General features: G+C 42.0%; 4 protein-coding genes, 2 long non-coding RNA genes, 1 other non-coding gene and 1 pseudogene across 18 annotated transcripts; 4 read left to right on the forward strand and 4 right to left on the reverse strand.

The window, feature by feature from the left end:
- The first annotated feature begins 6,484 nt into the window (after nt 1–6,484).
- Nucleotides 6,485–8,856, forward strand: LOC107304621. The gene is made up of 2 exons (XR_001550696.1): nt 6,485–6,654; nt 8,489–8,856. It is a non-coding gene; the product is annotated as an uncharacterized LOC107304621 (long non-coding RNA).
- Nucleotides 8,857–10,439: 1,583 nt separating this feature from the next.
- Nucleotides 10,440–12,820, reverse strand: LOC102712459 (cytochrome P450 709B1-like). The gene is made up of 3 exons (XM_006657566.3): nt 12,452–12,820; nt 11,585–12,056; nt 10,440–11,499 (listed from the first exon to the last, which is right to left on the reverse strand). Exons 1-3 carry the CDS (start codon nt 12,738–12,740, stop codon nt 10,695–10,697), a joined length of 1,566 nt encoding a protein of 521 aa, XP_006657629.1. The 5' UTR covers nt 12,741–12,820; the 3' UTR covers nt 10,440–10,694.
- Nucleotides 12,821–17,443: 4,623 nt separating this feature from the next.
- LOC102718009 lies at nt 17,444–18,110 on the reverse strand (annotated as a pseudogene).
- Nucleotides 18,111–25,147: 7,037 nt separating this feature from the next.
- On the reverse strand, nt 25,148–25,229 carry TRNAS-GCU. The gene has a single exon. It is a non-coding gene; the product is annotated as a tRNA-Ser (tRNA).
- Nucleotides 25,230–25,716: 487 nt separating this feature from the next.
- LOC102712739 (ATG8-interacting protein 1) lies at nt 25,717–28,550 on the reverse strand. Its single transcript, XM_006657567.3, has 3 exons — nt 28,355–28,550; nt 26,937–27,552; nt 25,717–26,092 (listed from the first exon to the last, which is right to left on the reverse strand). Exons 2-3 carry the CDS (start codon nt 27,540–27,542, stop codon nt 25,976–25,978), a joined length of 723 nt encoding a protein of 240 aa, XP_006657630.1. The 5' UTR covers nt 27,543–27,552; nt 28,355–28,550; the 3' UTR covers nt 25,717–25,975.
- A 5,833-nt stretch (nt 28,551–34,383) lies between these two features.
- Nucleotides 34,384–38,948, forward strand: LOC102713007. Of its 4 annotated transcripts, none has more exons than XR_005812172.1 (9): nt 34,384–34,636; nt 34,739–34,819; nt 35,740–35,829; nt 35,973–36,139; nt 36,750–36,819; nt 37,095–37,174; nt 37,250–37,312; nt 37,678–38,006; nt 38,095–38,534. XR_005812172.1 is itself a non-coding variant. In XM_006657568.3 (9 exons), the coding sequence occupies exons 1-9, from the start codon at nt 34,556–34,558 to the stop codon at nt 38,810–38,812; spliced, it is 810 nt and encodes a 269-aa protein (XP_006657631.1). In that variant the 5' UTR covers nt 34,401–34,555; the 3' UTR covers nt 38,813–38,948. The 4 variants fall into 4 exon arrangements, 2 of the variants coding, with proteins under 2 accessions (XP_040381797.1, XP_006657631.1); XR_005812171.1 differs by having other exon boundaries at nt 38,099–38,534; XM_006657568.3 differs by lacking the exons at nt 37,678–38,006; nt 38,095–38,534 and adding exons at nt 38,541–38,617; nt 38,712–38,948 and having other exon boundaries at nt 34,401–34,636.
- A 3,138-nt stretch (nt 38,949–42,086) lies between these two features.
- On the forward strand, nt 42,087–45,814 carry LOC102713286. Of its 9 annotated transcripts, none has more exons than XR_005812176.1 (8): nt 42,087–42,193; nt 42,314–42,346; nt 42,513–42,603; nt 42,938–43,198; nt 44,102–44,439; nt 44,623–44,754; nt 45,366–45,420; nt 45,656–45,814. It is a non-coding gene; the product is annotated as an uncharacterized LOC102713286 (long non-coding RNA). The 9 variants fall into 9 exon arrangements; XR_005812177.1 differs by having other exon boundaries at nt 44,623–44,741; XR_005812179.1 differs by having other exon boundaries at nt 44,623–44,741; nt 45,659–45,814.
- Nucleotides 45,815–51,361: 5,547 nt separating this feature from the next.
- On the forward strand, nt 51,362–53,969 carry LOC121054908 (thaumatin-like protein 1). Its single transcript, XM_040525862.1, has 2 exons — nt 51,362–51,706; nt 53,061–53,969. Exons 1-2 carry the CDS (start codon nt 51,547–51,549, stop codon nt 53,765–53,767), a joined length of 867 nt encoding a protein of 288 aa, XP_040381796.1. The 5' UTR covers nt 51,362–51,546; the 3' UTR covers nt 53,768–53,969.
- Nucleotides 53,970–71,485: the final 17,516 nt, after the last annotated feature.

The following is a 71,485-nucleotide window of genomic DNA, read 5'->3' on the forward strand; positions in this document are numbered from 1 at the left end:
CCCCTTCGCACGCTCGAGCCGTGTTACGTCAAAAATATGATCTGACGTGTCACACACGAAGGCCTGGGAGTCAATCTTAGACAGCTCCAGTGCAGGACATAAATTCTTAGATGGTGCGTGGGCTTGCCAGTCAGTTTGATCCTGCAACTAACAAGATGAACCGTAAAGCAAGTCAATCGGCTATCAAGCCGATAGGTGACTAAATATCCAACCGATCGGATACTGATGCAGCATCGTTTAGCCGATAGAATGAACGATCGGCTGTAAAAGCTTGGATCGGCTCGAAATCCACTAGAAATAGACTTAAAGTAAATATTATACCAATGCGATCCGCCAAGTTACCAATTAATCTTAGTCGATCGGACGAGCCCCTATAACCAGATCGAACTAGGCATACAGAGATTGAACTTAACCTAAACAGTATGCAGTCGAGCACGATATGACTATAGGAAACATGAAGATCGATAAAGCTAATAAATAAACAGACGAATTACTTGGAATAAGCAATGAATCATGTGTTACAATCGGCTAAACCCAACTCCCATGTAATTCACATAAGCCGATGCAACATAAATGACTTCTGATCTAACTAAATCAAGCCGATTGGTATAGAAATAATGCAGTAAGGCGATCGGCTACTCTATTGATGTAAATATGATAAGCATGTAGATCAGCAAATATCATCGGCTATAGATGGTGGACAAACAACCCAGATCTATAAAATACCTAACCCAGATTGCTAACAATAATCATAGAAGATCGAACCCAATCGAGACAGTTCCAGATTAAACCTAGCAATGTCAGGATAGATATTTAAATAGATCTAGATTCCTATCAAGCCAATGAGCCGATGACTGATAACTTATCGGCTGGTACTTCAATAAAACAACGAGTAAAATACATCAATCTGATATAAACCATCTGACAAACGCAATCTACTAGATCGGACCTAACCGAGACAGTACTAGATTGAATATAACAAATAGCGAATATCAAACCAACATAGATCGCCCAAAGTGGCTGACCAGATCAACTCAAAACACGAAAGTGATCTAAGTTGAAATTGATACGATAACTAGCAATCGTGCAACTAGATTAGAAGACCGAACTGAACGAGACAGTTCTAATCTAATCGAACTATTACCGTGGCCCGGCGGAACATAGGACTTACCCCTCCGTTGGAGATCGAGACGATGTAGCCCTATGTCAGGTGCCAAGTTCTGCTGAAGTTAAAACCTCGGTTAGGAGGGTGGCGATGCACCGAAAAAAGTTGATCTAATTGATTGGTAGATGATTACAATGACCCTGGGCATACATATTTATACTCTCGGGTGAATGCTAATCTGTGTCGGATACGACTCCTAATAGATAAAAAAATAACAAACTCTATCTCTAACACGACACGATTTCTAATAGATAAAAGAAAACAAACAAGTCCCGATCGGACTCTAATCTCCTAGAGATAAAATCTTAACTAACTCTAACTACTAGATAAAATTATGCCGCCAAGCCTTGGTCTTCATCATTTCAAAATGAATTCGAACTCTTCCGGATAAAATATCTATCGGTAATTGCACCTTTCCTTATCCAAACCAATAAGGAAATTTACAAAATTTTGGTGTTAACAAGCCGTCGCCGCCCTTCACCTCTCCCTCGTGCTCACCTCTCACCACCAACGCCGTCATCTGCCGCGAGGGTTCGCCACCGGACACCGATCCCGCCAGGCGTCGCACTCCATCGCTCCCCCTCGTCCCCGTCCTCCACCTCCGGTGAGCTCCTCTCCCCTTCCTCCTCCCTATCTTCCACGGCGATCGCTGTCGCGCCGCGCGCCCGCCGTCACGTCGTCGTGCCACCGACGCCACCGCTCCTTCCCGCTCCACCGTCACCGCATCGGGCCTCCTTGGTCGTTGCCGCCGCCCAGCGCTCCCGTGCGTCACCGCCACGTGGGCCGGTGCCACATCATCGCGCCACACCCGCCATCGCTGCCGCTTGCCATGTCGCTGTCCCGTTCGGCCGGTGCCTCGGTCTCCCTTCCCTTCCTCTCCTAGCCGCGATGCCGCGTCGCTGCCGCTTGGTCGTCGCCCCTCCTTGTGTCCCGCTGGTGTGTCGCCGCTCCCCTTCCTTCTCTCCCATAGCACGCGCCGCCACCGATGAGCCCCGCTGCCTCTCTCTTCCCCGCCTCCTCGCTCTGCTCGGTTTGCCGCCGCCACCACTTGTTAGCGTCGCCCACTGCTGTTCACTAGTCGTTGCCGGCCGTATGTTGTGAGGGCTCAATCTTGGACCGAATCCAGGCATCCCACATTTCACGTAACCGCCCAGGAAGTTCAGTTACACGTAGAATGATACAGAAACAGTATTTCGATTAATTATACAAACCGACGAGGTTTTAGTACAACTCCAGGCTAAACTAAGACACACGCAACGAGCCTACAGCCTTACACTCTACAAGCAAAAGACACAACTCTGCACCACAGGAACAGCCCGAGCATAGAGTCGACCTAAAAGTCAAAGCCTTCATCTTCGTCCCACTCCTGTGGATTCTCAAGCTCTTCGGCTTCACCTGCAACGTCACCCTGACCAACTGGAGCCAAAAGAATGCAAGACTAAATACACAAGTACTCTACAAGCCAAGCAGGGAAAGTAGTAAAATAGTAACGCATAGTCAACAAAGGAAGGAAACTGGTTCAACTCTCTAACCTTAGCAGTAGTTTAAAAATAAACCCAATCAATAACCCAGTATAACAATCAAGTATAACCATCATTTTATGTCATTCACCTTACCATATTAAACAATAACTCCAAATCTACCATTTTGCCAACACACTGGATTCACCCATAGCCATATCTCCATTAACTAGGAGCACGGCGTATTCGAATACCAAACGACTCTGCAGCGTCTACCCAGCTTTACCCACACGATACCCACAGCTAGCCAGGTTATGAATAACATAACATGATACTGCCTCAAGTTCATCTAAGATCCACCTAGCGGGTTATAGAATTTTGTGGCTATTGGCCCCGTCCCGAACGCAGAGGGGGTGTGTTCCAACCCCGCCACAACTTTCACCCACTATTGAGCGTCTCAGAGGCACACCAGCTCCTCCTGACCTCTTATGGGTACACGCAGTACCCTTACTCAAACAATCACAACACTCACAACACTCAATGGCCAGTACACACCTAAGGCCGATATTGCCATATACACAGATAGGCTGCAGATCATCAACTCACTGGAGCAGCATATGTTATGGCCGAGTATCTCTATCGTGTGGATGGGTGCAAACTATGTCACATATACTGGCATAAGGTGGTGAAGTCCTTATATCTTTTCAAATAATCCGTAACTTCCATAATTTCACATAAAATAATGATAGCCATATATAATCATCTATTCTAAACTAGGGTTATGAAGGCATAACAGGCACAATATCAAGGCATGACAATATGTAAAGCAAAATAATAAATGGGTAACTTCTATTCAAGGTGATAATTTAAGTAATTAACACATGCACACTATATATGTACTTTAAGGTAAGTACGACTACCCAAAATATGACCTAGCTCTAGATTAGATTCAATTATGATCAAAGGATGCTTGACTTGCCTTCAGGGTCAACGTACTCGTCCCAGGCTTCACTCCCTACAACTGCGGTGTCGTAGCTGTCGGTGACGAACTCCGATCTTGCTCCTTCTATATCAGCGGCGATGCAGTCTATCGATACACAAATGAAATAAAACCGATAAGCGATTAACACCAAATAAACACCAAAACTTAGAAATGGCAGAAAAAGGTGGAATGAATGCTAGGAATGATTTTTGGGATTTTCGGGGTTTTTATCGGTCGCACACCCTTAAAGTCAAAAATAGGGTCGCGCCAACAGATGCTCAGATGGCGATGAAAGTGGTTTCATTTGACTAGGAATAATTCAAGAAGTCTAGAATAGGTCTCGGATTTGAAATCGGCGGTCAAATGGATAGGTAAATAGGTTTAAAGTGAAAAAGGGAATTTTTGGAATTATTTTCGAATAAGAAAAACTCTATTCTCTCTCTCCTCCCTTTCTTCTTCCTTTCTTTCCCGTATCTCTCTCTCTCTCGTTCTTTCACAGGGAGGTGGCCATGGAGGGGCGCCGGATATAGGACGCCGGCTCCGGCTGGGGAGAGGCGGCTACGGCAGCGGGAGGCCGAGGGGGTCTCGCTCCCCTCGGTGGCAGCGACCGGGAGGCGGTCTGACGGGCTGGCGGCGGCGGCCTGGATCAGGCGATGGGGGCAGCCGCGGCGGCGGCGCTCCGGCGAACTCCGACGAGGGCGCGGCGGCCTGGGAGGTTAAGGGGAGGTCGACGGCGTTATAGGATCCGTCGGCCGAGCACGGGAAGGCACAGACCGGCACGGCGCCGTGCGGCCCGACGGCAGCCAACAGGGGAGCGCCGGCGGTAGCTCCGGCGATGGTGTTGGCATGATTCCGGCGACGATTTCGCCGGAGAAAAAGAGGGGAAAGGTGGGATAGAAGGTCTAGGTTCCATTTTTACCACTAATTTTAAAGATAGAGCAATGAGAGCGACGGATTTCGCAGTTGGACGCCGGCGACCAAAACTCGAATTCCGGCGAAGTTTGAACAGGCTGTGACGACTCCGATAGTGGGAGGCGGCGCGGGTTCACGGGAATGAAGAAGGAGATCGCTGTAGCCTTCTTCTCTGAGCGTGGCAGCAGCAGGAGAGGGGAGACAGAGAGGGAGTTTGGAGGAAGCAGCAGCAGCGATGCAATTAAGAAAATGATGATCTTATATACTCGGCTTGAGTCGGTTCAAGTACGTCGGTTGCGATGTGGATGGGTTGTGATCAAGCAAGTACGTGGCAAGATGAAGATGACGACAGCATCGTCGGTTGTAGCTTCTAGCGACGCCGGTGGTAGAGATGAAGACAACCCTGGGTATGTGGGTTCGTTGGAGGCTGTGGGCGTTGGACTGGATTGGACTGGAAGGAAAAAGAGATATATCAGTCTTAGCACATCCGAAGCAAACGGGCTGGTAACGAGGGGAAGAAATATAGCGGAACCGAAACTCGGCGACAGGACCGATCATCGGTTAACGGAAGAATTTAAGGAGGAACTTTGCACTTTCAAAAGAAAACAAAACGACGAAAGAAAGACTATCAAGAAAACAGACTTTTTCAAAATCAAAAGAAACGACATGCGAAATTTTAAAATTCACAAGAAAAGAAAACGGTTTTAAAACTTAGTCAATTTTAGGGGTGTTACATACATCGCCGCCGATCATCACCCCACCGCTCGCCGCCGCCCGCTACCGCCTCCCGTCCGCCACCGCTCGGCCGAGCTCTCCCCTCCCCCTCTCTGTTTTCTCTCCCTGGGCAGCGGGCCCAGCCCGTCAGCCGCTCCCTTTCTCTGACAGGTGGAGCCCACCCATCATCCCCCTCTCTCACCCGGCCATGGGCCCCCTTCGTCGGTCTCTTTCCCTAGCCTGTGTCACAGTTTCCTTTTCATGGTATCGTGGTGATACACCGGCGCACGTTCAAGTGTAGTGGAGCTATGTCTTATGGGTAAAGTTATACACCTCTGCGGAGTAAAACTATTCGAATAGTCGTGCCCGCGGTTATGGGGCAAACTTACAGATTCGCTGTGATTAGTTGAACCTTTAATAACTTGATGAACTTGGAACTGGTTTGACCCTGTCAATGTGGTCTAACGTTGGCAGTCGTTTGGTTCTATTGCAACGTGGTGTAATGTTGGGCAGAGGGTTGACCCTGTCGCTACGTGGTGTAACGTTTGACAGTGGTGTGGGCTTGTTGCAACGTGGTGTAACGTTGGACAGTGGTCTGGGCCTGTTGCAACGTGGTGTAACGTTGGACAGTGGATGATAATTTTAACTCTTTAGTTTACTTTTAATTAGTCTATTTTATCTACTGCTTTGCTTATAAATGCTGCTTTGTCCAATTTAACCGTAGTCTATCCTTGATACCCTATTGCATTCATTATTCTTTCTACCTTGGGTGTTACTTGCTGAGTACGGTGATTTGTACTCAGCCTTGCTTAATTTTTTCCCCACCAGAGCAAGAGCCAGAGCCTTTGTCAGAAGGACGTAGTTCCGAAGGTTGAAGTGAGGTTCAGTCCGCCGTCAAGAATGCCTATGGTGTGAAGCCGTCATCGCCAAGCTGAAGATTAGATGATTTTAGTCTTGTTCTCCTTTTTTGCTGCATTTCGATAGATAATTGTTTTTATTTGTTTTTAAGTCGTGGAACTGTGTATTAATTTGTCGTAGTGTGTACTCGGGCTGATTTCTGGACCGAGATTAATGCATGCTATTGTTCAGAAATTGCTATAAATTTCTATGCGTGACAGGGCCCCACTCGTCAGGCCGTCCCTCCCCACGTCTGGCTCAGACACCGTCGTCCACCGCTAATTGCGCCACAGATTTCTAATTTTGCTCCACCTTCCATCCCTCCCTCTCCTTTCCATGTCGGCCACCCTTCCTCCTTCTTTAAAACCCTCGCCTTCCCACGACGATGCCATTCCTTTCCACGCCTGACCGCCGTCGCTGAATGCCACCGCCGAGTCCTCCCCTCGCCGTCCGATGCCGTGGCGGAGCCACGTTAATGCCTCCGCCTCGCCCAGGACGTTGTCACCGCCGCCTCCTCGTCGCCGGTGAGCGCCTCCACTCTCCTCCCCTCTCTCTTTTACTCCTCGGCCAATCGTTGCTGAGCCGTGCGCCGTCGCCGGTCGTGTGCATCGCTCACCATCGCAGCTGTTCACCGCCATCACCATCGTCGTCGCCTTCGCGACGCTGTCCCCAAGCCACAGACGGCCACACCTGCGCTTGCCTGCCGCCCTCGCCACTGTGCCACCCAGACGCCTCTCCCTCCCCTCTCCGCCGCGGCCTTGCGCCGCCGTCTCCCGCGTCATCACCGATGTAGTCGTCGTCGCCGCCGCGCATGTGCACCGTGTCGCCGCCGACCGAGTGCCACCGGCCACCTCCTCTCTCGTCCCCTGTTCTCTCCGACTGGCCAGCGAGACCCACCCGCTAGCCAGCCTCCCCATCCCTCCTATTAGCCGGGCCCACTGGCCAACCACCCCGTCGCCTCCCCCTCTCTCTCCTCCCTAGCCCCACGGACCAGCCTCTTGGCTACCCTCCCCTCTCACCGACAGGTGGGGTCCACCTGTCAGCGCCACCGCTCTCCCCTCGGGTTGACGTCAGCAAGACCTCATTATTGCGAAATAAATCAATTTAGGATTTTTCCTATTTAGTTTAAAAACCCAGAAAACTTCTAAAATTCATAACTAATTCATCTAATCTCCGTTTTAGTCCATTCAAATTTCATTAAATCCAGAAAAATGTCAAGAATCCATTAAAAATAGTTTCTTTTTCTCTTTTGATATAGTTTGTTCCTGTTTATTTATTTTTATGCTATGTCGCTTAAATTCGGACCCTGCCAAAGCACTGCTTTACTTCGAGATCATCCCCGAGATCCTCCTGAGGCTAAGCAAGGCAAGTGGCACTCCTTTTGACCATATTGATCCTATTTATTGTAAAATTTTCCTGCTTTATTCCTTCAAACATGCATTATTTACTTAAAGTATTTACCGTACTTTACTTTATGTTATTTTTCGGGTTTGACCTATTGTGATTATGCTATTGTCTACCCATTCTTTGTCCTTGTTATACCCGGGGTAATTGAAATAGAATTAGGTCTAGGCCATGCTTAGTGCTGCTTAGAACAATTAGCACATCGGAATCTGTAATCACTGCTTGACTGATTTTAGCTGTTAATGATTCATTACCCGGTCAGTGTTAAATTCAACTAAAATACTGATAATGGTGGGCCATGTGTGCACGGTTTTGAAAGTTGCACCCATGATAATTAAGGACCAGTTCATGGGAAACCCTGGAAGTAATTTAGTGCTAACCACAAGCCGAGTAAGGGCAAGGTGGGATTTGAAGCGTAGCTTCGAACTATTTGATGTACCAAGGTAAAGGTGGGCGTGATGGAGAATGGATGGGAGTCAGGGTGGTGTAGTGATGGCCTATGTTGCTTCCAGATTCACCAAGGCACTAGAGAGGACTGCCCGACTTGCTGTAAAGGAGGGGGTGAAATCTGAAGTGTGGTATGATTAAATAGGGAGGGTTATGTGACGGGTCCTATCACGGGCTCATTTCCGGTGTGTCATGGTGACACGTCGGCGCATGTTTAAGTGCAGTGCAGTCGTGTCTGGTGGGTATAGTAGTACACCTCTGATCAGAGTGAGCCATGCCCACGGTCACGAGCGGACTCCCAGATTGAACCTTTAATAACCTAAGTAAACTGACTTTCACTTGGGACTACTACAACGTGGTGTAACATTGAGTAGTGGTTGGGCCTGTTGCAACCTGGTGTACCATTGAACAGCGTGGAGATGTTTTATTTAAATTGTTTTACTTATTTATTTAAATCATGTTATTCTATTTAAATCTTTGTTTTACCTAATTGTTGCTTTTGTGCAGCTAACCCTAGCCTCTCCTTGAGTTTACCTGCATTCATTTATTACTCCCTTTCCGTGCTGCTTGTCGAGTACGTGGTTGTACTCAGTCTTGCGTAATTTTCCCCTTCAGTGGTAGATTACTATTGAGATGGAGGTGACCCAGAGGTTTGATGCTTGTCCAATGTCAAGATGTTGTTTGTGTATTGGAGCCAAGCTGCGTTGGAGCCCGACGTCTTTTACTTTGTTTTCCGCTGCATGTCGTTAGACTTTAATTGTCATTTATTATTGTTTCTAAGAACATTGGTGATGTAATCGACTTTGTCTATTGGTGTACCCTGGCTAGTCCTGGACGGGGATTTAATACATAACAAAGTTCGGAAATTCGTGTAAGGAGTTTCTGGACGTGACAAGTACAAATCACATCACTCAACAGATAGCACCCAAGAGAGGAAAAGAAATGAATGCAATAGATAACAAGGAGAGGCTGGTGTTAGTTTGCATAAGGCAGCAGTATTTAGCAAAACTGTAAATAAAATAGACTGAATAAAATATAAATTAAATACTTGAAATAATCATCCAATAATATCTAACGTTACACCACGTTGCAATAGGTCCAAACCACTATTCAACGTTACATAACATTGCGACAAACCCAAACCACTACCCAACGTTACACCACGTTACAACAGGGTCAAAATAGTTCCAAATTGATCAAGTTATTAGAGTTGAGATTAATCCCAGCGAGTTTGGCAGTTCGCCCCATAACCGCAGCCACGACTATTCAAATAGTTTACTATGATCAGGAGTACAACTTTACCCACAAATTTTCCTCTTAGCTAGCTTATTTATATTATATAGGAAACTAGTTTAACGTCAAGAAGTTTACCAAAGCTAGATAAGAAGCTCACTCGAGCTCTAACTGAGGAAGCTCATCACAATGCGAGGAGAGGAGACCTAGGATGATATCAAAGGGGAGAAAGCAGAGAGGTCATCTTGGGATCTTGTATCGTATGCTACTACAAGAGATCTTTTTACTGACGACTAAAGCACATTTTTGCTAGCTGGCCAGACACCCTGCTAGTAATTAAATGTCAATGCAAATCATCGATCTTCACTGGTGGCAATTGACTGATAGCAAAGATCAATTTTTGCTGCCAGGCAACATAACGCAGCCACTAGCGAAAATCAATTAATGTTCACATTTTGATCTTGTGTACAAAGTAGAATCAAAAACACATTTTTGACATTTTAGTAAACATCTATAACACAATGTGCATCCTAACTGGCGATTTAGGCAAAACTTCAAACTAAATTCATAAATTTTGATTTATAGGATTCAATCCTAAGACGTCTCTCTTTCACACAAATCACATAAGCATCTCATTACGCAACACTTGTTGTCTATATGTAGAATGCTATTGTTTTGATATCCATTGTTTGGAACTTAAAATAGTTCTTTGCGCTCCATAAATGATTTCAAATAAAAAATGGGATGAAGTACAAACTTGTATATCTCATAGAACTATATAACTCTCACATAGATCATATGTCTATTGGAGGTTATTGTAATCATAGATCTAAAATTTTGTAAAAATAGATCTTTGAATTTCATAGCGAATATTTGGAAGCTTAAATGGTTTAAATTGGAAAAAGTTATCAACTAAGTTTGATATAAATTTATCTTCATCCGACTATTTATGAAAAAGTTAGGTACAGATACATAATTTTCTAAAAAAAATGGTTTTTATTGGAAAATTGATTTTCATAAATATGATTTTTTTTTACTAGAGCCCTTTTTTTAGTTAGTCTGAAAATGGTACATAAAGCTAAGGGGTATAAGGGGGTATTTTAGAGAAATGGAACTGTCGACGGGTTAATATGGAGTTCTCAAAATTATTGTGTTACACGTCATAAAGACTCAATCTAGACATTAAGTGTACAAACAACAGGTTGACTTTAGAGTATTGCGCAGTCTTCTTCTTTTGACCTTGTATCAAAAGTACTGTTTTTTTAGAAAGTCAACAATACTGCTTGGTTGATAAGCTACCAATACAAAGTTTCTTATACCCGATCAACAAGCAAAGCATATAAATTCACATCCAATTTTTTTACAAATGAAATATATCAGTACATTACCTAAATAACATCAATATAAGAAATTACTCATACATAAACTGAAGTGGCATAAGAAAGGTAGCATAATTCGGATATATGTTATGTATCTCCCCTTAGAGCTTGAGGCTCTTAAGGACCATAGGAAGCCCGTACTTGGGACGCAACGTGATCACTTCTATGGGCGCATGGATATACATTGGTGATAATGTGAAGGAGAACCTCTGCAATATCATGGCGATGACAACCTTGGCCTCGAGCATTGCAAAGTCCTGTCCAATGCATGACCTCAGCCCACTCGAGAAGGAGAGCAGTGCATTTGGGTGCTTCGCCGCTCTCGACACCCCGTTTTCAAACCTCTTTGGCCTGAACTCACCAGCGTCCTCTCCCCACACATTAGTGTCACGGTGAATCGTGGCTATTGGGATTGTCAATAGTGTGCCCTTGGGCAACATGATGCCACCAAGCTCAAGATTAGTGCCAGCCCTCCTTCGTACGAGTGAGACAGGGCTGTATAGCCTCAAGGTTTCGAGGAGGAACATGTTGACTAGCTTCCACTTGTTGAGCATATCACCGGTGAGCACCTCGCTGCCACATTCAGTCACCACCTCCTCCCTTAGCTTCTCCTGCCACTCTGGGTGCGTGGCGAGTAGGAACATTGTCCATGTGAGCAGGCGTGAGGTGGTGTCGTTCCCTGCGAAGAAGAAAGTCTTGCACTCATCAATGATCTCATCCATGCTCAGTTGTGATTGGCTTTCACTGTGCTCTGGCATGCATGCTTCTAACATATGCCCGAGCAAATCATTCCCATACCCATCTATGTCCTTGTTGGCGAGCCGACTCTTGATGATGTTCATGAGCATGCCCCTCACCTTCTTGTCAAGCGACCGTGTCTTGAGGTTTTTCTTGGTCGGAAGGTAGCTGATTAATTTTGCCAAATGCATGGATATATCACTATGTGCTTTCTGAATATAAGCATAATAAGGAAAATTAAATGTGTCTGTACCTGAACCATGGGATTTGAACAGTGAGGAAGGTGGAGAAGGCAAGATATTGAAGCTCTCTTTGTGCCAAGAAGACATGCTTCCCCTCTTTGTAGCTACTACCAAATGCCGTGTGGGAGATCACATCCGTAGTGAGCTCCTCAAACTGCTGGTTCAGTTCAATCTCAATGACACTACCCTTTGTCTCCAACTTTGCTTCCCACTCTGACATTATGGATTGAGCACAGGCAGACATGGTCACCGTCATCATTTTGAGATTGTCCATGTTGAATGCTGGGTGGACCACCTTGCGGTGACGCTTCCACTCATCACCATCAGTGAGCACAAGCCCCTTGCCAAGTAGGCGTACAAAATGAGGGTTCGTCACGTTCTTCAGATAAATCCCTGTTCGGTCCGATAGTACTTGCCTCACCATGCTCACATCGGCCAAACATATATTTGGCTGTGCACCAAACCAGTACAAGAATATCCTTCCTGTGACACATAATTACATACATTAATAACATAAACTAGCACCAAAAATTATGATACTCAATATGTTCTCTAGTATTTTCTTTTTAGAAAACACATTAGACGTTTAAAACAAGATTTGATTTAACTTTTAGAACGTTTACATAAATTTTCCTTAAAACATATTATCGTATAATTATTCTCGTATAACTATTAATGCTAACTACTCACTCCGTCCTATAAAAATCCAACCTATTACTGAACATGATACATCTTAAATTTGGACATACTTTTGTGGCTTTATCTAGATTCGTCGTACTACGATGTGTCATATTCGGTATTAAATTTATTTTTTAGGGAGTGAGTATGTATGTATGATCGATGGAGAATTATAATAAAAAAAACAAATAATAGCGTACCATAGAGGGGAATCCACTTCCCGAAGTGTGGCTGCACGATTGGGAGGAAATCATGCGAGGAGACATCGAGCACGAGGCCGGCGCCCTCACCGCAGAACCTCCTGATCTCGGCGAGGTTGCCGGAGGAGAAGAGCCTGTAGCCCGGCCCGCCAACGCCCTGTGCCCGCAGCCGCCTGGCGATGGCGCGGGGCCTCCACACCAGGTGCACCGCCGCTTTGAACGCCCACGACGCCAGCAGCACCGCCGCCGCCGCGGCGGCCACCCCCCACGGCGCCAATCCCACGTTCATGCCGATCGAGCGAGCGAGCGAGTCCTTTGCTTCTGCTTGGTTTTCAGCTCTGGTTGCTGCTGCTCGGTGGTGTGTGGTGTGGTGTGTTTGTCTGATGATACCGGAGAGGTGGCCCGCGAGTTTGTATTTATGGAGGCGCCCGTTTGGCCGGTTTCTTTCACCTCCCAGTATATAGCAAGCAGTGAGAGCACGTACAATAGTATACTTTAAGTCAGCTATAAACATATATTAAAAAGATAAGAGATAAGAGCAGCGAGCTATAGATTTATAACCAGCTATAACATGGACTCCAAGAAACAATATGTGTATGACATGTGACATCAGATATTATTGAACTTGCTCTGACGCATACATGGCTGGTTGGAAACAGACCAGGTGGTGGTGGCGGTAACATCAGCGGTGATGCAAGCAGTTTTATATCACGCGTACTATAATTTGACATGGTTAAGGCGGTGTTTGTTTGTAAGGATTTATTTTTAGTCTCTAGTCACATCGGATGTTTGGACTTTATTTGAAGTATTAAATATAGACTAATAAAAAACTAATTTCATAAATGAGAGCTAATCCGCGAGATAAATTTTTTAAGCCTAATTAATCCATAATTAGTAAATGTTTAGCATCACATAGGCTAATCATGAATTAATTAGGCTCATTAGATTCGTTTCGTGAATTAGTCCAAGATTATGGATGGGTTTTATTAATAGTCTATGTTTAATACTTCAAATTAGCGTCCAAACATCCGATGTGACATAGGACTTAAAAAATGTTTAGCCATCTAAACAACCCCTAAGTATGGCTACATTAATTTGATATGGACATGGCCACTACTACTCTGGTAGGTTTGTGTATCGAACATTTAATCATTCTTCTTATTTAAAAATTTTATTAAAAAAATTAAAAAATTAGTCACGCGTAACGTACTATCTATGTTTTATTATTAAAACTTCTTAAATAAGACGAAGAGTTAAACATTCTATCTAAAAACTAAAAAATAGATTTATTTCGGGACAGAGATAGTAATTCACTCAACAAGGGTTGGAGAAATGGAGAGGTCCCAATTGACTTGTCCTGAATCCTGATGGAATCATTTCTTCCTCAATCAGATGGGAAAGATGTGTTTCTAGAAGGGTAATTAAATGAAGAAAACAGGAGATGGCGTATACAAACAATAGAAGAAACTGTATTCGGCAGAGTTGCAGACTTGCAGTCATAGTATTACTGCGTGAACATTGCAAGGAGTGATCTCAACATAACGGCATATGCTACGGAGGAAGATGTGGCAGTATATTGAATCCGAATCCTCGATAGTAGCATGTGCTGCAGTAGAGAGATCAGGTAACGTATATTTAGACTATTTTTTACCGTTGGATGAAAATCGATGGTCTAGATCGAGTTCTAGGGTAATACTGTAGTGATTATATAGTATCCAAAACACTATGGCTACAGTATTTTTTACTGTCCATATCATTTTTACTATTCCGCTGCCATGAGTAGTGGTCATCTGTAGTCATGCAGATGATCCGAACCCCACTCTATAGTTTATAGATATTAATTCTACGATACATGACACTCATCAAGATTCCTTTGTTTTTTTATTCAACCTCTGTAATACTTCTAATTAACAAAACAGTTCCAATATTTATATTTTGAACCTTTCAAAAAAAAATAAACCTTTACATAAATAACCTTGATGTGTAGGCGGACCTACATGTCAGGGTGTTGATGTAAAATTCACACCAATAGTGATGCAAAAACTACGTTGATACACACAGAAGCCTAGAAGCTCTACTTAACTCCACCGTAGATCCCTCCCCTCTTGACTCTCTCTCCTTGACAACCCTAACGGGTGGAGGCGATGCTCAATGGCAGCCCCGATGGCGGTGACAAGGGATTAAGCTTGGACCGAGGCGGATGAAGCTCAGGGGGCAATGGATCAACTTCATATGATGTGGATCATCAATCGGGGCTCGTCATATTCCTTGATCTTTTCTCCAAGCCAACACCCGTCTTCCGCTTTGGATCTGGTGCACGTGGGGTGACGAACTCATCCCATGCGGCTTACAGCGTCGCCTAAGACCTCACCCCAACACTATGACAAGGCCGCTTATCCTCTCCAAGATTACTCACCATGCACACCCTGCAGGAGCACTGTGTTTGTGCTTAGTGAGCTTTATCATCGCTTCTAATGCAATCAAGTAGACTGCAGTGTCATGGTATTCACGAACAACATCTCAAACGGTGATGCATCGATGCCTGGTTAAAAACAGACTAGGTGGTGGTGGTGGTGACATCAGCAGTGATGCAAGCAATTTTGGATATCAGCGCTAAGGGCATTGGGTTCTTTGACAAACATTTTTAATCCTTAACTTTTTTTAGCGCAAAACTCTATAAAATTTTATTTTTAATATATTTTGAACCCAACCCTTAAATTTATAGACAAAATAGTTGAACCCATTACCACCTTTCAAAGAGGCTTATAGGCTATGCGCATACATATGACGATATTTGACTACACATGGCCACTCTCTCACTCACTGAACCAGGGTTGGGACGTTCCAATTGACTTGTCCTGAATTCTAATGGAATCATTCATTTGTCGGTCAGGTGAGAAAGATGGCGTTTCTTCGAGGATAATTAAAAGAATAAAACGGCAGTACTTAGGAGAAGACGTATACAAACAGCAGTAGAAACGGTCAGGGTCATCTTTTGACCTTTTCAAGAAAAAGGCAAAATAAGAGGTAAAAAAATAATTTATAAATAAACTTTTATATACATGTTTTCTATCTAAAAGAAAATATAGAAAAATAAACCATAATAAAAAACCTCAAAATTAACTTTCAATTTAAGGTTGAAAATTTAAATTTTGCTTTAAAATAATAAGCATGAAAAAAAAAGACAAGGTTGTATTATGACAGAGTAGATCGAGTCAATAGCACTGAGCTCGATCTCTCGTCGCTTCTAAGTAATCCGTGACATATTTCTTTTCTAAACGTAGTACAAACATACCATTTATATCATACGCAGATCACCCCAATAAACCTACGAACCTACATACCCTAATCTTTGTACTCCCTCCGTTTCATAATGTAAGAAGTCTTAGCTATGTTTAGATTCATCTATTAACCAATATATATTGTTTATATATATATGTCTAGATTCATTGATTTCTCTATGAATTTAGGATACGCTAGAAAATCTTACATTATGAAACGGAGGTAGTACTAAATATCCACCGTGCATTTGTACAATTTGAGTGGAAGTATTTTACGAAGGTTTCAGTCTCATTAAATGATACGTTACATAGTTAAAAAATAATGATGTGGTATAGAATTTACGACGAGAGAAATTGAGTTACATATGGATGAGATTTGGTATACACATTTACCTGCAGGGGCAGAGCTACTCTATGGGTAGGGAGTGCCCAGGCACCCAGTTTAGAAAATTTTTTTGTTAGTGTTAATCTATTTTCACCATATATACACTCACTTAATTCAAATTGACACTCGTAACCGTCAGAACCTAGTTCAAAGCACTAAAAAGAAATTAGGTGACACCCCCTTATATTTCTTTGTAGCTCCGCCCTTGTTTACCTGGACCATGAAACTGAATTGAAACCTTCAACAAGAATAACATGAAATATGACACGAGAATATATCTGACGTCACATGCATTCTTGAAGAATGTTCAAATGACAACGAGGAAATTTTTTGAGAATTAACGTTATTTTAATAAAAAATCCCAAAAGTAGAGGCTATCCGGAAAAATCGCAAATTTAGGGGTCTATCGAACGGTGGGCGTTCGACTAGAGACTATCAAATGGAGGGAGTTCGATAGGGCTCACCACCCGTTCGACTGCTGAGCCAGCCAGACCTGTTAAATTGCCGTAGTTCAGGCCCCCTGTCTAACTTTGGCAGTTAGACAGGCCACCATGTCGAACAACGGTAGTTCGACAGGTCCTGTTGAACTGCAACGCTAGTGATCTAGTCCGATCTCCTCTCCAGTCGACTGTTGGCCGTTTGATAGGGGTCCTATCGAACTACGACAGTCAACAGGACCCTAAATTTATAATTTTTTATCGATGCTCTCTAATTTTGTGATTTTCCATTAAAATAATGCTAATTCTCAAAAAAAAATTGACAACGAGTCTATGTCATTTGAGGGCAGTAAGATTTAATTGTATTGAAAACAAGTAAGGTGAGCATGTTTAACTCGTGACTTACAATTATCCACTACTTACGTTAGTAAATATGCAACCATTAGTGAAGCCATCTACTACTGAAATTCCTTTGTTACAAAATGATTTTACACAGCTATTGAAACCGGAGTGAGTTTACAGAGCTATTGAATGAAGAGATTTGAAATCTAAGGAATAAATATGGGTGGTTTTAAAGCTAAGCGACAAATATCCATCCTGCCAAAACAGCACGATTAATCAAACGGGCCGGTGCTTATTAAACAACTCCAAAGAAACGAGGTACTATAACTCAGAACTCAGAGCATCTTCAAGAGATATCTAAAATTGATCTCTAAAACTAAATTTTAAGAATTGAACTAGAAAATACTCTATGAATTCAAACGGGTTACCAAATATATTCCTAATATTTATTCATGCCTAAAATTACATCAATTGTAAATTTGAGATAAAAATATGAGTTACTAATATAAATTATTTATTTTTAGATTTCTATTGGTTGAGCGTAATTTTTATGTCCAATATTTTTAGATGAACCCATACAAAATTTTGGATAACAAAATACTCTTATAGGTTCCGCAGGATTAGTCAGAGTACACTATAGGTTCCGCAGTGTTAAGCAAACTATAACGGCACGACTTGTGCTTGATGATGCGAACCTTGTCGCCGCGGCCTCGCACCACCTCCACGCCGGTGAGCATGGCGAAGCTCCTAGTATCCAGCGGCTCCAAGTCGCAGCAACACTGGCAGCATGCATGCCCCCCGCCGTGAGGTAGGAACACTGAACATCTTGGCGACGCACAGCTTGCCGCCGCCGAGGTGCACGACATGCGACGAGTGCGTCGTCCCCGGCACCGCGAAGCCCTTGCACCCTCGGTGGGCCGCCGGCGGTGGCTGCAGCTGCGGCTGCTGCGCGGTGGAGGAGGACAGGTCCCAGGCGGCGAGGGCGTCGTCGTCCGCGACGGGGAAGCCGAACCAGAGGCCGTGCTCGATCGGCGCGGCCGCGGAAGGGCGCCCCCGCCTTGCTCCACGCGGCGCTCGCCGTGTCGAAGGAGTACTTGCCGTGGCTCGATCCGCGACGACAGCAGGATGTGCCACTCGCCGACCGCCGCGAGTCGCACATCTGCTGTCGTCACGGATCGAGCGGCGGCAGGGCTCCTGGGGGCACAGAAGCGCATGGTTGTTGGAGGCAGCAGGGCGGCGCTAATTCGCGAACCATGCGGAGAGGGCGAACGGTTTTTTAAGCAGCCCACGTAACCAGCCCACCTGAAGACAAGCCCGTGTATCTTTTTTCCCATTTAATTTTTTTCCCTTTTGGGTTGGCAAGGTGGGCTAGCCCAGCTAGTTGGGCCCAAAAAAAGAATTAAATAGTAACCCAATATATTTTCTCTTTAAATTTTTTCTGGGATACGTATGATTGGGATAAGACGTATAAACTTTAAACATACAAACTTATATATATACTTTAGACATATAAACTCTAGAGATGTAAACTTTACACATGTAAACTTATATATATACATAAAAAAAGATATAAAATATTATATATACAAAAAATAATAGATATAAACTTAATATATAAAAATCTTTATACATATAAATTTATATATGTAAACTTTATACACATAAACTGTAGGATGTATCTGAAATAAACAGGAATCCCACTAGCCACACTGTCCAGGGTTCAGTTGCACACAGAAAAGATATAAAAGCACAAACTCAGCGAATAAAACTTACTTAACAGCGGAAATATGGCACGTCGTCCTAGCTTTTCAAAAAGACCAACCAGGCAGCAAGCAGAAGACCTAACAACACCACAAGCGAGCATGAGCGGAGGAAGCGACCCTAACACGAGTAACCTTGACGAAGACCTGCTCTTCTGAACCACATTTTATGCAAGAGGTGAGTAAAAACGTACCCAGCAAACCACGATCAAAGGATACAAGAAGAATACATGTAAGTAGTACAAGGATATAGGGTTCATCAAGACGGTTAATAACAAGCCTATTATAAGTAGTTTTTCCCTACTTTAATAAAAAATTTATTTGTAAATATTTATAAATCGTTAGTTTAAAAACGTAGCAATATTAATCACAATCATTCTTATCTTATTCCAATCCAAATTTTAATTATAAAATCTACTCACACCATAAGAAATAGGAATCACCCAATGACACATCTCCATTAACCGGGAGCACGGCGTATTCGAATACAATACGACTCTGCAGCGTCTGCCCAGCTTTACCCACACGATACCACGACTGGATCAGAGTCGAGATAACAGAACCGTTCATTAGTCCCACTTACTGCTAGCACTGCCCAGTGGATCCTTTGGACCATCTTAGTGGTCGACTCTTGCCAGCGCTAGGCAAAGTTTTCACCGTCGCACTTTCATGGTTGCCCATTGTTGTGAGATCATGTCAATTGACTGCGACCCCTTGCACATATCCACTCCTATATGCTCTAGAGCTTCTAACAATCGTTCATATAGCGGGACCACGTACTAGGTTAAGTCCGATTACTCGGTCCTGTGGATGGACGCAAATTATATCACTTTCTATGGCATAAGAGGGTTTATCCTTATATCCGGGGAAGCAACTAAATTAACACTGCACATGCATATAATAAACACCGTAATACATGTCATAATATCCAGAACACCACCTTCACCCGGAGTTACCTTCCATATCACTCAAGGTGCGTGATTTATATCAAAACAATATTTTATGCAGCCCGACAGCATCATCATGTGACGACGGGCATAACAAATGTATGTGTATAGAAGTTTGGTGGCTTTATCCACTATAGTATTAATCTGATGAGGTGTACAACCTATACCTGGTATGGTAGTTTATGGTATCAGCAATAACAATTAAGTTAAGCACAGGGCAATAACTAATGTAACATGATTATTTGAAAGTAATATTACGCCAAAATAACTTTGCAAGTAAATAATGCATAAAATAACTAAGTAGTTCTCTACTTAGGTTCTCAAGATGATCAAAGGATGGTTTCGTGACTTAACTTGCGACATGTGGTTTTCTGAGAGCTTCAACGTAGTCGTCTGGGTCCACATCAGCTCATGTAATGGTTTGATAGACTTTTCTTTCAAATGATCTAGTGCACGCACACAAGAACAAACAATAAACAAAAACTAAAAGTTATAAATAAACAATAAAATAACAATAGAAGGTGGAGCTAGCTGAAGAGAGATAAACAACTGGATAGGTGATTGGAGAGATTTGGAAGGCTTTTAGACTGATCTAGGATTAAGATCATAATTGTATAGCTAGACGGTTACGATCTGGAGTCGAAGTGGTGTATGATAGATATCGGAAGTAAGAGAGATCACGTGTCTATGATATGATTTTATGTGGCTTCGCATAATGCGAGATTGATTTATGTACCACAAAATGAAGATTAAGTATGTCTCGAGACAAGGATTGATTTGAATAAAAGGGAAATACAAATAGGGGTGGACAGAAAGCTCGTGGCTCGTTAGCTCGCTCGACTCGTGACAAACTCGGCTCGGCTCGGCTCGGCTCGTTTCATTTTTCTAACGAGCCGAGCTAGCATTTTTCTAACGGCTCGACTCGTGAGCTGGCTCGTGAGCTGCTCACGAGCCTAACGAGCTAGACCAAAGACACAAGATTCACTGGCATTCAAAAGAATGGCTAGAATATGATGGTAGGCTACTGAGCTATTGAATTAAATCAATAGTTCAAATTATATGTGATTTGGCGTATAACAACAAAAGAATTTAAGAACCAAACGATGTTCGGTCCAAATGGATGATATGAACTTGACGCTCTGAATGGCATCGATATTTTAGGATAAGCTCTAGATCTGAGTAATATAACTTAGATGAGGATAGTAAGCCAAAAGAGTTTATCAGATCAAGAGTTGGACTAGATTTAAAGTACTAGAAGAATAGTAAACTCTAGGATCAAAATTACGGTTTCGACTTCAGAGTCTTGGATGGCGACGAAATTAATGCCGCTAGATTCAGAATAATTGGAGTTAATTTTTAGGAATATTTGGATGAATAGTAACCCTAAATAGAATTCAGGGCTATGCCTTCGAAATTTCGGATGGTGGCAAAACTGTCACCATTGATTTCGGAGTGACTCAAGGAGTTGAATGATGGTTTTGGATTTTAAATCCGAGATTTGAAGGTCAAAGAATTATTTAAATTAGAGAAAAGAATAATTTTTAGATTTATTTTGAATAGAAAAAGAAATTAGGACTCCAATTATTTTACTTTTTTTTCTTATCTTCTTCTTATTATTATTTTTTCCTTTTCTTTAACTTGTTTTCCTTTTTTTCCCATTTTCTATTCTTTTCTTTTTTTTTTCTTCTCCTCCGCCTTTCTCTCTCCTCCCAACTTCTTCCTTCGTTCTCCTTTCTTTCTCGTTCTGTCTCCTGTGTTCTACCGTGCAGGAGATATGGGAGGGGCTGGTGGCTAGGAGGGCAGTAGGGAGGCAAGGGAGATGAGCACCGGGGTCAGGGAGCCGAGGGGGTTCCATTCCCCTCGGTGCAGGGACGGTCCCACTTATAATTCAAGGGTATTTAGACATATACTTAAGATTTTTGCGAAAAAATACATATATGTAATATATATATATATATTACCTATATATATTCAATAGAATAAAAAGAAAAACGTGTTTTAGCCTAAACAGACAAACAAATGGTTTATTGGGCCATTTTTCTGCATTTGGCCCAGTTTCACGCTAAGGCCCACAGCCCAATAGAGCTAAAAAAATCCTAATGTCCCTTGGACATTTGGGGAAGCCGGTGCCCGGTGGCTGGCGGCTGCGTCTTGTGCTGGAGGGCGGAGGGGCGAGCTGGCGACGTGAGGAGGGAGGCCGGCGGTGGAGTAAGCCGAGACGGGAGTAGGACGCGGCTACGGCGCGGCGCGGCGGCGAGCCGGCGAGGCGCAGCGCAGGCTCCGGCCACGGGGTGGCCCGGGCGGAGGCGCGGCCGCGCGGGTGCGCGACGCTGCGGTGGGCGAGCCGGCGAGGGCGACTGGGTGGTGGGCCGGCGGCAGAGGCGACGCCGAGACGGTGAGCTTCGGTCGGCGCCCGGCCCGACGGTGGGCGAGCGCGACCCGCGACCCGCGAGGCGGCTGCCAGTTTGCGTGCCGGCGTGCGGGCGTGCGGTCTATGGGCGACGGCGACTGGGCGAGACCGGGTGCCGGCCACCGGCGAGGCGACTAGGCATAGGCGAGCACGCCGAGCAGGCTGCAGGCTACAGCCGGCCAGCCAGCCAGCGGCCAGGTGCAGTGCCGACGTGCTGCTGTCCAATCCAGTCCAGGACTCCAGGCGCAGTGTTGCTGTCTAGCCAAAGCTGATTAGCTGAATATTTTGAATCCTTTATATTTGTTGCCCAATTATGGTTATATATTTATATGAACTTTGATTTTGTGCATTGTCAATTTATTAACTTACAATAATTGAAGTATGAATGGTTGATTGAATGATTGGTTTTATTTTCACTTTAGATCTCAAAATAAAAAGGACGAGAGGGCATGTGGTTGATTTGAAGGCCTTTTTGCAAGAACTACTTCAAAGAAGACAACTCAATGAAAATCAAGATGATGTTTGAGGTGAAAATCAAGGTGAGGACAATCGCTTGACATACAACTTAAGTTCAATTTGACATTTTATGTTACACGTAATTTATATATATATATATATTATGATCGCTGAGTGTTTGATGTTATAAATGTTTCAGGTAAAAAAAATTTATACTGTATCATTTCGAATACCCAAGGTCTAAATCCTGTGCCCGCCACTGCCTCGGTGCGCCCAGAATGATGGCGAGATGGCCGGCGGCGGCGGTCTGTGCAGGACGACGGCGGCGGCCTTGGCAGCGCTAGCTCCGGCGAGCTCCAGTGCGGGCAGCAGCCGGGGAAGGTCCAGGTAAGGGAGGCGAAGCTTGCTGCAGCCTCAGCCGAGGCCTGGGCAGCCAGGAGCAGCGGCGCGACGTGCAAGCCGATGGCTGTAGTGGAGAGGAAACAGAGCAGCGACGCCGGAGGTGGCACTGAGGAGGCTTCGGCGACGATTTTGCAGCGTAATTTGAGGGGAGTTGAGCGGAAGGAAATGGTGATTCCATTCTTACCTTTAATAGTTGATAATTGAGTGGATGGCGATGAACGAAAAGATAAAAGAAAAAGAGAGCTTACAAGCTCCAACTCGACGAACGAAGAATGAAACTTTTTTAAAAAAGATTCGTAAAATATTTTACCCTAAAATTTCTATTATGTTACGTAAACTTTACATATATAAACTTTTTATATACAAACTTTATATGCATAAATTTTAGACATACAAACTTACATATAGATACATATACATATATATACATATAAATTTTCTCTATATAATATATATATTATATACACAAAACATTATAGATATAAACTCAATATATATATATATATATATTATATACACAAAACATTATAGATATAAACCCAATATATAGAAATTCTTATACATACAAATTTATATATGCAAACTTTATACACATAAAATTATATATACACACACGTATAAATTCCCTATATGTAAAATCTATATATATACACAAAATATTATAGATATAAACTCAATGTATATAGAAATCTTTATACATAAAAATTTATTCATGCAAACTTTATGCACATAAAATTATATATATAGAGAGAGACCTGAGCCGCCTATAGAAGTGTTCGCGATCGGAAGGCGCTGGCGACCGATCGCGAATTAGCCTTTTCATGTGCGAGGTGGGCGGCCGAACAGGGCCCCAAAATTCATAGTTGCATCCCTCAACCTAGTATTCATCTCGCATCGGTGAGCCCCTAGTCACATCATCACGATATCCCGTATTATGTATTCATCTCGCATCACCGCACCCTCTCGTATTCATATTCGTCTTCGTGTTACGTCATCGCCAACAACAGCAGGCCAGTAGCACGGACGGATGATGCTTTTCAATAGAACTTGAGGTCAGCAATACCTTTTTTAATTTTAGAGTTGATGTTTGTTATATTTCTGCATATTGTATATTTGTATTGAAGAATATATATTTAAGTTATCTATTTGATGAGTAAAATTAGTTTCACTAGCGATTTATTAAAGGGCCCCAATTAGTATTTCGAACCGGAGCCCCTATTTTCTGGAGACGACCCTGGAGGCATGCGAGCGTCCTCCACGGCAGCCCCCGCCGCCGTCGCCGTCGCTGCTCGTGCATCAGCATCCTAGGGGTAGAAGAAACTCGATGTGTCGATTCGGCGTAGCCTATAGGAGGTGGGCTTGTCTTCTTTGCGGCAGTAGTCGACCATGTAGAGGAACCGATCGACACATCATCGTCATCCCGACGGTGGCGCCGTCGTTTGACACTGTGGCTGCAGCACGGAAGCAGCCGCGGAGCTTGTGGCGCTCAAGGAAGGCAGCGGCACGATGGCAGCTCCAGGGACATAGGCGATACATTGTGGATCTATTCTAAGAGGAGGAGGAGGATGTTTGGTGGGGATCGAAGAAAGAGATATGAGTTGATTTGATAGAGGAGAAGTCTCGCCGGAGTTGTGTTTGGCTCGCATCGTCGTCGATCTATGGAGAAGGTAAAGGGAAGAACTGCTGCATCTATATCTAATCTGGAGTAGAGCAGACGACCAATCTAGGGTTTTCAGGCCGTGTTCGTCCGAGTGAGGGGTAAGTTAACTTACCCTAGTACGGAAAACATAGTAATAGATTAGTACATGATTAATTAATTATTAAAAAATATAAAACAGATTAATATGATTTTTTAAAACAACTTTCATATAGAAAAGTTTTGGAAAAAATACGCTGTTTAGCAGTTCGGGAAGCGTGTGCATAGAAAACGAGGGAATAAGTTAACTTAGAGCAGGTACAATAGCCAGCTATAAGCATATTTTAAAGAGATAAGAGGGGAGAGAGAAGAGAGGTGAGCTATTAATTTATAGCCAGCTGCACACGGGTTTCAAGATAAAATATATGTATGACATGTTAGACCATATATTAATATTTTATAGGTAACTATTGTATGAGTTGGCTATTAGATTGATGAATTGGAGCTAATAGTTGGCTATAATTGAACTTGCTCTTAGAGAGGAGGAAGGCGGCCTCAGTGGGCTAGGGATTAGAGCTTGCTAACATTAGTAATAAGGTAAAATAAAAGAAATATTAAATATTAAAAACGAAAAAAACAACGACGCCTGTGAGATTCGAACTCTCGCGGAGAAACCCCATGTACTTAGCAGGCACACGCCTTAACCACTCGGCCAAAGCGTCTTATTTGAGGTTAATAGGACACGGTTCTTTATTATTATCATAGACTCCGCTGCCTACCTCAACGGACAGGTACGCATGCCATTGGCAACCTAGAGCCTACCAGCTAGCAGCGTGCACTCCAGGCTCTAAGAGTTTAGTCGGAGAAAATAAACGTTTTAATATCACCTTAAACGTTTGACCGAATATCAATTTAGGTTTTGAACAAGCATGAAAAACAAATTTCATAGCTTACCTGAAAACCGCGTGACGAATCATTTGAGTCTAATTAATCCGACACATGTGGGTTGCTGTAATACTTATAACTAATCATAGACTAATTAGGCTTAAAAAATGTCTTATAATTCTCCCCTAACTATGTAATTAGTTTTTATCTATATTTAATGATCTATTTATATGTCCAAAAATTCAATGTGATATTTCTAAAAAGTTTCTAATAACTAAATGGGCCCAGAGTCACTCGATGCAACTTCATGCCAGCAAAAACAGGTGGTACAATGATAGATGTTCACAGGTGGTATTCTCGTGTACTTTTTTACAGTTACTACGGAGTACGCGCTACAAATAAACGATGTTTTTTTCTTTTTTGGTGCCATGAGCAAAGATCGATACCCCCACAAATTTACACAAGGACAAAGATCAAACGGTTCCGCCGCTACAAATAAAGAATCTACTATATCCAACCATGTCTGAACAAAAAAAATCAGTTGTACTGATCCCTGCCATCAAAATTTGCCACGCTATCCTGCTCAGGCGCTCACCGGCTGTTGAGGTAGCATGCGAGTTGGAATCAGAGACTTTAGCTGCTGACTACTGGGGAGCGCATCCTTACAACGGCTGAATATTCCAACGATTCGATGCACTCCCTGTCAAACAGTATTATTATCAGTGAAACATGTGGTTACTGCAACAGCATAATTGATATAAATGAAACTGACGTGTGGTTTGTAACTAGTAGACAGCCTGAGAGCTATGACTTGATGCATAGTTTGTGCATTTTGCATAAATAAAGTTATAAACACCATAAGCTTATGCAACAGCAGCATAATTAGATGACAAGGTTAGGAAAAAAACATGGTGGCTAGTTTAAAACTGCGCCAAAAGTAATGAACCTGCTCCAAGCAATGACATCGTATTCAATATGTCCAAGCGAAAATAAGTAATAGCAGATCAATTACCAATCTGATGAAAATAAGTTTTAGACTTCTATGAAGGATGGCCCTAGATAAAACAATTTTGGAAAAGATAATTGAACTAAACTACCATAACTGTATGATCTAAATAAGGATGCCTTTTCCCTGAAATAAATGATTCAGTAACTTCATATATCTAATTAAAAAGATGATAAAATAAGTGCACGGCTTCCACAATCGGATCCAGAATTAAGGGAAGCACCCTTTTGATATTGGTCAAAATACCATGATAAATAGATCAAATATATGCTTAGTCAATTTTTTGAAAGATTTCGTATAAATGTGGGAAGATTTGGTGTAAATGTGGACTTATGGACTAATTATCTGTTATATATTCAGTAAGAGTACTGAAGGTTACCAAATAGGATGCAGGAAGCATTTGTTTACTTCTTGAAATTTGAAAATTCCATGGCACAAAACATATTGCATGCTTTATCAATCACTCAGCATAAGTAGAGAAGAAAAACATTGAACAATATAAATACTGGAAGCACTGTGTTAAGTTCTGCTAGGATACCTCAGTGCCGATATTGAACTGAAAATGATGAAGGTGCAGTTTGTCCTGCTGCCACCTCTGACCTATTATGACAAAGCCCATCAAAGCACCAGCTGCCACGATAGTGCAGACTGTTGTCATTCCTTTTATACGTTGAGATAGGCAATTCGATTTCCTTCTCAACCACCCTTCACAAGGAAGATCACAATTTATGTTTGTATTATCTTTCTCTTGTTCAGCATGTATTTCAGGTGGGACTAGATCTGGGACAGTAGTTCCATTGGCAAAGTGCAGGTCACCACTAACAGACAGATTTGCATCACTTCTGTCATCAACTTCTTTGGTTGGTTCATCACAACCCTCATCATTGTTGTTATTAGATTGTACAAGTTCAGATTCTATTGGCAAATTCTCATGCTCACTTGGAGGGAAAACAAAGCCATCAGAAATGAATAAACCAGGATATGGGCCTTCTCCACTGTTACTCACAGCCCCACATTCAGGCACATAAACTGAATCAAATCCTGTTTGAAACAATGGAGCAGTGTATACTGATGAAGCCAGAGAGAGCATATCCAATTCGTTGGCCACATATGACCCTTCAGCAAATTTCATCTCTTCTGCCATGCATAAAATCCTAGTACGAACGTCACAAGTCAATATTAGACGTAAGGAAAAAAAAAAGTATAGAAGTTGGAACATACCTTATATTCTATTGTCAAAACTAGTAATACCTCCCACTTTCTCAGTCTATGTACTGTGATAATTAAGTCATGTTTCCTCAGAGTTTGAGTTCTATTTGTAACAAGTAATTTATATCAAAAGCTGGAAGGGCAAATTGACGATTTTGGATTTAGGGGCAAACATACCGGAAACCCATATACTCATCTGAAAACACCTATGGCTAACCACAACATTGTGCATTCAGATGGGGGAAGAACCAAAAGGAGATCCATAAACTATGTATTCAGTGGCTCTAAACTTCACATTCATCTTGCACATAGAACATATATGCAAATCTGTAAACGATCATTGATTTAAATAAATTCAAAAAAATGTAAGAGGCATTATTAGGGGATTATGATTTATGACCAAATTCAATCCAGCTGCCAAATTTGATGCACACAGGAAACCAAAACCAACGAAGCGTCCATCCAACTAAGCATCCACCACCAACTAGCCGGAGGATATAGCTAGACCTAGGTAGCCGGCTGCCCGCGGGCTCGGCTAGTTGACCGCAGAGGTGCATGCCGAGGCCAGAAACCCCCCGACAAGGAACGGCCGCACCAGCAACTGGGAGGAACCCGGGCGCTAGATCTGGACCCTGTCGCTCCTCGCCGAAGAGGAGCCCAGACCTGAGGGGGGCGAGGGTAGCGGAGGATGGCAGAGAGAGAGAGAGCGAGAGAGAGAGAGAGATGGGGGGAAAACGAGGTCCTCACCTGGACACCGGTGGGCGCCGCGCGCTTCGCCGGCCACGCGACGGGGAAGAGAGGGAGGGGACGGCGCGTTCCGCGAGCGCAAAGAAAGTTTCGTTGGTTTCGTCTGGTGGTTGCGGCGAGGAGGACGTCGTGTGGTGGGCGAGGCCGGGGGCGTGCGCGCGAGAGAGAGAGAGAGAGCTCGGCCGCGGGCGGCCGGCCGTAAAATCTTTTTATTACTTTCTGGTATATTTTGCTTAAGATGAGATGGGAGTCCGGATCGAAGCGCATCCCAATCAAGATTCGGGTCGTGATGGAGGAGTGCTGGTGGTGGCGATGACTCGGCTGGCTCGGGTCGGGTCGTGTCGTGTGGGGACCTACTGGGTCCGGTCATGACACGGACTGTGTTCGATGGTAGTATGTCGTGAAATTTGTAAAAAAACTGTCTCATCTCACCAGAACGGCTACAGAGTCTCTTCACGAAGATATAATAGGTGTGCGTGTTCTAATGTCAAACCAACATCACTAGCACTAGCACTGTTCTATTGTACGTCGTGTCTCGTCTGTTCGATAGTAACATTGATTACCTTGATTTATATGTCAAAAGATAAATTAAATGTTTTGTAGATAAACTAATAGATAAGTTATATTATTATATAAGTCGTCTATTTAGTTGTTTGTATGTATCAAATAGACAACAATCATCTGCATAGTTGTACTTGTCCTTAGGTCATCCTCAATGTAAGTTTAATGGACACGATTACCTAAAATAACATGTCATCTAAAAAGTTTGAAACTAGGATAAAACTCCTATCTCTCAATGCATAGTTTCATCTATTGGTGTTTCCTAAGTTACATGCAAGACACAAGCTGTCTAGATAACAGTGCATATAAGGTTTCATCTTCATGAAACTCATTTCATCTCTCTCATCATTAATACTTTGTCACATCATCAAAAATATATACATGACACTTTATTTATTGTCCATAAAACTCTCATTGAGATTGGCCTTACTTAAAACATACTCCCTTCTATTTACACCATTGACTTTTTTAAGATATTTTTAACCTTTCGTCTTATTAAAAAAACTATATAATTTTTTACTATTTTGTTATGATTTGATTTATTACTAAAGTAACTTTACGTATAATTTATAATTTTGTATATTTGGATAAAATTTTTGAATAAGGCGAGGGATTAAACGTAAATTAAAAAAGTCAACGACGTACAATAAAAAAACCAGAGGGGTACTACTCCATTAAAAAAATTTGTTATTTTTTCAGCTCTAACAATCCATCTTATTTAAAACATTAGTCACATATTTTATCATATAACAACAATAAAAATATTATAATTTCTTAAATAAGACGAATAGTCAAACATTATATAAAAAACTGAAAAAGTTAATTTATTGGGACAGATGTTGATTTATTGGGACAGATGTTATACTTTATTATGTAAAAATACTTTTTATTTAGGATAAAAATGGATTACACTTATAAAATTTCAATCATATATAATTTTTTAATGCTTAATTTAAATATAAGATAAATGATACACATAATGTTTCCTTGTAAATTACTATCAAGTAAATAATATGCATAGATTCTCCTCGAAAAGTACCATTATAATATCATACACATAATCACAATATTCACATAAATTTTACATAGAGTAAAGTACATGGCCAGTACTTAAACTTGTGGCACGGTAACACTTAGATCCATAAACTTAGAAAATGCATGTTTAGATCCATGAACTTGTTTTAATGTACCATCAAGATCTATGAACTTATTTTAATATACCATCCAGATCCATGAACTCGTTTTAATGTACCATCTAGGTCCATGATTTTAGACGTTAAAACAAGTTAATGGATCTAAACGTACATTTTTTAAGTTTATGGACCTAAGTGATACCACGCCATAAATTTAAGGACCGGCCATAAAAATATATATATATATATATATATATATATATATATATATATATATATATATACACGCGCGCGCGCGTAGATGAATCAATTTACTTTTCATATTGCTGCATACTTGCCACTTGCCAAGTCGAAAAGACAAGTGCAAACTATGCCGATAATTGAAGATCATATTGCGGAAGTAGAAATAAAATTAGAGCAATTAACGGAAACAAAATATATATTAACATATAAAATTCTGCTCGGTAAGACTATTTAAAACACAATGTCAACCCAGTACACCACATTAGGGCACATACAAAGGCTCGAATTGCTGTCTTTATCGCTGCATTCTCGCTGACATAGAAGAGAGACGATAGGAGAGAGAAAAATTAGTTGTTTTGCATGGAGTCAGCAAAACATCGACTCTTGACATATGAAATAAGGAGACAATCATAAAATTTGCCTTGTACGTGTGCTGACTCTAATTAGAGACACTAACCGTTAACACCAAAATTTAGTAAATTCCCGTATTGGATTCAGATAAGGAAAGGTACAATCACCGATAGAAATTTTATCCAGAAGAGTTCGAATCCGAATTGTGAAGACCAAGGTTTAGCGGCGTAAATTTATCTATTAATTAGAGTTACTTAGGATTTTATTTTATCTCTAAGAGATTAGAGTTCGATCGGGACTTGTGTGTTTTAGGAGTTAGAGACAGAGTCCACGTAGGACTAGTTTGTTATTTCTTTTTGTCTACTAGGAGTTCTATGTCGTGTCCAATACGGCCTAGCCTCAACCCGAGAGTATAAATATGTATGACCGGGGTCATTGTTTTTCATCTATCAATCAATTAGATCAACTTCTTTCGGCGCATCGCCACACTCCTAACCGAGGTTTCAACTCCAGCAGAACTTGACACCTGACATGGGCTGCATCGTCCTGATCTCCGACGGAGGGGTAAGTCCTACGTTCCGCCGGGCCACGGTAATCGTTCGACTAGATTAGAACTGTCTCCGTTTAGTTCGATCTTCTAATCTAGTTGCGCGATTGCTAGTTATCGTATTAGTTTCAACTTAGATCACTTTCGTGTTTTGAGTTGATCTGGTCGACCATTTTGGACGATCTATGTTGGTTTGATATTCGCTATTTGACATATTCAATCTAATACTGTCTCGGTTAGGTCTAATCTAGTAGATTGCGTTTGTCATATGGTAATTGATGTATTTTACTCATTGTTTTATTGGAGTACCAGCCGATAAGTTATCAGTCATCGGCTCATTGGCTTGATAGCAATCTAGATATGTTCAGTATCTATCTTGACATTGCTAGGTTTAATCTTGAACTGTCTCGGTTGGGTCCGATCTTCTATGATTATTCTTAGCAATCTGGGCTAGGTATTTTTATAGATCTAGGTTGTTTGTCCGCCGTCTATAGCTGATGATTTTTACCGATCTACATGCTTATCATATTTACATCAATAGAGTATCCGATCGCTTTACTGCATTATTTCTATAGCAATCGGCTTGATTTAGTTAGATCGGCAGTCATTTATATTGTATCGGCTTATGAGAATTACATAGGAGTTGGGTTTGGCCGATCGCAACACATGATTCATTGCTTATTTCAAGTAATTCGTCTGTTTATTTATTAGCTTTATCAATCTTCATGTTTTCTATAATCATATCGTGCTCGATTGCATACTGTCTTGGTTAAGTCCAATCTATGTATGTCTAGTTTGATCTGGTTATAGGGGCTCGTCCGAACGACTAAGATTAATAGGTAACTTGGCGGATCGCGTTGGTCTAATATTTACTTTAAGTCTATTTCTAGTGGGTTTCTAGCCGATCCAAGCTTTTACAGCCTATCGTTCATTCTATCAGCTAAACGATGCTGCATCAGTATCCGATCGGCTGGATATTTAGTCACCTATCGGCTTGATAGCCGATTGGCTTGTTTTACGGTTTATTTTGTCAGTTGCAGAATCAAACTGACTGGCACGCCCGCGCATCATTCTAAGAATTTAGGTTCTGCACTGGAGCTGTCTAAGATTGACTCCTAGGACTTCGTGTGTGACGCGTCAACGTTCACATTTTAATGTCAACACTGACCAGATAGAATGCAAACAAGGAATTAATTAGTCTAGAGTCTTGAGAAACTGTCGTTTATACGAGAAGTTTTTTCTACTGACGTGGTTTGAAATAGAGCCCATAATAGGCTCTACCATTAAACCTGCCATATATATTATTTTCGCAACTCTATGTAATTACAGTTGGAGAGCTAATACTGAATTGCCTACCTAATTTGCCAACTTAAACTAAATTGCCAAGAAATAACAGAAAACAACGCGTTAGAGTATGGTAATTTGACTTACTAGTTACTAGATTAGTAATTAGCACTGCTCGCGCTAAGTGGACTATCTGCGGCCTCAAAGCAACGTAAAGGCGCTAGGAGTGTCAAGCTGTCTTGGTCAGCTACTATTCGCATTAATCTGACCAAACCAGCTCGACCAGCCTAGCACCTTGCATTAAGTGATATTTTCACAACGAAATGTTAATCTAAAATTAATACGCCAACTTTTGTACTATTGATTCCTCCATATAATTCAAGTGTTACCAATAAATTGTCACGAAAAGACGGAATACGATGCGTTACAGCGTGATAAGTTGTCTTGCTATGTAAGTAATGAATACTACTCCTCGCACCAAAACGACCCCCTACCCTCGACACATCGTATTTTGCCACAACTTGACAACCACCAAGCTAATTAACTAGATTTATTCTGCATGTACAACTCATTCTTAAGGTTTATTAACTAAATAGCCAAATAAATGACAGAATATGGCGCCCTTGAGTGTGGTGAGTTAATATGCACAATATAAAATGTATGTTACATCTCTGGCATAATAAACAAACAATAGAGATCTTGTTTTTCTTGACAACATGAAATGCCATCTACTAGGCCATGAGGCTGTGGAAAAATCCATTGGGGTCGATTATTTCCTATATTAGAATCCAACTAATTTGCCTCTAATTTCCGGTACGTTGATCTTCGAGAACATACACTGCCTTCCATGTACATGAATACATTGGTTAAGTTAGATGAGGAATAGTCATAGTGATCCAGGATCACAAATAACTATAGTCCATGATGGCGAATCTCTGGATCATAGTTGGTCACTTATAAGACTAAAATTTTATAGTATGGCACACGTGAAAGCCGCGTTGAGTCTCAATTTATTGTTATCACTTGAATTTCTTCTTGTGATTGAGGATTTCAATATTTTCTCCATGTCTGCCCCCCACCCTTTGCCACGTATGACATCTTGTTTTTCGCACAGAGCAAGTCCTTTGGAGAAATCAGAAGCTCAGTGAAACTCTGGTCCGACCAACTGTTACTTGACTTCAGCCTTATTAATTTCGGAACAACAAATAGCTTTGAATGCTTCAGCATGCACCCTACATAGATGGGTGTTTCGGAATGTGCCATCAGAGTTGAGAACTTCTCGTAGTATCCTTCATTATATCTAGGCTCCTTGATATCATGGAGCATCTTATGTAGATCAGGTTGCATTTGAATTGTGTCACCGCCGGTTGGACAAGGAACAAACATATCATCTTGGTCTTCTTCTTCGTCCATGACATTAATGCGAATATTCATCGTACCCTGCTCACCGTCGTTGCTCTAACATGTGTAATATTTCATAAATCTATGAATTAGATGATATCGAATCTGCTTTTTTTTAATTCTTTCTCATTTTAGTAGTCTAGGGACAAACGTAACATATCAGGGTTGTTATTTGTTGCCTTCTCACAATCATCGGGATATTGGCACTTGTATCGTCGGAAATCGGGATAAAACACATATCATTTAGACACATCACTTGCGAGGTGGTCTGCACAGTAAGACATGATATTGGCACTAATATTGTCGGGATGAAGCACAAATCGTCATTGTACAGTATTGATCCCGTGCGATAAATATATATTTACATAATTAAGACTGAAGTGTGTATATTCTACTAAAATAGAGAAAAACATATTTATTTATTTATTTTTCGGAACCTACGTTCGGTGGAATTTCCAATGGGCATATCCACCCGCGTCCGCTGTGCGGAACGCAGCTCACCCCCCATCATTTTCCCCCAATCCTCCCAATCCACGACCACCTTCACGGCCGTCCTACACAATCCAAAGGAGGAAATAAAAAAGGGGGATAAAGAAAATCAAAACGTACCCCTGCCCACCTCCGACCTCGTCGTTGGCCCGCCGCCGGTGGGGAGAGAGAGAGAGAGGCCGGCGCGGCGCGATGGGGGGCGACCTGTACGCGCTCGACTTCGACGGCGTCTTCTGCGACAGCTGCGGCGAGAGCTCCCTCTCCGCTGTCAAGGTCACTCCACGCGATTCTTCCCCTTCCCTGCTCCCCCCCATCTTACTTCCTGCCCGTTTCGCTCGTTGATGCCCGCGTTGTTTGCCTTGCTTGGTTCGGCAGGCTGCGAAGGTGAGGTGGCCAGGGGTGTTCGAGCAGGTGGACGCTGCCATGGAGGAGTGGATCGTGGAGCAAATGTATACCGTGAGTCCCTTCGGTTTCCTGCACGGCTACGCTTCCAATTTGATGCAGATGTGTATGCCGGCCGTACGGCTAGTTCTTGTGACTGCAGGCTTCTGTCCAGTACTAATTAGCATGTATGAGCATTGCAAATTTTGCTTCCGGTTGTCTATGCAAGTGAGCCTGCTGAAGGGGAACGAAATGCTTGGAATGAAAATCATTCCAATGTTATAGCAGACAATAACATATCAAAACAATAAGGTTGACTAAAATAAAGTATTTGGTGAATGTAGCGGACATGACAAAAATAACAGGAGAATCAAAAGAAACTACAGTTACATAGTGTGGCATTGTATAATGCCCATCAGAATTGGACCAAGTGTATTCAAATGTACAATGTATCAGATATATCCTCTTCTACTGACTTTACAATATGGGAGGGAACACAACTTGCTTTTGTAGTTGAATTTCCTCTATCTTACATTATACTGCGCTAAGCTACCGAACCCTTGAGTCAATTATTGCTTAAACATTTCCCCTACTTTATTAATGTAAGGTAGTTTCACCCGTTCATTAAAAAAAAGTCTTGCTCATTTACAGTACCCATTGCTGTGCATAACATCTAGTAGTTATTAATGTTAGGAGAAATCAAGCAAGCAAGCATAGTGAAAATCCCTTTTGAGGGAATCTAGTAAAACAACCAGCTATTTCCTTTCTTCCAGAGTAAGCACTATGGATTGTAAATTCTGCTTACCATCAAAACACGGTTTCATAATATCATGTTGGTTGAGAAACTCTCGTGGGGTGCAATGGGTGAGCACACATGGTTGTGAACTCACCCAACCCACCTAGGTTCAAGCCTAACCTTCTTTAGATTGTGTGGGAGGAAATAAGTCTTATTTCTCTCACAAGTTGAGAAAAAAAATACTATCCTGTTGGTGCAGCTTCGCCCAGTGGTGGAAACAGGATACGAAAATCTGTTGCTTGTCAGGTTGCTTATTGAGATTCAGATACCCTCTGCCCGGAAATCATCGGTAACCTCTTAAATTCTTTGGTCATACATCTGATTAATAGTATATGAGTACCGGATGAAATGAATCCAATGATACTAGTGATACATGAATAGGCATATATTTATAGCTTTATCAGTTGTTTATGCCAAGGTTAAATGTGCAAGGTTGCAGATGGGCTTAGCATTCAAGAAATACTAGAGAACTGGTTAAAATTGAAGCCCACAATTATGAGTGAATGGAATGAAGATAGGGACTCTCTAGTTGATCTCTTTGGCAGCATAAGGGATGACTGGATTGAAAATGATTTGTCTGGCTGGATAGGCGCTAACAGGTTGCTTTATCTTTGCAATAATGAATGTGCTTTCTTTTTGATATAACCAATGCTAAGACAAATTTGTGAAAATTACCTTTTCATCCAGTGTTTGGAATTAGAACTGTCGAACCAGTTAGACACTGAGCTGAGGCTTGTACATTCACAGTCATAAGATCATAACCGCATGTATTGAATGTGCATGATGCATTTTATTTTGCTGTTCCTGATTAGTGTCCAAATTTTATTTGATAAAGTACCATCGAAGTATCATGCTGTCCAAATGGAGTTTTTCTTTTGTGAGGATATCCAAATGGAGTTAACTAAATGAATTTCGATTTCCATATGTTATTATGACCTTCAAAGAAGGGTAATATAGAGTACAAAATGCAGAGTTGAAATAATTTCTTAGTTTTGCATCCACTTCTCCAGCTGCTAGTTGTTGATTCTTTGTGTATTTTATACTTGAGCCATCTTAATTCTATAATAATCCATCTGGAAAAAGTATAAATGATGAAATGATAATGAAGCTGTTTAACATTGATGGAACTATTCAAGGGTTCGTTTGAGTTCATGGCTGCATCATGTGTATCGGTCATATTAAATTTTTGACAATTATACATAACTGCAGATTTTACCCTGGAACAGCTGATGCATTAAAATTTTCAAGCTCAGAAGTTTACATAGTCACTACAAAACAGGTTCGTCACTTGATATCCTACATCTGAGCATTAACTTTATCTTATATTTTGGTTTCCTGCATCATTTTGCACTCTTTTGTAAAATACATATCCATGGTTTGGGAACAACAGAACATGTTGTGCAACGGCTGATGCCTATACTCTTTCATAAAAATCTGTAATATTTTGATTTTGATAAGGGAAATATCATAATGACTGGTTAATTTTATACACAATCCATATATCTTTTAATAATTCTCTGTTATCCACTAGTGAACTTTTGGTCGCCTTTTCAGGGCCGATTTGCTGAAGCACTATTAAAAGAATTAGCTGGAATAGAATTTCCCTCTGAAAGGATATATGGGCTTGGCACTGGGTTAGTGCAATACTTTTAATTTTTTTCATTTTCACCTGTAAATCATTTGACTGAGTCTGTGAGTTTATGCTCCAGTCCAAAGGTAAAAGTTCTCCAGCAACTGCAGCAAATGCCGCAGCATCAAGGCCTGACACTTCAGTAAGCCCGATTGTTTGCCTGATTAAATTTGAGTTCTAAATGCTATTTTCTCTTTGAAATGTTTCTGACGAACAAAATTAGCTCACTCATCATTAGCACATATACGTTAGTAGTTAGATTTGTCCAGTAGAAACGTTTTCCATTTATTCTTTTGCTTGAACTGATGGGCTATCCTTATACTAGAATGAGAATCCAGTGAGTGAATTATTATTAGAGAAATTTTCTCGTTACCACAAAGTTGACATGCTCACATTTTTTATACACTTCGTTGGCTTTGCTGTTTCGCCACAAAACCATGTTCAAATATAAATTTTTCCTCTTCCCCTTCCTTGCCTTCGTTCTGTCCTCTTTTCCATCTCTGGCAGTAGCTGTGCTTGTGCTGAAGAGCAGGCCACCTGTCCCTCTGCTACTGATCTCCGGCCAACCCTGCACAAGATCCATGCTATATGTGAGCTCCCGGTATGGCGATGGAGGGTCACCACGTGGTGGCAATGAGGCTACATGGTGGAGAACCCCATGGAATTTATGGTGACCACCGTTGATGAGGGGGCCGATCGCTTGGATTTGAGCTGGTGGGAATGGATGGCCACAAAAGGTCCGACATGGATCTACGTGTCAAATGTTGAGCCGCCATTGGCTCAGCTCAGGCTCTCACGGTGTACATCAAGCCCTACTGCATGCACACGACACAATGGTCCTGCTTCACTAATCACCACCTCTTCTTGCTAGATGAGCTCCTTTTCACCCTTTCCTCCCTGCTCATCAAGCTCCACCTTGGCCAGCCAGGTCGGAAGCACTTGGAAGCCAGCAGATGTCAATACCGCCGGCTGATGGCTGTGGGCCAATATGGGGAGGTTGACCGCTGGAGGATCGAGGACAAAGCGAAATTTGACATTTTGCTAGGGCAACATGTTCAATGTAGTAAATGAATGGATTTACACAAAAAAACAAAGCTAATGTATGTGTGCATCAAATTAATCATATAGTTATGCTACTTAACTTTGTGGCAAAGGAGCAAATTTCTGCTCACTTTCCAGATGACAATAACTTAGTCATATTTTTAGCTATTTACGTGTATTGTTTGCAAATGTATACCATGGACAATAGTATCCCCATAAAGCTCAAAAATAATGAACTGCCGCTCCCTTAAGCATTCCATTTTTACTTCTTGTGAACTGTTAATTAAAAATGACTTAAACCGAACAAGTTACTGCTATATCTTAATCAGTTTCGTTGAGGATCGTCTTGCAACTTTAAAGAATGTCATTAAAGAGCCTGCACTGGACCAATGGAATCTCTACCTGGGTAAGCCATTCGTTTAGTTATCCTATATTCTTTGTTGGTTACTTCTACTGAACTATTTTCTATGGATGATGTTTTCCGATGCCATTTGGGGCAGTAAACTGGGGATACAACACACAGAAAGAGAGGGAGGAAGCAGAAGGTATACCAAGGATCCAGGTCATTGATCTCCCTGGTTTCAGCCAAAAGCTCAAATAGTTCAAACCACTACAATATCTTGCAACTGTATTATGCATTTATAGTGATTCCTTTTGACTTGATGTGCTTAAACAGCGCCAAATACTTGATTTTTTTATTGAATACATTATCATTTGCACATATGGCATGCCTTCCGTCAGACGAACAGTACTGGCCGTTGCTGTTTGATTTCGCAGACTCGATTTTCTCGAAAACTAGGCCCTTTGGGGGCATCTTCTGATAGCTGCAGTTCTCTTAGATCTCTACCTACCCAAACAATCCAGCTTGATATTAAGATTATGAGAATTTGTAATTATAAAATCCAAAAAACTAACTGATTGATGGAAATTAGGGAACCCAACTATTTTAAATTCTCACTAGCTAGCTACTTGCCCATTGCTTCTTCCAGAAGGGAAGGGCATCACAGAAAACACAAGCCACATCCAGTATGTCATAGGAAGATATAGCCTTAGCCGTCAGTTATATAACTTCTCGACGAGATTAGCTGGTAGCTAGATAGACATTTCCAAATAATTGTATGTAGTGTGATTTCAACATCAATAGTCCATATAAACTGGATTAAGGCTATTACCCATTTTGGAGGATTGAGGATTGAGCGAATATAAATCCGTGTTCCATGTTTTATTAGTTGCATCTATACTACTAATCTCTATACCAGTGAACATATGTCGCACGAATACCGACTCAATAGTCGAAGAAACTATATTCAATATCTTAGACCCTGTTGGTTTAAATGACTAATCCATTAGTCCCTCCACTTTAGGGCATGTTTAGGGAGTTTTTTTTAGCTGTAGCTTTTTTTCAAAAACTGCCAGAAGCTGTCCCAAACAGTCCAAATGAACTAAGAATCCAGAAGGTGTGAAAGCTAGATTTAGTAGTTTTTCCAGATTCTCAGAAGCTAGCTACTAAAGCAGGTTCTTCTCATAATCTAAAGCTCTCCAAACAGGCTCTTAGTCTCCTTTAGTCCCTAAAAACTCAAACAGGAGGAACTAAAAAAGACTAAAATTGTATTAGTCTATTAGTTCCTTCCAGAGGTACTTATTGGGACTAACACTTCATTTTACACCTGTTCTCTAACCAAAATTTTTATATATGATGCATTTTTACTCTCTCTAACCAAACAATAGGAACTAAAGATTTTTAGTCCAGAGACTAATTTTTAGTCTTAGCACTAAAGAACTAAACACCACCTTAGTGTAGCTCCCTTAACTCACCATGATGCCATTTAGTAAGGGTGAACAAAACGAAAAAAAAATCTCCTATAAAAGCATCACCAACAGATGCTAAATATGTTTTCCATTTTAAAATTGTTGTTTTGATGGTGAAAAACGAGCTCCATCAGTTTCAAAATATCTTAGTGTAGCTCCGTTGACTCAGCATGATGCCATTTAGTAAGGGTGAACAAAAGAAAAAAAAACTCCAATTAAAGCATCACTAACAGATGCCAAATATGACTTCCATTTTCAAAAGAGTAAGTTAAAACGAGTTTATTGACCTAAACGTGCATTTTCTAAGTTTATGGACCTAAGTGATACTGCACCATAAGTTTAAGGACCAGTCATGTACTTTACTCTTTTTAAAATTTTGGTTTTGATGGTGAAAAACTAGCTCCAACACTTTCTCTAATTAGCTTTACAAATATTGGAATGCTCTTTCCCATCTTCCCCTAATTATTCTTTTCATACATTTCTTGCACCAAACTTCACTATAAATTATACTTTACCACATATATTTTTGTTTCCAAATTTCATCTAATTTTTGAATTCGCGTTGAATTTAAATGTCCCTACCGCCAGTTACCAAAAGCGAGCCCCGACAGAGGCTGCGGTTACCGTGTTTCGGAAACCCTAATCCATCTATGTAAGACATGTGTGACATGGCTTGGCTAATAGCTATAGAGGTGATATTGCTGTACCAGCTCTAAGTGCGCCAAATATTTGGGTCGGAATTGGGGAAATCATAAATTTGTAGTGCACTTGTATCAAGCTTCCACTCTGGAACTGAAAGGGCTCTCTTAAAATGCTTGCGCATTTTAACAGAATGTGAATAAGATTTTTGGGTCTTATACTATTTGTCCGTTTATGATTTCAGCTCAGCACGACCTCTTTTTTTTTCTCCTTTTTGGTTGGATAAGTCTATCTATATAACATTATACATATAACATTATATGTATAAAGTCTGTATATATAATATTTATATGTATAAAGTTGTGTATAATATTTATATTTATATGTAAAAGTTTGTGTACACAATATTCATATGTGGAAAGTTCACATATATAATATTTATACGTAGAAAGTTTGTATACATAATATTGACGCATATAAAGTTTGTGTGAATAGTTTACCATGGTATAAAGTTTGTACATAATTTCAATTTATTCCAAATTCATATATAAAATTTATACATGCAAGGTTTTTATGCACAAAATTAATATGCATAAAGTATATCATTTAGATTGTATATATGTGCAAATTTCTATGTGTTTTGTTATATTTCAATGTATAGTAGTATATTATGAACTTTGCATGCATTACTTTCAACCTTTTCACACTATAGCAGAGTAATGCCTGCCCGTACCAATCTGTAATCATATAATTATGCGCTCCCCGAAAATAAAAACACAGATATGCGCTAATTCGCTAGCGCGAACACTGGTCGTTCTTGTGCGAGGCCCACAGAAGATCCCACGCGACATATGTACTCAAATCAAATACTATAGGACTATCAAATGCCCTTTTGCTCGGAATCCTCAAATTCCCAGTCTTTTAATGAGTTAGTAATACTTAATTAATTGAAATAACACACGCCGTCTCCTCTGCTCTCCGGACTCCGGTCACCGGCGCCGCCCTGCCTCCCTCCCTCCCTTCCGATGGCCTCTCCCTCCGCACGCCCGCGCCGCGCCGCCCTGACCCGCGCTCGCCTCCTCCTCCTCCTCCTCCTCCACCGCCTCCGCCCGCGCGGACGGCGACACCTCCTACTCCTCCCCGTAGCGCTCCTCGCCTTCCTGCTACTCCCGTACGCGCCCGGGGCGGTCCTCCGCCGCGCCAACTCCCTCGGCCGCCGATGCTTGCCACCTCCACACGCTCACGCCGCCCTCCCGCGCGCCGCCGGCCCCCGCCTCAGCATCGCTATTGTCACCCTCTCCGACGAGGGCCGCGCGTCGGGCTCGGCCCACGGCCACGGCGGGCGCCGCCGGTCCTTCCGCGGCGTGCTGGCGGCCACCGTGCGGAGCAAGCGCTCCTACGCGGCTGCGCACGGGTACGGGCTCGCCGTGCTCCCCGCGGCTTCGGTTGATCCCCGCCGCCCGCCTAGCTGGAGCAAGGTCCTCGCCCTCCGCGCCCACCTCCGCCGCCACCACTGGCTCTTCTGGAACGACGCGGTTCGACGCCACCGCATTTCTTCTGGCTATACTCTCTTAGTGCAAAATTAAGTGATGTTTCTTTTTTTTATCATATGGAATTTAGGTCTAATTGTTTGTGATTCTTCTGATTTGCTTCAGGATACGCTGGTTATCAATCCGGACATCCCGTTGGTGAGCCGGATGCCTTCTGCTTATATAGAATCTTGTTCCAATCAGTGATGTCGCAAAAATAGTCGCTGTTCTAGTTGCTTCTCCCATCCTTGGAGATGCTACTGGCGTTTATTTATACCAAATTGCTAGTTTAATCAATGTATTCTGTCCTTATTATCTAATGCAGGAGATGATTTTGTTCTCAGTGATTGGGCACAATGATTTTGAAGCCGCTCCTGATCTCATTCTGACGGAGGATTTCAATGGTGTTAACGCTGGTATTGTATAATTGAGCTTTAGTTTCCTTTTTGTGTGGGGGATATTCCAAATCACATTGTGTTCAACTTTTTTTTATAGCATGTCCAACCAGAAATAATAAGCATCTATTTTAATGCTAAGTTCCCAAGTAGAACAGGGATCACACTTCTTACTTTCTTAGGATGAGCGCTTGTTGTTACGAATGGAGACAGGTTACAGCCTTGGGTTTAAATCCATATTCTCCAGAAAACTAAATCATGAAGTGCTTACAACACATTATTATTTTCCATACCTTTTTTCACTAACAGTAGTGTACAATTAAGTTATTCTGATATCATACCACTTGCATCACAGGAGTATTCTTCATACGTGGGTCAAAGTGGAGTGAGAAGTTTCTGGACACATGGTGGAACCTTACCTCCTTTATTCAATTAGGTTCCACAAAAAGTGGAGATAATGCAGCATTGAAGAATCTTATATATCACTTGTCACCTAAAGAAATGCAAGAACATGTTCGGATTGCACAAATGCAGTGCTTATTTAATTCTTATCCTTGGACACCAACATGGAAATCAGTGCGTCGGTTTATCTTCCACCATTCTACTACATGGAAAGGTTCCATTATTTTCTTAATCGCTCTATGTTAGATAGATGTAAAGGTTTGCATGTGGACTTTAAGGGGGCTTTAGATGGATATTAGATTTTTATTGAACTGATTTATAGTAGTTTTTTGGATTTCTTAACTATTAAACCTGGCGACTATGCCAAATCAGTTTAACTTTTGAAAAAAATATGTGGCTTTATGACTGTTTGTGTTTGGTTATCTAAGCTCCTTTATAAAGACACTAATGGTCCACCTAGTATTATTATATTTTTTACATATTACCCCTTGAACTTCTTAATATTATATATAAAAAGGTCTAAATAGATAGCCATACAAAACACTAAATGAATGTAAGTAATCGTTATAAAAAAAAGGTGGGCAACGTGTTCTTTGAAAAATATATTTTTATTTATTTTAGGTAATATTATGATGTTTTTTCTTTTATCCATAGCAATTACTTCCTCCATTCCATATTATAAGACTTTATATGTTTTTCTAGATTCATCCATGTATCAATATATATAGTTTGTATATGCGTCTAGATTCATCCATGTATCATATGAATCTAGTCAAGGCCAGAAAATCTTATAGTGTGGAATGGAGTTATGGAGGGAATAGAAATCATGGGATTTAGTTAATAAAAGAAAAATTACACATTGTGATTTTGAATAAAAATCTCAATCCTTTCCTTAAAAACCTCATTTTCCTATACTTTAGAATTGGATACGTTATACACGTGCTGTGGCTGATATTTGTAACGCTGTTAATAAAATTCTAATTCAGATGCATGACTTGCATTGTTGTCTATTCCTGCGTTACTTTCGGAAGATATTTCAATTAGATCTCCATGTTGCTTGATTTTTTTTTAATTTTATTTTCCAGATAGTTTTATTCATTGCCAATTGATTTTGCAGGGGTGTATTCGGATGGAGACTTTATGGTTCATTTTGCTGGCCTAGATGACAAGCTTGGTTGGATAAATAAGATTCTTAGGGAGGGAGGATTTCCCCGATGATCAGTTTACTTCATTATTTCGTCAACCTAAGGGGACGAGTGATATGTGAAGAAGCTGACTGATCTGTAAAGTGTTGTATGCTAGTGAACATGCATGCTTTACTCTTTGATGTGTATGGAATAGCATTTCTCTACTAACTCAAAAATTTTCTTGACTTTGCAGAGTCAACTATTAATCAGCAGAGGCTGCTAATTGCCTGATAGTTTCTAATACATGGGCCGCGTTCGGCAAAGTCCGGTAAGATAACTAACCCGTCTTATTTTTCGCGCGCACGCTTCCCGAACTGTTAAACGGTGTATTTTTTGCGAAAGTTTTTTATGGAGTTGTTTTAAAAAATCATATTAATCTATTTTATATATTTTTTAATAATTAATAATTAATTAATCATGTACTAATCTATTACTACGTTTTCCGCGCCAGGTAACTAACCCCCTCCCCTCGTACTACCGAACGTGGCCCGGTGTGCTAACTTATTGTGATTGTCCAGTCTTATGGCAATTAACTGCTTGTCCACCAGCTCACCACCTTGTCTTTTCAAGGTGATTCCTTAATGTTAGTGCTCGATTCATTTATCAATATGTATTACTATTTTATTCTGTTTTTTTTCTGTTTTTGATTGATTTTTTGCATTGAGATTTTGCCTGCTCCGTATCCAATTCAGGCCTGTATAGGCAGGCTGTAGGCTTAGGGTAACATTTCTTCCTCTTTTTGGCGAAGCCTTTCATAGTTGTTCTCTAGTAGGCAACCTCATTCAACTGTTTAGTTGCAGGTTTTAGAACAATCATTTGCCTGGCATACACTATGCTGCTCCAGAGAAGCTGTTCTGTCCAAGTGCCTACACTTTATCACATTTTCTGCCCTTCTGCTGTTTCATATGCACTGCATTCTTCGATGACAATTCTTTCTGCCATATTATTGTGGATTTCATGCTTGCTGCCCTTCTGGATTATCTAATGCTTCAGTAAAGTGATATATTTAGTGGTTGAATTCATGTCTTCTATTTGTGTGGTGACTGGTTTTGTGTAAAAGAGTCACATTGTCATTAGTCAATTAACAATTGGACGCATCCACGTCTAAGAGCTAATCATTCCCATTTCCCATTCTTTTTATAATTGTGTATGAAGTTTGTAGTGGTGCTGATTGAATTATGTTCCCTCCCCCAGGAGTCAGGAACACGAAATGAATCACTGAGTAACCTATTCCTCATAAACAAGAAAGGTGACATGGATTCTACAATATTATTGCACACTTCATGCAAAGAAATGTATTCTTGCACGATATATCATTGCTTTCTGCTTGATCACAAGACAACACGCCATAGTCTAACTTCCAACTCTTCCATGAGTAGACCTGAATTTGAAAATAATAAGTAGACAGAGCTTGCTGACGTTGGACCTAAATTACAGTAATCAAGTCTTAGCTTATAACGTGATCACCTCTTTTGTTTATGCAGAAGATCTGATTACTGGCTTGCGGATGAACAGCCCCATCTTTTTCATTTCTACTTATGCTTAGAAGTCAAAAATTGAATTGTTAACCTTAAATTTGGAGTAGATTTTGGGTTTTTTTCATCGTATTTTATTTTTCAGCCTTGGCTTTAGACCACTAGGAACACGCATATGAAAGTTTTATTTATAAATTATTTTTTATTTGTAAATATGCAGTTTCGCTTTTTCACTGAATAAGCCAGCCAAAAGATCACCTCCGAAGCCTTTGTTTTCTTCTTTTGATTATCGCGGTTTATAAGTAATAACGGTAACGGCTTGATCACCTTGTGGTCGCGGGTGCTTTGCTTGATGTCATCGCCCTTCGGGATGCTGATTACATTGGATGGAAACCGAGTCATGAAGCCCTTGTGGCACTAGATAAATCAGGCGAGTGTTTAGGGTTTTAGATGGTCACTAACACAATGAGAGTCCTGTTGCCTGAATGCCTGTTCCTCCTTTTTATTTACATGATGGTGGGTCCTGGGGTTATCCTAGAGGTACGATTCTGGTTTGTTTCCACTGGTTAAGAGAATTCAAAAGGCACAAACAATGTTTGCTACACTTGTTGAGGAGGATAATGGTGGTTTTATCTCTTTTGCAACTTATCGTCATAAGCCGATAAAACCCACCATTATTATTCCCTTCCTTCTGATGCTAATTGATAGTCTATTTAAGCAAAACAACTATTCAAGGTAATGTGTTTTCACAACAACTTTAGACATCACTGACATAACAAGACCTATAGTTCATTGTATAACATAAATAAACGCAAAGTTAATTTAGTGGGTGTTGATTAAATATTTTTACTCCCTTATTTTTAGGATCTTTAGTCGAAGTTTATTAATCTCATGGTGGCAACATGTTCCTTAAATAAGTTAGGGAGGTAAGCCTTTGGTTAACATATCTATGAGTATAGATTTAGTGCTTATGTATTCTACTTTAATTGTCTTATCGTATACTTTTATCTTTTACAACATGATATTTTATATCTAGTAATTTCACTTGACTTATTGTTACTCGTATATAATACCACCATTTCATTATCGCAGTATATTGTTAGTGCCTTTTGCCTTTTGAATTCTCTCAACCACTTGTAATCCTGGGATGAAGTTTTTAAGCCATATAATACACCTCGTTGTATGATAACATGCCACAAAATCCATCGGATATTACTCATATTGCATCGGAATCAGTATCCGCAAGATATCTAAAAACACTTAATACTCACTTCGGACGAATTCCGAGCGGATTAGATTGGATATTATCCAATATGTTTGCACTTCTATTTGTTCTAGTTTCCAGCTGTCTAGTAGTGATGCCGAAAGAAAGTGATGTTTAGTGTAGTGTCTTTCAATTCCAGGTTATCAGGTTGCCCTTGTAATGGATACTTCCATTTCTGTTAATGGAAATGGGGGTCTCAACCCTTGTTAAGAAAAACTCTCTAGGCGCATCGATGCATCTATTAGGTATAATCCCTAACTCTATGCTTAGATGGAAAACTAAACATACGAGCCAAATGAGACTATATCCAAAGATAAAATTGCTAGGAATGCTGAATAGGTGCAAATAATAGGTCTCTATGCTTAGACGAAGGACAACTAATGATAGAGTCTAATATGGCTATCCAAATATGGTCTTGATAGCTGCCAGATGCCACAGTTAACAGATTACCACCGAGTGATTTCTGCTTGTATGCAATAGCTCCGAGTCGTTTTACCTACTTGTGCATTAAAGATGTGTGTAGCTCAAGACCCAATGCAGATGGCGTTCTTAATCAACACATGCATCCCAAATGTAATGAAGACCTGCTATCGGCTCATTTTAAGAGCGTCTTGTTGATACCAAAAAAGCATACTCTAATTTCTGTTGTAGAACTTTTTAGCTATGCTTACATTTATCTATTAAATAATGATATCTTCAATTACCGCATTCCTTTGGGATAAATAAATAATAAATGGGTTAATCAGATTCATGCTATTTGTTGGTAATATGGGTCTAGAGGTATATACCGTGTAAAGGGAAGGAAGCCATCCTTGGACCATGTGTTGTGCCTCGAGAGGGATCGGGCTTGGGATCAAAGAGACAGCCACCTTCCCACACCAAAGGTCTGGCCGCTCAATCTCCGGCCTTTCGCCCTATGCGCGAGAGGCCACGTGGCTTGGGAGGCGTCCTGTGCAGACACGCACAACTCCCTGCCGCCGCATCTAATGGCAGTCTGAAGCCACCCCTGTCCTCGACCCTTAAGGCGACGGGTGGCGGGAGGAGCGCGGTGATGAGTGGAGTCGACAACGGCGGGTGGCTGGCACGGCGACGGACGGAGTTGATGGCGGCGACCGAGTGGAGTTAGCGGCGGGTAGGTGACGCAACGACAACGAGGATGGTCAGCTGGCACAGCGACCGGGGCACGGTGACGAGGGCGGCCACCCCTCCTTGCTAACGTCCACACCCTCGACCGATGACTCGACCTAGAGACGGGGTGGCTCCAGGCTGCGCGGTCCATCACAGTGTGCTCCTCGCTGCTCCTTTTGTCATTTGTCGCCTCCCCTCGGTGGCCTCATTCCCTTCTGGCGCGACACTTTACCACTGTGTACCACTGTGTAGAGATCTTGCTTGTCGACCCGTTGTGGCGTGCCATGAACTTTGCCGTCCGCTACGTCTCCCTCCATGGCTTCATCGAGGTCGAGGAGCGGTCAACCTATCGGCCACTCTCGGAGCGGCCTGAGAAGGGTTGGGTCTCAATCTTTACCTTCTCGTGCTAGATGGTGTGCTTGCCTTCCTTGGTGGTGAGGCAGGAGAGCTTGTGCTCGGTGTCATCGACACAGACGTCGTTGATGTCACAGATCTCGCCCTTGGGGGACATGGGGAGCAGGATCTTGATGATGGGGTTGGAGCAGATGAGGGAGACGAACTTGGAGTAGAGCAGCTCCATCTTGTCCACCTCCTTGGAGATGAAGAGGGAGTAGACGAGGTCGCAGATGGTCTAGGAGTCCTTCACGATGAGGATGTCGTTCACCTCGATGGTGCACTCACTGGGGATGAAGATTTTAGGATCAGGTTTGGGTGGAGAGGCGATGCCAAGGCGGAAAGCAGCCAGGTCGGTCCTCTTGTGACGGCTGTGGCTCATTGGGCGAGGAGGTGGCAGTGGTGGCGCCACCACAGGCGGCCGCAGGACATCATTCCTCCCGTACAAGGGAAGAGATAAACCAGGGGCATTTTGTGCAATACGAAAATACATCAGTCTGCATGTGGGTCTAACCTCCTTCAAGACGTATAAGATGGCATGTATGTGAAAGAGTAAGAATTGTAATGACATATTTTCTATTAGGTGAATTATAATGGTATTTTTTAAAACTAGCAAATTTATAATGGTATGGATCTAATTAACCCTAAATAAATATATACTCTTCTGATGGGTGAAATGGTACTAACGGTATTTCATGCACTTGTGGATTTATCTGTTATCGTATAAAATGGCAATAGTACTCAGATACCAAAGGACCGCACGAGGATATGCGTTTATGAGTTTTTGAATTGGTTTCCTCTCAAGTAAGAGGCTCTAACCCGTAACACAAGATCGCTAGATAATCAGTTTATGAAATGCAATTTAGAAACTACTATTATACCATTGCAACTTTGGCTTTACGCAAATAAACCTACAACCTTCCTTTTTTTTTTAATCTATGCATATTTCTCAGCGGTGGCAGCTTGCTGAGTACAATGGGTAGTAGTCACTCTTGCTTATATCAAACAATTCTCTCAAGAAGAAAGAGGAAACCCTTAGTAGTATGCTTGCATACTTGGCAGGATGATTGGATTGATCGATAAACTAGGTCGTGACCCTAGTTGATTGCCGATGGGCATGTCGCTTAGGCCTACTACTATTCGGTTTCCAGTGTTGTTCATCTCATAGACTATGGCTCTATTGGCCCTATTGAAGGTATATGACCACATTTAGTTTTGTTTCTTTCGAGATATGGCTATTTATGTGTGTACCAACTACTGGTTTACACACCAGGTTCCTAGTTCTTGAAATCGAGGGCTGACAACTGTTCGGTCGGGAGTACTCAAAGCGTTTGTTCTCATAATGAGACATATATGGGAGACAACCTAACACTGGTTGGAACTAGATTTAAGTTTATAATTAAGTATGGACATTAAATCTAAGTATGCAAATACTTATTAGGTGTTTTATAATTTTAATTTACTTGCTTTTATTTAAATACCTATATTAAGTTACCCATCTTGCTCAGGGACTTTGATAATGTGTTTATTTGAGTATTTCAGATGAAATGTTGAATAGACAAAATAAGTATGTACCCTGTCAAAATTTTATGATGGGCAAAGTTTTAAGCTCTATTGGAACAATAGAGCTAGCCATAAGGGCAACTTTCTCGAATGAAAGAATCAATGATGTTGGTGGTGTGTCCTAGTCGGATGAGTGCAACCAACATTAGCCTATTCTAGCAAGTTTGGGGGCCTGCTGTGTACACAGATCGAAGATATCCCAAAGACATGTACTTATTGTTGACAAGAGTACTACGTACCAAGTCATAAAAAAAGAAGGCACAAACATACGGATACAATCCGAACTAGATAAGAAAGCGGTTTTAGATAAGTTAAAAAATACAAAGTCCTACTCGGCTCCTATATGACTACTTGGATATTATCCATATCTTTTGAATTCTACTTAGACAAGGGGTAACTAAGGTGATAAATACAATATGCCCTAGAGTAGGAAGAGAGACAAAGATAGCTAGACAAACACATACCCTGTTGAGTGAAAGATGTGAGGAGTCGTCTCGCTACTAGTTATCGACTTTAATCTCGCATGTTATGTTGTTCCTCTATAGTTGACAAGACTAGGAGAGCAGATTGCTCCTAACTTGCAATCTATGTGGTCCTTTCCGAATATATATAAACATGAGTAGAGTTATTACTCATCATTAGTAGACCCAAAACTTTATAAAAATTCTTGTGCACTTCTTGTGTAATCTTGGGTATACTTGGGCATAGTCCTATACCTAGCAATCGTATTAGCCAGATATCACCGTCAATATATATACACACACACTTGTTCCGTGGTGTAGTCGATATTTCTATCTTTTATCATTAAGTCACATGGCATGGATTGTTTGATTAATTAATCTACGGTATAATTTTTTCTCCTCTCTCGTGAAGCCGCTTCACCCTACTTTTGGCATTTGAACGATTAATGAAGGGTCCGAATTTTCTCCCTTCTCACATAAGTTACACCATCTCGTATAAGTTAATTAAGGGTCCATTAATTAGTGCGGCACAACCACAACGTCCTCACCGTTGGAGATCAGAACGGCGAACTGGCCTCACTGCCCTGGTGTAAACGGTGCCGCAGCGTACGATTTTTTGGCTGGAACCTCTCGTGTGCTGTAGTCGGCTACTCGCTGATACGCGTGATCTTATCTCCTAAATACAACTGTCGAATGAGCTGGATGCAACGTGCCCAAATCTCCCTCCTGTTTTGGAAAAGAAAAATAAATGGTGTGGCAGAATTGTACAAGGAAAAAAAATATTTCAACCTTCGTACCACGTGGAAACTAAGCTTATATAGGTGCCACAAAAATATGCCTTTTCACAGTAAGAGAGATTATTTGTCGAGCATTAATCATGCCGTGTTTAACCCTTGCCAAGACTGCGATCGATCTGTCCCCAAGTCCAGTTGGATTTGGTGCAGAATCATAATTGAAATTACCATATCTTTCCATCGTAGACGTTGGATTACCTAAAACGTGTGATCGATCTGTTCGATCTAAGAGATCCTTCCATTTCTTGCATTACCTGATAAGATCAATCTTGGCATTCCTCCCTATAAAATACACATATGCAAGACATAGCCGGTGTCCCCCTATCGCGGCACAGAAAAAAGAAATCGAACCGAGTCCAATACCAATTTCTTTTGGTGCCCATCTCCATGGTTGCAATGGGAGGAGGCTCGCCGGCTGTTCTTCTCCTCCTCTTGGCCGCCTCGGTTCTTTCTCCAGGTAACTAAACAGCCCCTCTTAACAATTTTCATCTGCATATTGCTGACTTTAATGCGTGTTATATGTTTTTTTTTGTGTTGCGAGATGAGATTTTTTTTGGTTCAAAAATTTTAATGATTTGTAGTGTTTGATATGTTTTTCTGATTGCAAGGTGGACTTTTTTTTTTTCGGTTGAAGAAACAGTCTATGATTTTCATGTAAGGTAGATCTTGCAAATATATAGGATTAACTGATTTTGAATCGGATAATAAAGTTAATCAGGGTATTGCAACTCTACAAGGGGTTGATTTCTAGGGAGTAGTTGATTTAATTAAGATCATTGGTACTTGTCTTTTGAAATTAGCTTAGGAGGAACCAAAGAGGCCTCTCCTTGCAGACTGAGGATCTATAAATAACTTAGTTTATTGTTTTTTTACACGTACTGTTGTGGCTTTTTCCAATCTCTCGCCAATGAAGATCTGTCATATATAGAAAGTAAATAAAAACACATTATTGTTATTCCTGAGTAGAAATTATGGGATGTGAGGTGTTTTTATTTTCTTTATTTTGGTTAATTAGCTAGGTCACAAGAACTTAGGCCCAACGGTGCGAAAAAAAATAGATTTCATCTTCTTTTTTTCTCATATACGCCAATACAAATCAAAGAGAAAAAATATAGTATCTCCGTAATAAAACCACTAGATAACCATTAGATGATGTCACTCATTATATAACATGTTATATGCCAGGTGTCCCATACAAAATAGCATCGGTTATCTCTGGTGATGCGCAAGATACAGCCTATTACAGCCAGTGTATATATAAGATGAGCAGGCCATGGATTATTCAATTACTTCAATAATAAATAAATCTGTTAAAGCAAAATATTAGACTCCTGACAAACATAATTTAACATCGAATTCGACGATGTCACTAGAAAAGGATCTTGTCTTTGTAAAATTTTGTACTCTGTTAACCTATTTAGTTATCGGTTTACTAGCTATTTATTCTGTTCCACGTTACGACTTTCTGATATCGTTTAGATATATTTATATATGCCAGTGAATCTATATATATATATATATATATAAATCTAGTCAAACTTATAAAATCTTTTAATATGGAATGGAAGGAGTATATATTCCGTCCGTCAACAAGATACTTCATTTTTAACCTGCCAGTTAAACATTCTGTACTTGCTAAAAATACATGGCATCTACAATATTGATCAGAACTTATTTTGATACTGCAAATGTTAATGGTTTTTCCATAAATTAAGTTAAAGTTATAATTTTTAACTCATGAGAAAACTATAACGTACCTTTACGCTGATCAACCGTGTCACTAATCCCTGGTGCACTGCGTGCGTCTTCAGGTGCCATGTCAGCAAGGTTCATGTTCACCAGCAACTGCCGTGACGTGATCTACCCCGGCGTGCTGACGGGCAGTGGCCGGCCGCCGTTCCCGACCACCGGGTTCGAGCTGCAGCCGGGCGCGACAGCGGACTACGCCGGCGTCCCGGACAACTGGTCGGGCAACGTCTGGGCGCGTCGTCTCTGCTCCACCGACTCCGCGGGCCGCTTCTCCTGCGAGTCCGGCGACTGCGGCACGGGCGCCGTCGAGTGCAACGGCAGCGGCAACGGGCCGCCGTCGACGCTCTCGGAGTTCACGCTCCGCGGTGGCACCGGCGGCGCCACGGACTACTACGACATCAGCAACGTGGACGGGTTCAACGTGCCCGTGCAGGTCGCGCCGTTCGACGTGCCCGGGGGGGTGCCCGGCGCCGGGTGCGGCACGGCGGCGTGCGCGGCCGACATCGACGCGTCGTGCCCGCCGGAGCTGGCGGCGAGGGACGCCGCGGGCGTCGCGGTGGTGGGGTGCAAGAGCGGCTGCCTGGCGTTCGACCGGGACGACCTATGCTGCCGCGGGGCGTACGCGACGCCGGACAGGTGCGGGCCGAGCGACTACTCGAGGTTCTTCAAGCAGCAGTGCCCGCAGGCGTACAGCTACGCGTACGACGACCAGAGCAGCACCTTCACCTGCAGCTCCGGCGCCAGCTACCACATCACCTTCTGCCCTTAATTAATCCAGCAAAGATTTGGATCATGCGATTAATTAGCTAGCTGTTTGGAACTCTTTCTACTGAACAATATTAATTAGTGGTTATGCTTGCCTTGATAAGCTATTTCGCTTCAGAATATGAACTTCTTAACTTCACCTCTATTTTGCACTTTTAAGGTTCTTGCGTTACTCTTAGGCCGCGTTCGTTCGAGCAAGTTAACTTACCTCCTCAAGCAAGTTAACTTACCTCCTAAATTTTTACGCGCACACTTGCTTCCCAAACTGCTAAAAAAAACTTTTTATAGGGAAGTTGTTTTAAAAAATCATATTAATCTATTTTATAATTTTTTAACAATTAATTAATCATATACTAATATTACTATGTTTTCCGTGCCACGAACGCAGCCTTACTATACCCGTGCAACCGCTCAATTAAGTAACAAAAATGAGATATCCTAGATTCTTTCAAATGCAATCATATAAATAAAACTGTCAAGTTCATTTGTCTGTCAAGCATTTGTTAATATAATTATCTAAATAATTAATTAGCATGACAATGGTAGCTTTGCCTAACTAATTAATTATAGGTTGGCATATAACGCAGTTACGTTTTCAAGTTTTGATGGTAATTTTAGAACTCTCTAACCAAATTTATATAGTAATTTTAAAAACATTGCAACAAGAAATTGATATACTAATTTTAGAAACAATATAAGATCAAGTTTACACTGAAATGAAAATTTAATTAATTAGCAATAAGTTTAAACTCCGTAAGCCCAATCTGATGAAAGCTACTTTATACGACCATAATTACACCCAAATAATTTTTCATCTCCTTATAATAAATGAGAAATTATCAACATTTATATATATCAAATGAATAAACAACTGTTCACCTCTCAAATAACTCATGGAATTCAATATTTAAATTGTTGATGAGTTTATAAATAAATTTCATTTTGTCTCCTTATATTACATAAGAAAAATATTCATCAAATATTAATTGATCCTACAGTACCTAGCAAATATTTACCATACAAGTTCTTTTTAGTTCAACAAATATATCACATAGTTTTTAATTTTCCGCGCGTTGTTTCACTTCTTTATTTTCAGGAGGTACACATATATTTCATTGAATAACAAACATATTCTACAGTGTAGATCATTGAATTTACTTACTTCATATAAAATGCCAACATAACATATCCTATAAGCCCAAATATATATTCCTATTGTTAATGATTTGACCATTTAGATGTCCGGCAATAGTGGTCTAGACTCTAGACCCTTGATTGATATGGCAACGAGCGTAACTACAGCGTGGTGATGGATACGAACTTCATTCTCATTGGCTTCATTGTTTGTGTTTTAATGGTCTTCCATGTCATCTTGTGCTACTGCACTAGTCGCGCTGATGGTATGATTGAACTTTAATTCTCAAGATATATAATGCACATTATAGAAAGTTTATATATTTATCTTTACATAAAGTGTCTAATATATAGAAAGTGTTTGCCCTGTTTTTAAGTAGAAAGTAATTTCTAACATACGAAAACTCTATTGGTAAGATAATATCTAATTTTGAAAGTCTCTAATATAAACAAAATTTGTGTAAGGAGAGAAGAATCCATCCTTGTGTTACCACCAAAATTTGCTACAACTTTCTAGTAGATTTTGTTAAGGAAAGAAGCCCATCGATATATGGAAATGATGAATTCAAAAATGAATTGAGAAGCTGCGGCAAGACAATTTTTATACTTTCCTAAAATATTTTCTTGTAATTAGGCAGTAGTTATTTTCCTTTACTTTTGTTAGTAAAGTTTTATCTAGTGTCTAAATTAGACTCTTAGGACCAGAGGTATAAATATGTGCCCGCAGAGTCTATGTAAATCATCTCATAGATCAATTCAATCTTGGCACACCAACACCCTTAGAAGTAGTTTTTCATTAGAGCGGACTCTTGGCTACCTACGATGCATCGGTTAGGTCCGACCTTCTGCATGTGAGTTTGTTCTCATCACCATGGTATAGTCATATCGGTTAGATCATAATTTGTTGGTTTGATCTGATATTCTGATCTGGTTGTAAGGCTGCTAGTTATCGCATCAGGTGGTAGGTGAGCTTTGGTGATGGAAAATCGGCAGTTGAGCTTCCTGATGTTTCTACGGCGCTGCAGTGGAATCACCCAGTGATGCTCTGGCGCAGGAGGGAGTGGTGCTCATTGGTATGTCATATGTTGATACACATGCATATCCATCACGTATACTGTAGGAAAAACATGTATATATTACATGTGAATATACCAATCATTTATTTTTAGACATAAAAGGAAATTTCTATTAAATGTGAATATATATTCCTTATTTTATCGATCATCTACCTTATTTAACTCTTTTTTTACTTATTTAGTTTTAGCAATTAAAGGAAATTGTACGTTTCGTGGGATTTGAATGGAAGATATGAGATCGATGGTGGGAGAGGAAGGTTGAGGTGATCTGGATCATTCAACTAAAGGGAGACAATCCTAACGGTTCCATGAGTCACGAGTCATTAGCCACAAGTCTTTTGTAAGGCTAGATATACAGTAGAAGTCTAGCGAAAGATTTTCATCTCGGCATTTAAAATATTTTAGTTTTACCCATTATCTGTTTAATATGTTCAAGTACTATGTGGTGTAGATAGGATCACATCACTTTTATCCGTAGCAATGACTGGCTTACCAATTTTGAAGGTATTGTGAAAAAAAGAATCATCTTTTATGGTTGAAACTCCCTCCATGCACGAATGTAATTAAGGCTGGAAACGAGCCGAGCCGGCTCGTGAAAGATCGGTCACGAGGAGGCTCGGCTCGGCTGGTTCGGCTCGGTTGTGGAAACAAGCAAAAAAGCCAGCTCGGCTCGGTTCGTTTGAAAGCTCGAGCCAGCTTGAGCTGGCTTGGTCTGCTAGTACGAAATGAATACTTCAACAATAGAGCAAACAATTTTCAGCAAGTTAACAGCAAGTATGCACTATGATCAAACTAATACGGGTCATGTACGCATCAAATAATCAGTAGCAAGCCAACATTAACATGTACGGTCAATAACGGACAGCAACATCTTATAATTTCTAACATTTCATAAGATCATAAATTGATAACTTGACAAAAAAAAACCACAGTTCACAACCAGTCCATCACAAATCCATAATCTCCATACTTCATTCAGGACATGTCACACCCGGAGTTTCGTCCTAAGCCTAAATCGTAAAAAGGAATTCGTAAATAACAATTGGCTTAATTAACTCAGGAAAAATCCCTCTAAAAGGAATTAATTCAATTAAATCGAGGCTCGCAAATCGACTAACAGGATTTAAATTCAAATTGCAGAAGTATAAAATTCGGCCAAACAAATTAATTTAAAACTCGGCAAAAGTGGGGTTTTCCTTTTTCCCTCCTTTTTCCTTTCTTTTTCCCTTCCTTCTCAAATTGGGCCGAAGTCCAATTTTCCTCCCTCTCTCTTTTTCCTTTTTCTTTTTCTTTTCCTTCCCGGGCCGGCCCAGCCGAGCCGGCCCATCCTCCTCCTCGGCCGGCCCAGCCGAGCCGGCCTCCCTCCGCCCGCCAGCGCGCGCCCCGCCTGGGCCGCGGCTTCGGCCCAGCTCGCGCGACGCCGCGCCGAGAGTCCGCGCCGCCTCCCTCCTCTCCCGCGCGCCACTGACAGGTGGGGCCCACCTGTCAGTGACCGTTTCGGCCGCCTGCGCCCGCGCCCGCGCCGGCCGAGTCCGAGTCGCCGCCGGGCCGCAACCGCCGCCGCCGCATCCGCCGCCGCCGAGACCACGTCGTCGCCGACTCGGTCTCCAACCTCCGCCCGCCCTAGCCGGTGCCGCCACCCTATAAATCCCTTCCGCCGCCGCGCCGTCGCCCACTTTCCGCCGTCGCTCGTGTCGTCGCCGCGCTGCTGCCTCTCGCCGCCGCCGCGCAATCTCGTCGCCCGTCGCCGGTCGTCGCCGCTTTGGTGCGTCACCACCTCCGTCCCTCTGTCGCCGACTTGTTGCCGCCCTCGCCGTCACCAGGGAGCCTCCTCGGCGCCGCGCGTTCCCTCGTCGCCCGGCCGCCGCCGCGTCTCGCCCGTCGCTGCCGCCGATCGATCTCCACCGCCACCGCCGATCTCCCGCACCCGCCCGCGTCGCCACCTTCGCCTCGGTCTCGCCGACCCGTCCGTGCCCTCGCCGCCGCCGGTGAGCCTCTGCACCCACCTCCCCTCCTTCTCCCCCTTTCCGGCCGACCGCCGCCGAGTCGCGTGCCGTCGCCGGACGAGGCCGAAGCCCGCCACTCCCGTCGGCCACCGTGGTCGTCGTCGCCTCCGCGTCGCCGACGTCTGGCCGCCGTCTCTTGCGCCCGCGCGTGCCGCGCTGCCGCCGCTCGCCAGTCGCCGTCGCCGCTGTTCTGCCGGGTTGCGCCCGTGCGTCGCCGCCCCGGCTGTCGTCGCCGTCGCGCCGTCGCCGCTCGCTGGTTGTCGCCGTCGCGCCGTCGCCGTCGCGTCGCCGTCGCGTCGCCGTCGCCTTGCGCCGCCGCCGCCGCGTCGCCCGCCGCTCCCGCCGGTCGCCGCCGTCCGCCGAGCCGCGCGTTCGGTCCCCAGCTCTCTGTTCCCTCTCGCTGACGAGTGGGTCCCACTCGTCAGTCGCTCCCCGCGCCCGCCTCCTCTCTCTCCTCCCCGGGCCCGCGTGTCAGCCGCCCATTCTCTCTCTCTCTCACCGACAGGTGGTCCCCACCTGTCAGCCGTCAGCTTCCTCTCTCCTCGCTGACGTCAGCAGCCCCATTAATTGCGCAATAATTGATTTAGGACTTTTCTGTTTAGTTAAAAAACCCAGAAAACTTCTAAAATTCATAAGTAATTCATCTAGTCTCTGTTTAGGTCCATTCAAATTTCATTAAATTCATAAAGTTATCAAGAATCCATTAAAAATAGTTTCTTTTGCTGTTTCAGTAGAGTTTGTGCCTGTTTTATTTATTTTTGTGCTTTGTCGCTTAGATTCGGACCCCGCCGAAGAGCCGGTTTACTTCGAGATCGTCGCCGAAGTTCCCCAAGGGCCAGAGCAAGGCAAGTGACACTCATCCTTAAACATATTGAACCCATTATTGCAAATTCCCCGCTTTTTGATTTCAAATATGCATTGTTTAATTAAAATACTTACTTTATGCTATTCTCGGGTAAACCTTATTATTATGCCGTTGTTTATCCAACTTTATTCATTGCTGGACCAGGGGTAACTTGATTAGAGTCAGGCCTAGGTTAATGCTTAGCCATGCTTAGAACAAATAGCTCATGGGATCTCATATAATTATGCTTAGTTCTGTTTAGCTGAGATATTGATTCACTACCCGGTTCGGGTTAATGTCAACTAAAATATTGATAATGGTGGGCTATGGGTGCATGGTTTTGAGAGTCGCACCCATGGCGATTAAGGACCGGTTCACGGGAAACCCTGGAAGTAGTTAAGTGCTAACCACATGCCGAAATGGGTAAGGTGGGATTTGGAGCATGACTTCGAACTATTTGACGTACCCAGGCAAGGGTAGGCGTGATGGAGTATGGACGGGCAATCGTGGTGTAACGAAAGCTTCTCCTGCTTCCGGATCTACCAAGGCACAAGAGGGGACTGCCCGACTTGGTGTAAAGGAGGGGGTGAAACCTGAAGTGTGGTATGATTAAATAGGGAGGGTTGTGTAACGGGTCCTATTACGGTCTCCTTTCCGGTATGCCGCGGTGGTATGTCGGCGCACGTTCAAGTGTAGTGGAGTCGTGTCTTGTGGGTACAGTAGTACACCTCTGATCAGAGTATAAACTATTCGAATAGCCGTGCCCACGGTTACGGGCGAACTCCCAGCTTCACTGTGATTAGTGAACCCTAATAACTTGAGTAAAATCTGGTATCACTTGGGACTACTGCAACGTGGTGTAACGTTGAGTAGTGGTTGGGCCTGTTGCAACGTGGTGTAACGTTGGACAGTGTTGTGGTATTTTACAACTGTTTACCTATTTACGCTTTACTGTATTTAAATTACCTTTATTCTTTTAATCTCTGTTATTTATTTAAACTGCTGCTTTGTCGCAACTAACCCTAGCCCGTCCTTGTTAATCCCTATGCATCATTTATTTGTTTCCCCTTGTCCGTGTTACTTGTTGAGTACGGTGGTTTGTACTCAGCCTTGCTTAACTTTCCCAACCCAGAGCTAGAAGCAGAGTCCGATGGAGGTGCCTCTCAGGAGTGAGTTGTTCCGCCGTCGAAGTGTTGCCTGTGGACTGGAGCCGTACCCGCTGGAGCTAGTCTACCCCTTTGTTTTTCTTTCCGCTGCATTTCCGCTAGAATAAGTGTAATTTTCAGTTGTTTCTAAGAACGATGGTTATGTAATCAACATTGTCTTTTTGTGTACCCTGGCTGGTCCTGGACAGGGAATTAATACACAATTAAGTTCAGGAATTCATGTGAGGAATTTCTGGGCGTGACAGGATATGTCCAAAATCCAATTGTCCAAACATGTCCAAACATGACACATAATCTGAATAGTCATGACCACACCAAAATAGAAGTTTAGAGAGTACATAACTTAGACCACATTTGAGAAGTCCAAAGTCTCCATTCTCAAGTTCACAAACTAATTACAGAACACGTAATTATTATTTCACAAAATATTAAAAGGAAATCTCCACATCTCCTAAGACTTTCTCCATAGCAACATGTTGCAGTCATATGCCCATGAGCCATCCTGCCCATCCATTTGCCTACATAAATGATAAATCATCATGTCATCACAAGTGAGCAAATGACAGTAAATAAATAGTACAAAAATGAATAATTGAAGTATATAAGCTAGAAGCCTAGAAAGAAAAGTAAAGTACTCCACTTACTAAGTTAGTTACTAGTTATGTTGCACTTCACTTCTAGGAAATGAAATACACTCAACATCATCTTCTTCTTCTGTTGCCTAAAATTCAGAAAATCATAAGTGCATTGAGCTACTCATGTGTCAAGAAGAGAGAAAATGCATCAATTATGAATGGCATAGCAGTGAGTACCGTTATCATTGGAGCACCTCTAATACAGCTAGAAGCACATATCAACGCCTCAACCATTGTTGGGCGTAGAGAACTACGATAATCACTTAGAACTCTTCCCCCATTACTAAAAGTAGATTCTGAAGACACTGAGCTGGCTGGTATAGTCAAAAAGTTCATAGCCATCTTTGATACCACTAGGTATCTATGAGTATTCAACTTCCACCACACAAGTAGATCAAAGGATTTGTTTGCTAAGTCCTCATTTCGTTCATCAAGATAGATAAGCAATTCTGACTTTGATGCATCTTTGCAAGAAGATTGCAAAAAGGACTGAAAATTGCTTGAAACAGAGGGAAGAGACTTGTTTGTGTCAGAAGTTGAAATTGATGATGAAGCTCTAGTACTCTTACCTTTGCTAGTTGCCATCTTCTCCCTATACTCCTTCTCAAACTTATCATAAAGTGTATCCAATTCAGTTCAAACTTCAGCTAACTCCTCTTCAAACTGAGTTGGATAAATCTTCTTAAAACACCATTCAATGAATCTTAACTTGTACATTGGGTCTAGAACAGTAGCAAGCACCATTGCATTGTTTTTCACATTCCAATACTTCTCAAATTTATCCAACATTGTTGTCCCCATATTCTTCAAATTAGTGTCTTCTGAAGCAGAAGCATCTTTCAAAGCAATTTTGACATTGACAATATGAGGATAAAAAATATTTGCAGTGGGATAGGTTGAACCTTAAAATGCAGTAGTAACCTCAGCCAAAGACCCAAGTATTGGCTCAATTGATGCATACAAATCCCACTCTTCTAGGCTTGGCTTCCACTCATAATTTAAATCTGTTTCTGCATATGAATCTAGTGCTTGCCGATATGCAATGCAAGTTTTCAACATGTGATAAGTTGAACTCCATCTTGTGGACACATCAAGTTTCAGCCCCTCTCCCAATTCCATTGCTAGATTTCTGCAATTTCTGCAAACTTGTGTATACGAGATGGAGATTTCTTGATGTACTTGACAGTTGACCTTATCTTCTTTGTCAAAGATGCCAAGGGTGCTAAGCCATCATTCACAATTAAATTAATAATGTGAGCACAACAACGAACATGGAAGTATTTAGCATTGTAACAACTTGATCGTCTAGCTGCTAGCTTAGCTTTTAAACCCCGGATAGCTACATCATTGTTAGAAGCATTGTCAAGAGTAATTGATATAACCTTGTCTTCAATTTTCCATTCAGCTAGACAATCAAATATGGCCTGGCCTATCACATTCCCAGTATGTGGAGGATCCAACTCTGCAAAGTTCAGCACTCGACATTGCATTGTCCAATTTTTATCTATGTAATGGGCAACCAAGGCCATGTAGCAAAGGTTTTGATTTGATGTCCATAAATCACATGTTAAGCTAATCACTCCCACACTCCTAAGACTCTTCATGAGGTTTTCTTTCTCAGAATGAAAAACCTTCAAGCATTCACTTCTTATGGTCTTTCTACCAATAAACTGATATGAAGGGTTCAAATATCTTATCACAACATTCAACCAAGTATGCTCTACCATTCTAAATGGATACTCATGAACAATAATCATCTTAGCTATAAGTTTACGAGTTTCCTCATGGTTATACTCACTAGGAGTGACAATGAGAGGGATATCTGAGTCACCTTTCTCCGCTATGAAGTTGAGAACTACTTGAGCAATCTTCTTGGCCAACTGGTTCAAGTAAGGTGCGCACTTGCTCATGTGCCTCACAAGATGTGAAGTAGCTCCCCCGGCCTTGTAAGCATACAATGAATGGCAAAACTTACACTTAGCCTTTGTGTCTGTCTCCCCTGGAGTAACCTTGGAAGGAACTTTAACCTCTATGAAGTGAAAGAGTATATCAAGGCCTAGAGCCGGGGGGGGGGATGAATAGGCGATTTAAAAATTAAACCTAAAAAGCGGAAGCTAAAACTTTTGGAAGTTCCGGTCAGGGGCTTCGGAACTTCTGGCCATCGGAAGTTCCGGTGATCTTCGGAACTTTCGACAGCACCAGATCTAGAATGAGAAATGAGTAGATCTAGCCAACCAAACCTTAGAGAAGTAAACTACCTTCAAGCTTGGCACAAACATCAACTAGAGTACGTGCGATAACCAAAAGCAAAGCTAAAAATACAAGTTAGAGAAATATCACCACAAGTAGAGACGAAAACTTTTTACCGAAGTTCCAATCCTTGAGAGGATTGTACTCTCCATTGAGGAGCTCAAGCTTGAGCTGAGTTCCACAACCCTTTCCTTGGGATTGCACTCGTGTACTCCCCCTCACTCGAGGTGTCTCTTCCCTTTCGGAGGTGAGACCCAATCTTCACAAACCTTTTCCGGCGCACCACAAGAACTTTGGCGGCCCTAGGAACGACGCCTAGCCGTCTAGGTGTCCTCAACCACCAAGAGTAACAAGCTAGCAAAGAGATCTTGGGGATGAATCTAGTGCTCAAGAAATTTCTCACGAAGTCAACACCAAGCACTCAAGTCGACTCAAAACAACCAACTCTTACACACACAAAATCCAAATCACTTAGATCCGTGGAGAGGAGGAAGTGAGAAAGCAAGGCTCAAAGTGAATCTCAAGAAATCAAGCCAAGGGCATATGAATGAGCAATGGGAGCAACAACCCTAGCTTGAGGGATCGGGGGTATTTATACTCCCTCTCCATTTCTGCCCATTGGGGGCAAAAGATTCCCTCTTCGAAACTTTCGAAGGTCTCCTTCGGAACTTCCGGTCAGTTCAAAATAACAGTCCCCACCACTTAGAAAATTTAAAGTCAACTGCGAAAAGTCAAGTCAACGGAACTTCCGGTCAAGACCTTCGGAACTTTCGTGAATCTTACAGAACCGATTCTGGCTTCTTCGGAACTTCCGTGGTTCTTACAGAACCGATTTTGACCCCTTAGGAACTTCCGAAGGTTCTCCTTCAGAACTTCCGTCAATCAAACAGAACCGAATCTGACACCTTCGGAAGTTCCGACAGTACCTTCGGAACTTCCGTAAATTCCAGCACAACTTTAAAAGATAGTAAAATATGCACTTCAAAAATATTTCCGAGCACCGGATTCATTCCTAGATTTCATTTGCGCACCACTCTTTATAGTACGATATTCCTAGTTGACTCAAATTCAAAGTAAACACACACGCCAACACGAATATACCGATTTTTCTTCTCTTTTCTCGTGGACGGCGCAACGACAACTTTTTCATGAGGACTATTTATGCCTTCACATTCTCACACACATCATTAGTACTCATCATTTGATTGTCATTAATCACCAAAACGAATTAGGGACCTAGATGCACTTTCAATCTCCCCTTTTTGGTGATTGATGACAACCATTTGATTCACAAGAAATAATTGAATAAATTTGACGAAATTTTGACACAAGGTAAAGATTGAGCTCCCCATTAAGATATGCATTATACGCATAGAGTAGCTCCCCCTTATACCTTGCGTCTTTTAATAAGCAGAAATGCAAGCAAGCATAGAAATAGCAAGCTCACAAATAATATTACATCTCCTCACATAGTCTTAAACGAATAGAAAATAACGATTGTTCCACCACACAGATAATGCAAATTAAACATGTGATACAGATAGTTCGATGAATGTCATGCAATGCAAATAGTTCAAATGTTCCGACCAACTCGATGCTAGAAAGATAGATTACTTCTCCCCCTTTGGCATCAAGACACCAAAAAGAGAAGAAGTGAAGGAACATGGTGAAGACTCAGTTGTGGGGTGCATGTGTGTCAGGATCAAACTCCTCTTTAGACTCCCACTGCCACATCTCTGGCTCACTCACTTGGCCTTCAGATCTAGTGTCAGAGTGTGGCAAGTTGAGATGCTTTTAGATCTTTTTCAACCTCTGAGTATTCTTCTTCCTTGCATTCCTTTCCTTGACAAGAATGTTGTGGTTGGAGGAGCAAATAGTAAAGATCTTCTTTAAGAACTTGGTTGGGGAGGAGAACTTCTGCTGACTTAAAGCTCTGGCGCGACCCCGAGAAGAGCTAGGAATGTCACGCTATCGGGATCCACCAGCCTAGCTAGAACCACCGGCCTGCGTGGTGCCTCCTTGCTCCCTCTCACCTACAGACTCATAGAGTGACTGATCCAGGCGAAGACCAAGCTTGGTGTGCTTGACTTCCTTGACAAAAATGGTCCCTGTGACAATCTCAATCATAAGCATGATGTAGGGAGAGTAGCCTAGAACCTTTCTGTGAGAGACAGGGGTATTGTAGATTTCATCCCAAATGAACCTAAGCACATTGAAGGGATCTCGGAGCCTCATCTTGCGAAGAATGTTGCGAGTGTAGGAGTTGATGTGGCTAGCACCACCATCCTTGGGAGTAATGGTCTTCCTCAACATCCTGTTGAGATAGACAAAGGTAGGCTTGAGTCCTTTTACTGCCGCCAAGTCTGGATTGCCTCCAGGGATGTACATGCGGGACATCATGCTATCATTAAGAACATCTTCGCTGTGTACTTTGTTGTAGATTTTTACCGGGTACTTCTCAAAACCAAGGAGAACCACAAAGTCATTGTAGGTGATATTGTACCACCTTCCCTATGTCATCCAAAACATGGTGTTCCCCTCAGGTCCTCCAAAGTACACTGTGGCATAGAACTGAGCTAATATTTCCTCACACCAATCGTGCTCAAGTTTCATGATCTCTAAGAGGTACATACGCCTACAGATGTTGATGATCTCATTGACCATGGAAACATCTAGCCGGCACAGACCATCCCAGTCTATCCACTGCATGGGGACAGTCTTGTGCTGCTTTTCCATGATCACTGTCTCATAGAAGTCCTGCTGAAACTTGGTCCAGAAGCGACTATCTGAAGTAGACCTTGTCGTATCTGGCCCACTCTGTGATTTGGCCCTCACAAGATCTTCCACCTTCTTGTTCCAGTTGGTCACACTGCCTCTGTTGCCAACTGGCCTGTGAATGTACAGGGGACCAACCACGTCCCCAGTACGAAAACCCTGCATGGTTGGATCAAAGCGCCCTGCTAGCACTTTGGCTGTGGCCCTTCTCTTTAGCAACCTTCCTCCAAGATTCACCATCTCTGTTTGAGGGACATGCTCATGGTCGCTGGGAGACCAATCACTGTCAGTGGCATTCTCTGAGGAGGAGGTGGGAGTGCGAACCCTCTTTGCCTTTTGTCTACTGGTAAACTTCTTTATGAGAGCCATGATCCTTTCAGACAAACAATAACAAGAAAATAAGGATTGGAGTACTCTAGAAATGCAAAGCATGGGATGGTGCTCGGGGTTGAATCCTCTTCGAAACTTCCGAAGCAGCCATCGGAACTTTCGGTGACCGGAAGTTCCGGTCAGCCATTCGAAACTTCCGAACCCGAACCCCAAAACCCAAGATTTGCATGATTCAACCGTGGAAATTGTGAATAAACCTTAGGAAAGTAGTACATAACCACAGATGTATGGTTCTACCAAGCGGAATCCAAAGGCATGTAGATCTGAGAAAAAACCAAAGAGAAACCGAAGAAAATACCTTGAGACGAAGAACTTGTGAAGAACTTGAAGGAGATCGTCCCTTGGAGGCTTCGAATCCCTCTCCACACCACGAGGAGTGCAAAGATCCTCCAAAGAACTTGGATCTAGCCCTAGTTTTGGTGGGGAGGAGAGAACTAGGGTTCTAACCGTGGGGGGAGGTAATAAGTGAAAAACTTTTACCCTCCCCACAGTCTCCCTCTATTTATACTTGGGGACCCCTTCGAAAGTTTCGGTCCCCTTCACCGGAACTTCCGTCAAAGATACAGAACCGAAACTGGGATTTTCGGAACTTCCGGTCGGGCTGACCGAAACTTCCGACGGAGAGGAAAACCGTTTGGTAAGATCTCTGGAACTTCCGGTCACCCTGACCGGAATTTTCGAAAATTCCAGGAAGACTCTAAAACTTGTTTTTCGAAAGGATGACTCGACCAAAAACATTTTGATGATTTGGATGAGTAAGATTGAAACACATTGATCCATTAAGAACACAACTAGCTAAATCACAAACATTCGAATCAAGTTACAATTTAACATATAGTAGCATGAGATGGATTATGCATATGCATGTTACCCTTCCTAGGAAGGGCATGTGTTAATCCATATAAATTGTGCTAGAACCAACATTTACACAAAATGAAGATCCAAAAGCACATAGATTCAGTTTATGCGCAAAGGAGTGACTAGTGGTCATCCATGAATTGAATAAGCAATTTGTCAGAAAGTGCTATGCATGCATGCAACATATCAAGCCACATTTCGAGAATCCAAGATATTTAGCTCACTCCTTAAGGTACAAAACCTATTCTCATCTAAGGGCTTGGTAAAAATATCCGCCAATTGTTTTTCGGTTCTCACATGAAAAATTTCTGTCGCCCTTGGTGGAGTGATATCTTAGAAAGTGATGGCGGATATCTATGTGTTTTGTGTGAGAGTGTTGGACGGGATTGTTAGCAATTTTGATGGCACTCTCATTGTCACATAGAAGGGACACTTTGCTCATATTTAGCCCATAGTCTTGCAAGGTTTGTTTTATCCAAAGCAATTGAGCACAACAACTCCCCGCCGAAACGTATTCCGCCTCGGCGGTGGATAGGGCGACAGAGTTTTGCTTCTTGGAGGACCAAGAAACAAGGGACCTACCAAGAATTGTCAAGTACCCGATGTGCTCTTCCTATCCACTTTGCACCCGGCATAATCCGCATCGGAATAACTAATGAGATTAAACCGTGCACCTTTAGGATACCATAGGCCAAGATTAGGAGTATGAACTATGTATCTAAGAATTCTCTTAACGGCCACAAGGTGACATTCTTTGGGAGTGGCTTGAAATCTTGCACACATATACACGCTAAGCATAATGTCCAGCCTAGATACACAAAGATAAAGCAAGGAGCCAATGATGGAACATTATACCTTTTGATCGATGTCTTTACCTTGCTCATTGAGGTCAAGATGCCCATTTGAAGGCATCGGTGTGCGGGCCGGTTTGGCATTCTCCATATCAAACTTCTTGAGCATGTCCTTAGCATACTTGGTTTGGCAAATGAAGGTTCCTTCCTTTAATTGCTTGATTTGAAGGCCGAGAAAGAACTTCAATTCGCCCATCATGGACATCTCAAAACGTTTAGTCATCATCCTCCTAAACTCATCACTAAAAACTTGGTTAGTAGAACCAAATATAATGTCATCGACATATATTTGGTACACAAATAAATCTTTGCCATGTCTTTTAGTAAAGAGAGTAGTGTTAGCTTTGCCTATCTCAAAGCCATTTTTCACAAGAAAATCACGAAGGCATTCATACCATGCTCTAGGAGCTTGCTTAAGCCCATAGAACGCCTTGTGAAGCTTGTATACGTGATTTGGATACTTGGGGTCCTCAAAACCCGACAGTTGTTCCACATATACCAACTCGTTGATAGGCCCATTTAGAAAAGCACTTTTCACATCGATTTGGTATAGCTTGAAATCATGGTTAGTTGCATAAGCAAGTAATATACGAATTGACTCAAGTCTAGCAACCGGCGCGAAGGTTTCACCAAAATCGAGTCCCTCAATTTGTGTGAACCCTTGCGCCACTAACCTTGCTTTGTTTCATGTAACAACCCCATTTTCATCTTGTTTGTTGCAGAAGACCCATTTTGTACCAATCATGTTTTGTCATGGTCGCTCTACTAGTGACCATACTTGGTTGCACGTGAAGTTGTTGAGTTATTCTTGCAAGACCATCACCCAATCAGCATCTTCAAGTGCCTCTTCCACCCTAAGTGGCTCAATAGAGAAACAAACGGGTAATGTTTACAAAAATTTGCGACACGAGATCGAGTTGTTACCCCTCTATTTATATCACCAAGGATGTTGTCGGTGGGGTGGTCACGATGGATGCTTTGATGAACTCTTGGGTGAGGTACTTGTGGTACATCTTCACGACTTTCTTCATTTTGCTCATGAATTGTCGGTGATGGTGGTTCTTGCACTTGTGATGTTGATGGCTCAACACATGTTGATGAAGAAGGGTCATCTCCATTTGACACTTGAGGACGTACATCCCCAATAGCCATCCTCCTTATAGCTTCATAAGGTATCTCTTCTTCATCTAGCACAGGAGAATCAACTTGCTCCTTTTGAGAGCCGTTAGTTTTGTCAAACGTCACATCACGCGCGATTTCAACAAAACCGGAGGTCTTGTTGAAAACACGGTATGCACACGAGTTTGACACATAGCTAGGCAAGAACCCCTCATTGCTCTTGCCTTCTTGTTAAGAATAAAACACTTGCTACCGAAAACTCGAAAGTATGAGATGTTCGGTTTGTTACCGGTAAGAAGTTCATAGGATGTCTTCTTTAGAAGGCGATGGAGATACAACCGGTTGATGGCATGACATGCGGTGTTGACGGCTTCGGCCCAAAATCGATCCAATGTCTTGTACTCATCTAGCATGGTCCTTGCCATCTCGATAAGTGTTTTATTCTTCCGCTCTACTACTCCATTTTGTGGAGGGGAGTAGGGAGCGGAGAACTCATGCTTGATGCCTTCATGATCAAGATATTCTTCAATGTTGGTGTTTTCGAATTCACCACCATTGTCGCTTCGGATTTGCTTGATCTTGACATCAAACTCGTTTTGGGCTCTTCTTGCAAACTTTTTGAATATTTCTTGTGTCTCACTCTTGTCATGCAAAAAGAAAACCCAAGTATAATGTGAAAAATCATCTACCACTACAAGACCATATTTGTTACCTCTGATACTTATGTAAGCAATCGTCCCGAAGAGGTCCATGTGTAGAAGCTCCAAGGGTCTAGTGGTGGTCATCACATTCTCGACGGGGTGTCGCGCTCCAAATTGCTTCCTGGCTTGACATGCGCTACACACCCTATCTTTCTCAAAATGCACATTTGTTAGTCCTTCAATATGATCCCCTTTTAGAAGTTTGTGAAGATTCCTCATTCCAATATGGGCTAGTCTCCGATGCCACAACCATCCCATGTTGGACTTGGCCACTAGACATGTCTCAAGTTTCGCTTCTTTCGAAGAGAAGTCAATAAGATAAAGCTTGCCCTTGAGAATACCTCTAAAGACCACGGAGGAATCATCCCTTCTAAAAACGGTCACATCAACATCGGTAAATAGACAATTATATGTAAGCTTGCATAATTGAGAAACGGAAAGAAGATTGTAATTTAGAGATTTTACCAAAAGAACATTTGAGATGGAGAGGTCATTGGAGATTGCAATCTTACCCAATCCAATAACCTTTCCCTTACCATTGTCTCCAAAGACGATGTTCTCTTGAGAAGATCCGTTTTCATCAAGAGAGGAGAACATCGACTTTTCTCCGGTCATGTGGTTGGTGCAACCACTATCGATCACCCAACTCCTTCCACCGGACACATATTCCTACAAGAGTTCTTACCCACAATACAATAAAAGTAACAATACAAGATCAATATCAATTGTAGTCTTGTGCTATAATTTAGAAATAAACAATGAGTACCACAAAAGTAGTTGGCTAACAGTTTACCACATAATTAGAAATTAATAAAGTTGTTCAACCACCCTAACTATTACAGAGCAAAACAACATGTTGGACCGAATTTTTATGGGTAAATGATATAATTTATTTTTATTTATTTTTAATGGGTACCCATTGGATGATGGGTATGGATACTACCTACTCATACCCAAACCCAATTACCCATCGGGTATAAAAAATTCTCACTAAGGTATGAGTGGGTATAAAATCTAACCCATTTAGCCACCCTAATAGGGTAAATACCCATCGGGTATCGGGTAATGGGTCCCCATTGTCACCGTTCACTCTCCCGTCACTGCGTGGTAGGACCAAGAAGCCGGAAGTCTTCAGCATTTAATGAAGAATGGCACAGGCTTTTTCGCTAATGTCGCAACGGGACGCGACCGATGCCATGGTGAGGCATGTGCTGCTCCGCACATCGATAGACTTGACGGGCATTAATTACTATAAAGAATATTTTTCTTTCTTAGAAGTTAGGCCTTGACACCTGTGGTAGCCCCCTTGAAGTATAAAGGAGGCCCTTGCCCAGGGAAAGACAGGGCTTCTTTTCGGGGACAACCAACAGACTCTCAATAAGAACCACTGCAAGCCAAGCCACTTGTAATTTTCTACGCACAAAACAACCACAAACAGGAGTAGGGTTTTATGCTTCCCAGCGGTCCAAACCTGTATAACTCGACCAAGTATGTGTCGTTCCTGAGGGGCCCAACCTCTCTGTCTCTCTCTCACAATTCTCACGCTCTCACCCGCACCCGTGGTCCAAACCCAAGGGGGCCCCATGGTTCCCCGTTTGAGGAGTTTACCCTCCCACAACGAGGGTTCTACAAAAGCATTTGACATGTTTAGACGGTGCAATATGCGTTTATACCTATGTCTTGATGATGCACGAACAAATTTGGCACAGTGGGCGCGAGATCTTTTCCATCACGCCTAAGTCAACATAGAAACATTGGTGTTATGAGCAAGTGGAAGAGAATGACGATTAGCCGCTACATTTAATCAAGTTATCATGGACCTACAATTATCAGTTTATTATATACTTCTTAAAATTGTTTTTATGTTTGTCACTTCGATGTTACCATTTATCATGTATTTTTATGTATATATCAAGA

This window comes from Oryza brachyantha, chromosome 7 (assembly GCF_000231095.2).
Source record: "Oryza brachyantha chromosome 7, ObraRS2, whole genome shotgun sequence".
Classification (NCBI taxonomy): Eukaryota; Viridiplantae; Streptophyta; class Magnoliopsida; order Poales; family Poaceae; genus Oryza; species Oryza brachyantha.

Excerpts from the sequence above, each read along its gene's own strand:
- LOC121054908 (XM_040525862.1), top strand. The coding sequence starts at position 51,547 with ATGCAAGACATAGCCGGTGTCCCCCTATCGCGGCACAGAAAAAAGAAA. Across the intron at positions 51,707-53,060 it reads CGCCTCGGTTCTTTCTCCAG|GTGCCATGTCAGCAAGGTTC; the intron begins GTAACTAAACAG and ends GTGCGTCTTCAG.
- LOC102712459 (XM_006657566.3), bottom strand. The coding sequence starts at position 12,740 with ATGAACGTGGGATTGGCGCCGTGGGGGGTGGCCGCCGCGGCGGCGGCG. Across the intron at positions 12,057-12,451 it reads GAAGTGGATTCCCCTCTATG|GAAGGATATTCTTGTACTGG; the intron begins GTACGCTATTAT and ends TATGTGTCACAG. Across the intron at positions 11,500-11,584 it reads GTTCAAATCCCATGGTTCAG|CTACCTTCCGACCAAGAAAA; the intron begins GTACAGACACAT and ends AAAATTAATCAG.
- LOC102713007 (XM_006657568.3), top strand. The coding sequence starts at position 34,556 with ATGGGGGGCGACCTGTACGCGCTCGACTTCGACGGCGTCTTCTGCGAC. Across the intron at positions 36,140-36,749 it reads GGCTGGATAGGCGCTAACAG|ATTTTACCCTGGAACAGCTG; the intron begins GTTGCTTTATCT and ends ACATAACTGCAG. Across the intron at positions 36,820-37,094 it reads ACATAGTCACTACAAAACAG|GGCCGATTTGCTGAAGCACT; the intron begins GTTCGTCACTTG and ends TCGCCTTTTCAG.
- LOC102712739 (XM_006657567.3), bottom strand. The coding sequence starts at position 27,542 with ATGGCAGAAGAGATGAAATTTGCTGAAGGGTCATATGTGGCCAACGAA. Across the intron at positions 26,093-26,936 it reads AGTTCAATATCGGCACTGAG|GGAGTGCATCGAATCGTTGG; the intron begins GTATCCTAGCAG and ends ACTGTTTGACAG.